Here is a 72,089-nt window from a genome sequence, read left to right as displayed (position 1 = left end):
ATGTGTGACCGAGCAGTTACACATTAGATAAAATAATAATAATAATAATAATAATATTTATTCACTTATATAGCGCCATTCCACAGCACTTTACACACATTGGCAACACTGTCCCCATTGGGGCTCACAATCTAAGGTCCCTATCCGTATGTGTTTGGAGTGCAGGTAAAGTATTTAGTGTTGTTCCCAGGGCGCCTTTTGGGGAAATATCACATTAATACTACTTAGAATATTGTTCTGAAGATGCTGCCGATAAGTCACATGTAACCCTCAGTCTTGCACAGGCTGAAATCCATAATTAACTCACGTTATCATTGCTCATCTTCAGTATATCTAACCCCCAGCATTAATTAATTTACGATACAGATATTGTTTGCTGCATGAACATAAGATTTCTGGGCATGTGTTCACACCAGACATATTTAATGAAATTTGCAGTTTCTTCACTTTCTTTTGCAAGAGTGCGCAACATGTGTAGCAATATATTATATGTTGGATGGACTCTAGGGGTATCACTACTTGTATGTGTACACCACAAACAAGTGGGAAGTCGCTGGTACTGCAGACAGAGTGCAGGCAGCAGAGAGAGATGTAATAGCTGACAACACCACCTAAGGCCCCCTTCACACGTCCGTGTCGCCGGTACGTGTTTGGCCCATTTCCTCACGTGCCGGAGACACGGGCACACGTAGATCCATTAAAATTAATGGGTCTGCGATCATGTTCGTGTTTTGCCATGAACCGTGTGGTGCATACATGTGTCTGTGTGGAGCATACTTGGGCCGTGTGCTCCACACGTAGACATGTCAGTTTTTCTCCGGCATCATGGGTGTCACATGGATCACACACGGACCTCACAGATGTGATCCGTGTAACACACACCGGAATAAAACATATGTGCCTGTGAAATAAAAAGCATTTCTATACCCACGTTCTCCAGCACAGCTGTCTCTGCCACTGCTGGCACTTGCTTCCGACCCCCGCTCATTATGCTGATGAATATTCTCTCCACTGCGGGCCAGAAGCAGCAGCAGCGGGGAGTCGGCAGGGCGGGAGACCGCAGATCAGCACCACGGGCAGCAACGCCAGGGACAGGTAAGCAGAAAGTTCCCATTCTCCGTGTGTTATCACGGATAGCACACGGAGAACACACGTGTCCCATAAACACGACACATGGAGGGCAATACGCACCTTTGACACGTCCGTGAAAAACATCCGTGATTTTCACAGACGTGTGAAGGAGGCCTAATCAAGAGCATGAAGATCTGCACTGAGTGTGAATCATGAGAGACACCGCAAACAAAACACGTCACTGACTGCTCTACAGCCTCTTAGTTTTCCTGCAAATTATTCCCAAGTAATGTCCAAATAGTTTAGTGACCAGTTATAAGTTCTTGTGTGTCCGGAGCTGTCAGCGGCGCTGGAGATGTTACCAAGGGGCACGTGGCTAGTACAGAGACCTGGGCCCGGAGAGCCTCCATCTTGTCAGTCTCTGCATTCCTTAGAGAATGTCTGTGATCCCCTAACAAGCATTGGTGTACTCCGTCTGTAATGCTCCAAATATTGTTAAAGACCAAAACTTGATTTTCTTTTTCAGTGTCCACAAACTTTTAATCAAACAAATAAAAAAAATTACTAAATACATTAAATACCTCAGTATTTGTAGCCAAAACCAGGACAGGGGGGGGTAAATCCAGAAGTGGTGCCCGTGTTTCTATTATACTTTTCCTCTGGTTGTTCCACTCTTTGTTTTGGCTTAGAAATACTGAGGTAAAAAAACTCACCAAATACTCAATATGTGCAGGTGGCCCTAGACAGCGACCCTCACCTCAAACATTTCCTATGTACAGTCATTCTAACTGGTGCCCTACTCATCTCTCCTCCTCTGGCAGATCGGTAACTAGTACTCCCCAAAATGGCTGCAGCAGAGGCGTTGGTAGGGATGTGCAAAGATAAACCCTAACTTGCCTATGTCACTTGTTGGAGCCAGCACCATCGTCCTTGGCGTGGACGCATGCTAAAAAATTGGTAGGTCAAGGGGGACGAGGCTTGGGTGAGACTTTCAATAGAAAATATTCAACATATCAATTAGATATGAGCTAAACTCCAAAATCATTATAGCAAACAAGAAACAAAGTTTTAGAATTGAGTATAAAAGCTCCAATTTTATTACATAATAAATATTAGATTACAACAGCAATCATAAAATTATTATATCAACAGCAAGGTTGCCAATCCATCAAGTCCAAAGCAAACTATACCAGCACTTAGAATATATGTAAGAAATCCCAGAAATTAAAATAGTAGTGTGTTAAAACCTATAATGTTCAATAAATCAAACTATAGCACCACCTAGTGATAGAATTAAATATTACCTCTCTAATAAAATACAATACAATAAATTAGTAGTATTAGCCACACCTGTTTCTAGAAGCTTCTGGGAGTCCTTGTGGAACTATATAAACCATCCAGAACAAGTGAGGTTCTGAGCAAAGTGCAGGGATTGCAGATAAGTGCGGCATAGTTTAACACAAGAACAGTTTGAATTTATCCTTATACGTTCCCCATTGTTTTTTTTTTTATTTTGTTTTCCTACTTTACTGTTTATCCCCATTTAATAGGTGTTCCATGGACAATGCTACCAGGTGTGTATCTTGCCAGATGTATGCATGCCTTGAGCAGCCGTTCGAGGGTGAATATGTCTGCACTCGATGCAAGCATGTTGCGTATTTGGAAGCCCAGGTAACTGATCTAAATAAGTAGCTTGCAACACTCAGGGGCATTGCAAACCTGGAGAGGAGTTTAGAGCTCACTGAGCTTTCTCTGGCTGGGGCCAGTGATATGGAGGATGGTGGAGGTGGGGAAGATCAGGACCCAGAGGTAGGTAGCTGGGTAACAGAAGAAGAGGTAGGGGAAAAGTGTCAGGGAGCCTAGTCCTGACCTGGTACAACCTAGTAAATATGCCTGTTTGGCTATTAGGAATGAAGGGCCAGGACTAGGGTCACTATAGCAGGACGTTGCTCCTAGCAACCAGGAAAACGACTGCTGTAGGAAGGAGGGAAATAGGAGTGCAGCAAAGCCCAGACAGATTTTGGTGGTAGGGGACTCTATAATTAGGCAGACAGACAGGGTCATATGTCGCCGAGACCGTGAATGCAGAAAAGTGTGTTGTCTGCCGGGTGCTCGGGTTCGGCATATTGCGGATCAGATAGACAGATTGCTGGGTGGGGCTGGGGAAAACCCAGCGGTCATGGTGCACATTGGTACTAATGACAAAGTTAGAGGCAGGTGGAAGGTCCTTAAAAATGATTACAGGGAACTAGGAGAGAAGCTGAAGTCCAGGACCTCAAAGGTGGCGTTTTCAGAAATACTACCGGTGCCACGAGCATCACTAGAAAGACAGCGGGAGTTTAGGGAGATATGTTGCGGGCAGAGGAGGGGACGCTGCGCTCACCCACTGCTCGGGTCCGGCTGCTGCTCGGTGGTGGCTCAAGTGGTGGGCCGGATCCCGGGGACTCGAGCGGCGTTCCTCGCCTGTGAGTGAAAGGGGGTGGTTTTGGTTTAGGGATATTGTCCGTGACGCCACCCACGGTTGTGGTGAGGTTGTGACACCACCGCTGCTCTGGACGAGGATCCCGGTAGCGATGACAGGGAGCAGCTTGGATGTTGTTTCTCCCCTCTGTGGGTAGGGGGGTTGGTTGTCCCGGGGCCCGGTGAGGGAGGGATGGCAGGCGGGCTACGGGGCCTGATGAGGTGCAAAGTCGTGGGGGCAGCGCGGTGCCGTACGGCACGGTGGTACTCACTCAGCCAATGACGAATGCAAAGTCTCCGGTAAAACAAACGGCTGGATGGACGGGTCCCACAGACGGCTGCGGTGTTTCTCCTCCCGGCAGGTTGATGGTGACTGCCTTTCCCTTCACCTGTGTTGTGTTACGGTTCCAATGGATTCCCACCGGTAACCCGCTCCCCAGCTTGGATGGAGGCTGAGGGAGCCCCTTTTGCCCGCAGGCTCTGGCCCTGGGAACTGTAGCCTTGGTGGTGACTGTGTTTCCCTCTACGGTTTGAGCGGTTGCCTTTAATCGGGTCTTGACTGCTGGGAAACCCCAGAGGTTCCCTTCGCTAACGGATTTGACAAATTTGACGGCGACTACTAGCCTTGTCGGGGTCCGTAAGCCCTGCCGGATGGTGCTGGCTTCTCTTTGCTCGCCGATCCGGTACCACCGGGCCACCGCCCGTCCACGGTCCTTACGGTTCGCTCCAATTAGCCTCTCCTGCAGACGGTCACCACCGCCTGCCAACCTTGCTGTTCCGTCTGGGCCACACACCCGGACCGCCTTCAGACTGCTCCACTACCACTTTACTTCCTCTCACTTCCACTTCCTCTCACTTCCACTTCAAACTCTAATCTCCTCTGCTCCTTTTCCCGCCTCCAGGACTGTGAACTCTTCAGTGGGCGGGACCAACCGCCTGGCCCACCCCCTGGTGTGGACATCAGCACCTGGAGGAAGGCAACAAAGATTTTGTGTTTGGCTTTGGTGTGCCTAACCGGGGTGTGGGGTGTGTTGGTGTAGTTCTGTGACGACCTGGCTTGTCCAGGGCGCCACAAATACGTGGCTAGAAATTGGTGCAGGAAGGAAGGGTTCGGGTTCATGGAGAACTGGGCTGACTTCTCAGTCGGCTACAGGCTATACAGTAGGGACGGGCTGCACCTCAATGGGGAAGGTGCAGATGTGCTGGGGGAGAAAATGGTCAGACGGATGGAGGAGCTTTTAAACTAGGATCTGGGGGGAGGGAGGGTAGTGGAGCAAATAAGGGGATAGATAGAGCAGATAGAGACAGTGAGACGGTAGGGGTCAATGAAGGATTGGGGGGGGGGGGACATGCAAGGAACGTAGGGAGGCTAGGAGTAATAAAGGTGTTAATGGTATTAAATGTTTACTGGCAAATGGAAGAAGTCTTGCAAACAAAATGAATGAATTGGAGACTCTTATGTCAACCATGGATTATGATGTGGTGGGCATTACGGAAACCTGGCTGGATGAAAGCCATGACTGGGTGACAAACATACAGGGTTATAGTACATTTAGGAAGGACTGGAAAGACAAAAAGGTGGTGGGGTGTGTATATTTATCAAATTTAACCTAAAACCTGTGTTGAATGATGACATTGGGGGGAACTGCAACAATGCAGAGTCAGTATGGGTAAATGTACATGGGGAGGGGAATAATGGAAAAATGCTACTTGGAGTTTGCTATAAGCCTCCTAACATATCTGAACAAAGAGGGTGAAATGCTGGAACAAATTGAAAAGGCAGCTAATATTATTATTATTATTATTAATAATAATAATAATAATAGGGTTCTTATTATTGGGGATTTCAACTATCCAGACATACAGTGGGACATAGAATCTTCTGTTTGCTCTAAAAGCTGTAAGTTCTTATCTACAATTCAAGACAATTTCCTCTCTCAGATGGTAGATGAAGCGACAAGGGGAGAAAATTTGCTAGATCTGGTTCTGTCAAATAGACCGGATACAATTTCAGATCTACAGGTCCGGGAGCACTTGGGCACCAGTGATAATATGGTAAGCTTCAACGTAATATTCAATAGAACATTTCAAAGGGGAAATGCAAAAACCTGGAATTTTAGGAAAGCTGATTTCAACAAATTAAGGGAAGGGCTTAAATGTGTAGATTGGGACAAAGTCATGGTAACTGGGGATACTGAACATAAATGGGGTAAGTTTAAGGATATACTGCTAGAGTCCTGTAAAAAACTTATACCCTCTGGTAATAAAATGTCCAGGAATAAAAAAAAAACCCGCTATGGATAAATAAGACTGTACAAAGTATAATAAAACAAAAACAAAGGGCGTTTAAAATTTTAAAGGCTGAGAATACAGAAATAGCATTTCAGAAGTATAAAGATATCAATAGGCAATGTAAAAAAGAAATCAAACAAGCAAAACTAGCTACTGAAACAAATCGCCAATGACATTAATATAAATCCCAGAATCTTATGATTACATTAATGCCAAAAGGAAAACAACGGATAGTATTGGCCCCTTAAAATATAACAACATGTTAGTTATAGAGGACAAACAAAAGACTGAGATATTAAAAAGAGATTAGATCCCGTAATCCCAACGTATTATTACCCCTCTATAAATCACTTGTAAGGCCACATCTGGAATACAGGATCCAGTTTTGGGCTCCAAATTTTAAAAAGGACATTCAGAAGTTAGAGTCAGTTCAAAGGTGGGTAACTAGACTACTACAAGGAATGGAAGGCCTCCCATATGATGACAGGTTGAAAAACTTAGATATGTTTAGCTTAGAAAAAAAAAAGACGTCTCAGATCTCATTTATATGTGTAAATACATGTGTGGTCAATATAAAAGGACTGGCACATGACTTATGTCTTCCAAAGACAATATTAAGGACTAGGGGGCATACACTGCGAGTGGAAGAAAAGCGATTCCGGCAGCTAAATAGGAAAGGGTTCTTTACAGTTAGAGCAGTCAGACTGTGGAATGCCGACCACAAGGGGTAGTAATGGCAGATACTATAACAGCTTTTAAAAAAAGGGCTGGATGATTTCCTCAGTACACAACATTGTTGGTTATAAATGACTTCGTGACCAAATGTAGAATTGGTGGAAGAAGGTTGAACTAGATGGACCTAGGTCTTCTTTCAACCTAAGTAACTATGTAACTATGTAACTAATAATTTAGATAAAGAGGGAGCTTTGCCAATGTGGTCCAACTAATACCTTAGCACTAGGTAAGTTTTCTGATTCCCTCTTTAGCTAAATTATTATTTAATTTATTGTATTGTATTTTATTAGAGAGGTAATATTTAATTCTATCACTAGGTGGTGCTATAGTTTGATTTATTGAACATTATAGGTTTTAGCACACTACTATTGTAATTTTTGGGATTTCTTACATATATTCTAAGTGCTGGTATATTTTTTTTTTACTTGATGGATTGGCAACCTTGCTGTTGATATAATAATCTTATGATTGATATTGTAATCTAATATTTATTATTTAAAAAATTGGAGCTTTTATACTCAATTCTAAAACTGTGTTTCTTGTTTGCTATTGGGTCAGACGTTGCAGTGCTTGCGATGCCTCTGGGGTGGGCATTTTGGTGAAGACTCGTATGGGCTGCAGCAGACTGAAGACCAGTTATGGTGTCTATACATGGGAAATGTAGGGTCTCATTTAGGTTTGGTTGGTAAGGCTTGTTCTAGGGCATATTCAACGTTTTGGTTTTTTTTTGTTTTATTTTTTCCCCCAAACAGCTACTTAAGAACATGAGGTTTTCATGCAGTTTTTAGTGCAGATTTTGAAGATTTTTTTTTCCCCAGCCTGTTTTTTTTCCATGTGTTTTTAATTACAATATTGGGTGTAGTATTAGGGTGTGGGCTCTTCTGGGGCTCATTTCTGCCTCAAAAACCTTGCGAAAAGCTGTTTGTTTTACCGAAACATGCAAAGAAACTGACATGACACTATATTTTTCTGTCTTGCATAAGAAAGTGATATGCGCACTCACTCAAATGAATTGGTGGAATATTGCGGGCAGCAAACAAGGTGTTTTTTTTCCATGTGGACACTGGTGTGTAATCCATATAAAAAAAAACAAAAAAAAAAACTGTGACAATACCCTCAGGTTAGCTATATTACTGAAGACAGAAGTCAGTTGATTGAATGATCGTTCGTGATGCGGAGAATGATTTTTGCTCACATTGGCTGTTGAAGGTTGTTCACACTGGCCAGACATGTTCAATGGCACCAGGTGAAGAACTAAAGATCATTCTAGGAATTTTTAGGAAATAAAACAATTGTTCATTCGTTCATTGGGGAAATTCACACATGACCAGCCATACCATATCAACCATACCACTGTAGGCCAAAATGTGGGAAATTTATTTGGAGTGTCAATACCATTGGAGGTCTTGGTAAAGTTTTCAATCTACTTCAAGAATGAACTACTTGTTGTCAAATATTTCCCACCTGCATGATTTCACGGAAGAATCAATGCCATATGTAGGAGGCTGTGTGGGGGCCTCTTGCCGTGAGTAGGAGGCTGTGTGGGGGGCTCCTGCTATGTGTGGAGGGTTGTGTGGGGGCCTCCTGCCAGTATTTGCATATAGTTGTAGTGTTGCCCCTAGAGTTAACGCCTCCTGTGGACCCCAGACACTGCAGTCCAACCCTCTATCTATGTGTGTGTCATGTATATGGTGTAATTTATGCAGGGGCACAACAACTGGGCCTGTGAGTGATGGTGGCCATTGCAATTTCCTCAGATGCATGGTTGAACACCATTGAGGAATGGATGGCCACTGTCTCCCTGTTCCGCAATTGCCCTGCAGCTGTGGGCCCCTGATAGGCATAATTACATCAAGGGGGACCTGTGACGTGATGCCAGTGTGCCCTGCAGATGCAGCCAGAGTGGGTGCAGAGCATGTGTAGGGTGTTTTTATATTTATATAGCTCAAGTGTGTATGATGAAGTTCTGCTGCAGCTGTGGCGTGTATGAGAAGGTGCTGCAGACTATCATATGATCTTGGATTTGTCTTACAAATTTTCCAACAAATTTATTTGCAACATTGCCAAATGGTGTGAGCCCAGACTGGTTAATAAAGGTTATGCTATATATGCCGTGGTTCTTCCATACACCGCACCCCATCTGTCCTCATGGTGTTTATGTGGTTCTGCACCTCAGTGTGTTCATGTCATTGGAGTTCAGAGGCAGCAACACACACTGCGCCCCATCCTCATGGTGTGTATGTGGCCCTGCACCTCAGTCTGCTCACATCAGTGGAGCCGAGAGGCAGTGACACATATACAGGACTCCCTGTCCTCATGTTGTGTATGTGGTACTTTACATCAGTGTGTTCAGGACAGTGGAGCTGAGAAGCAGTGACACATTTAGTGTCCCCCCTCTCATGTTGTGTATGTGGTACTGAACTTCAGTCTGCTCAGGTCAGTGGAGCTCAGAGGCAGTGACATACACAGCACCCCCCCATCCTTATGGTGTGTATGTGGAACTGCGCCTCAATATGTTTATGCCAGTGGAGCTCAGAGGCAATGACACATATATAAAATGAGGATGGGGTGCTGTGTATGTGGTACTGCACCTCAGTCTGCTCACGTCAGTGGAGTTGAGAGGCACCAAATATAACTCCAGGACACATTATTATGGAGAAAGCAGAGATATTTTCTAATATTGTACAATCCCCTGTAACATCTGTATTTGGTCTTTTTCGGTCCTGAGTATATGCACTACAGGCCACTGGCTCCACTTTGCAATATTTTGTATTCTTATCCTGTACATTTATATCATATCCACAGGATTTGTATAGTAGATGCTGATCCTACCAATGTGGCCACGACGTGCACTGCGCTCAGTCAAGAGATGACAGAACTCCCATCCAAGTGTACAGGAATTTATACCATCTCTTCACAAAAAAACATCAGCGCCTCATTATCCAGATACGTGTGCCCCATTGGTGATATCTGCATGTACTATCTCTGGCGCCCCTGAGGCTTCAGGCACCACAGGGTACTGCACCTCCATTAAGGTGTAGTACTCATCCCGGGTCTATGGAAGGTCGGGACCGGTTCCACCAACATACACATAGAAGGGGATCGGGCCAGGGTCGGGTCACGGAAGAGTGTCACCACAAGCGGTTGGGTCTACAGGATGCCACAGCACTTAAGGGCTCCCGATCCACTGAAACCGGGACCCAGGGTCAGGGAGAAGCAGCCACCAGGAGTAGAAGGAGTACACAGTTTGGAAATAGGGTTGACCTAGTGAGAGTAGTGAACCAGCCGGTGGCAGCGGCTGGGGACAACAGCTTCCATCACAGTTCAACACAGCAACAGGAGAACAGCTACAGACACAGAGCAGAGCGGACGTGTCACGCGACAGCTCTGTGAGCCAAAGCATTTTCACCACGGTCGCTGGGGTGGAACGGGAATCCACTCTCACAGTACCGGGTTGAAGGAAAAAAAAAAAAAAAAAAATCAGTAAGGTGGGGGCATTAAAGGGCAGTTTTGCACAGGACACCGTTCCGGCTAAGGCCAGCCGTGCCCGTATGCTTTAACCTTCTGCACATATTTTGTTCTCTCTATCATATATTTCTCGATTTGAACTGTGTTTTCAGTCTGATCATCTCACCCGCCAGAATATTTTAGTCACTCGTAATGCTAATTTACATGATCCTAGCAGTTCTGGGTGGATATTGCGAATCCCTGCCTTACTGTCCCTGTATCTAATAGCATGGATAAAGAGATCTTTAGAAAAATAATTTTTAAAGATCTAATATCATATGCTAATGAGCAAGGGCACTAGTCCCCTTGGCGTTTGTTCCCTTACTAGTCGGCCTCTTTTGCATTTTAGTACGTCCCTGTGGGCGTGCTAACATGCTAATGAATGTACAGCGTCATCAGGATGATCTCTCACTTCGCCGCCAACATCGCGTCCGACGCTGAATTTTGGCTCAGTGCGCATGACCCCAGAGTTTGGGTCATGCGCACTATGAAGCCGGGTGTACGTGTCCTGGCTTCAAACTGAAGTAGTGCGCATGACCGAATCTCCATGGTCATGCGCACTGAGCCGAAATCCCCCGTCGGACGCGATGGCAGCGGAGAGGTGAGCGAGATCATTCTCTGACGCTGCACATTCATTAGCATGATAGCACACCCACAGGGGCATACTAAAATGCTAATGAGGGGCGACTAGCAAGGGAAGCAACACCCTTGGGGCAAGTCCCCCTGCTCATTAGCATACGATATAAGTTCTTTAGAAATACTTTTCCTAAAGATCTCTTTATCTATGCTACTAGATACAGGGATGGTTAAGAAGGGATTAGCAATATGCACCCAGAACTGCTCGTGGATCTGGGTGCACATTGCACCTATAACTGCACGTGGATCTGGGTGTACATTGTACCTATAACTGCTCGTGGATATGGGTGCATATTGCACCTATAACTGCTCGTGGATATGGGTGCACATTGCACCTATAACTGCTCGTGGATCTGGGTGCACATTGCACCTGACAGGTTACCTTTAATTCCCTTGTGGTTATGTTCAATCCAAAAGTCGTTGCCCTTTAAACTTCCATTTAAAAACAAACATGCCATAAACTGTAATAAAAAGAAATAAACATTGTCAAAAAACTAGAGCGTGCACCAAAAAAACGGATTTCAGATTCGGAATCAGTGATGCAGCAATGTATAGAAAAAGTTCTAAAACCTCATGCAACAGGAAATTAAAAAAAAAATTGTTGCCCATATCAAAAGGGAAAATCATTGTGGCTGAGTAGGTACTCGACTGAGATTACAAGAAATTCTTTTAATTCTGGGGTATAATTGCTGTAAGAATGTAAGAATTCCGATAAACAATGTATAGCTATGGGATGTGGGATGGATGGATATAATGCTACCACATCATATGCAAGCCAAATGTAGTTGTTGTGCCATTCAAAGTTTTCAAACATGGCAACCACTAATTTTGTGTCCCTAATGAAACTAGGGATAGTATTCACTAGAGGTTGTAAGTAATGATCCACTCACTCCAAGTTTTTCACCAACTGCACCTATCCCAGACACAATGGGTCTGAGTGGTGGTGGAAAAGTATTTTTATATATCTTGGGGAGTGAGTGGAAAATAGGGATTACTGTTTTTTTTATATGGTGCCCTTGAGTCATCAGGTGCCACAGGGTATTGCACCCAATTTTAGGTGCATTACTTTCAGTCTAGTTCCCTCGAGGACACGGACGGACACACACACACACACACACACACACACACACACACACACACACACACACACACACACACGGTATAGACTAAGGCGGGCTTTGCACGCTGCGACATCGGTAACAATGTGTTACCGATGCTGCAGCGATAGTCCCGCCCCCGTCACACGTGCAATATCTAGTGAAAGCTGCCGTAGCGATTATTATCGCTACAGCAGTTTCACACGCACTTACCTGTCCTGCGACGTCGCTCTGGCCGGCGACTCGCCTCCTTCCTAAGGGGGCTGGTCGTGCGGCGTCACAGCGAAGTCACACGGCAGGCGGCCAACTGAAGTGGAGGGGCGGAGATGAGCAGGATGTAAACATCCCGCCCACCTCCTTCCTTCTCATTGCAGCCGGGAGGCAGGTAAGGTGATGTTCCTCACTCCTGCGGCTTTACACACAGCGATGTGTGCTGCCGCAGGAGCGAGGAACAACATCGTCCCTGTCGCACCATCGGCATTATGGAAATGTCGGAGGCTGCAGCGATGATACGATAACGACGCTTTTGCGCTCGTTCATCGTATCAAAAAGGTTTTACACGTTGCGATATCGACTGCGACGCCGGATGTGCGTCACTTTCGATTTGACCCCATCGACATCGCACGTGCAATGTCGCAACGTGCAAAGCCGCCCTTAGAGGTGGATCTAAAGGGTGGCCATCTACTGTTGGGGCACATCCAGTCCGCAAGTCTGGAACCCAGGAGGTGGAGCAGCCAGTTAATGAGTAGTTGGGAGTCGAGGAGAGAGGTCAAGATCAAGACCTAGGTAACGACGGGAGTATGGTTGCCCAGTGGAGTAAAGAAGAGGTACTCCCGGGACCGAGCACAGGCAGGGTGCAGAGCCCTAGTACAGGAAGACGCTCCAGGCTCACCCATTAAGTTTGCCGGTGAGGGAATCATCCAGGTTCCTTACCCACTTGAGAGTCCAACAGGCAAAGCAGTGACGAGGGAACCCGGGAACAGGGGCAGTGTCCATCCCAAGAGAGGTTCAAGCTGCCGGTTATACAAGCCAAGACAGTGAAACCAGGAGGGGACCCCAAGACGCTTCAGGCCACAGTGACCCACCAAACTACCAGAAGTAAAGCTCACCAGGTCACATAACCGGCACTGGGACAAAAGGGGTACCAGAGGACCTGAACTCAACTTGGCGGAGACCAGCACCAGTCAGGTGGCGGCACTTGGAAGTGTGAGTAGAAAGCACCAGTAAAACTCAGCTTTGCAGTGCAAAACCCAAATGGGAAAAACAATTGACATGTTGCTTCTTTGAAAAGCTGAGTTTTTGACCAAAGTTCTGCCTCAAAAAGGCAGCATTTTGAACAACATAGTGTGAACAAGAAACCCAAATTCCCATAGACTTTGCTTGAATAGAAGAACACATCCATTTTGGCATTAAACAGCGCAGAAGAAAAAGCAGCAAAAAAGCAGGTAAAAAGCAACGTGCGCACATACCCTAAAGATGGCTGCTGTGTTAATGTGAGGGCAAGCAACGTCAGATGTGATCATTGGCTGGCAAAAGGCGCTAGGAAGTGAGAAATGAAAATGGAAGTATCGGAGCGGATGTCAAATTAGCCGTTGGCTATCGGATGTCTGATACCCTATTAGCCATCGGATAGTGTCTGATACATCCGCTCATCCCTAATCATCACCAATCAGCGCCCCGCAATCACATCAAGGGGACGTCAATGGGAGCGCAGAATAACGCACTGTCAGAGATTGATAGTGAGATTTAACAAGTTATTAGCAGCAGGTGAGCTCTAATCTGCCCACCACTGATCACATCAGCCAACATGTGCAGGGAAAGAGGTGGGCTTGGTGTAAAAGTCAAGATCAAAGGGAAGTACATCCTTTTCCAAATGCAAGCCCCCGCTCAAAATGCAACATCACCCCTTCCCTGTGCAAGCCTTCCCAATATGCAGCACCATACTCGTACATGCATAACCCTCCCCAATATGCAGCACCATACATGCATAACCCTCTCCCCTGTGCAAGCCTCCCCGACATGAAGCCCGATGACATGAAGCCCCATGAACTAACAGTATCAACTGTTTTGTGCCCGTAAAATAGTTTTAAACCACTCCAAGTTCTATGAACAAAAAAACAAAACAAAACAAAAAAAAACAACTAAAAAAAGATGCTAGTGTCATCTGCACAGAGCTCCACAGTGCAGTCTCTCCACGGCACAGCGCCTTCATGTGGTCAGTCCCTTGGCACATTCTCTCCACTGTGCAGCCCCCCTCCCCATATGTAATCTCTCCACTGTGCAGCCCCCCTCCCCATATGTAATCTCTCCACTGTGCAGCCCCCCTCCCCATATGTAATCTCTCCACTGTGCAGCCCCCCTCCCCATATGTAATCTCTCCACTGTGCAGCCCCCCTCCCCATATGTAATCTCTCCACTGTGCAGCCCCCCTCCCCATATGTAATCTCTCCACTGTGCAGCCCCCCTCCCCATATGTAATCTCTCCACTGTGCAGCCCCCCTCCCCATATGTAATCTCTCCACTGTGCAGCCCCCCTCCCCATATGTAATCTCTCCACTGTGCAGCCCCCCTCCCCATATGTAATCTCTCCACTGTGCAGCCCCCCTCCCCATATGTAATCTCTCCACTGTGCAGCCCCCCTCCCCATATGTAATCTCTCCACTGTGCAGCCCCCCTCCCCATATGTAATCTCTCCACTGTGCAGCCCCCCTCCCCATATGTAATCTCTCCACTGTGCAGCCCCCCTCCCCATATGTAATCTCTCCACTGTGCAGCCCCCCTCCCCATATGTAATCTCTCCACTGTGCAGCCCCCCTCCCCATATGTAATCTCTCCACTGTGCAGCCCCCCTCCCCATATGTAATCTCTCCACTGTGCAGCCCCCCTCCCCATATGTAATCTCTCCACTGTGCAGCCCCCCTCCCCATATGTAATCTCTCCACTGTGCAGCCCCCCTCCCCATATGTAATCTCTCCACTGTGCAGCCCCCCTCCCCATATGTAATCTCTCCACTGTGCAGCCCCCCTCCCCATATGTAATCTCTCCACTGTGCAGCCCCCCTCCCCATATGTAATCTCTCCACTGTGCAGCCCCCCTCCCCATATGTAATCTCTCCACTGTGCAGCCCCCCTCCCCATATGTAATCTCTCCACTGTGCAGCCCCCCTCCCCATATGTAATCTCTCCACTGTGCAGCCCCCCTCCCCATATGTAATCTCTCCACTGTGCAGCCCCCCTCCCCATATGTAATCTCTCCACTGTGCAGCCCCCCTCCCCATATGTAATCTCTCCACTGTGCAGCCCCCCTCCCCATATGTAATCTCTCCACTGTGCAGCCCCCCTCCCCATATGTAATCTCTCCACTGTGCAGCCCCCCTCCCCATATGTAATCTCTCCACTGTGCAGCCCCCCTCCCCATATGTAATCTCTCCACTGTGCAGCCCCCCTCCCCATATGTAATCTCTCCACTGTGCAGCCCCCCTCCCCATATGTAATCTCTCCACTGTGCAGCCCCCCTCCCCATATGTAATCTCTCCACTGTGCAGCCCCCCTCCCCATATGTAATCTCTCCACTGTGCAGCCCCCCTCCCCATATGTAATCTCTCCACTGTGCAGCCCCCCTCCCCATATGTAATCTCTCCACTGTGCAGCCCCCCTCCCCATATGTAATCTCTCCACTGTGCAGCCCCCCTCCCCATATGTAATCTCTCCACTGTGCAGCCCCCCTCCCCATATGTAATCTCTCCACTGTGCAGCCCCCCTCCCCATATGTAATCTCTCCACTGTGCAGCCCCCCTCCCCATATGTAATCTCTCCACTGTGCAGCCCCCCCCCATATGTAATCTCTCCACTGTGCAGCCCCCCCCATATGTAATCTCTCCACTGTGCAGCCCCCCCCATTTAATCTCTCCACTGTGCAGCCCCCCCCCCATTTAATCTCTCCACTGTGCAGCCCCCCCCCCATTTAATCTCTCCACTGTGCAGCCCCCCCCCATTTAATCTCTCCACTGTGCAGCCCCCCCCATTTAATCTCTCCACTGTGCAGCCCCCCCCCATTTAATCTCTCCACTGTGCAGCCCCCCCCCCATTTAATCTCTCCACTGTGCAGCCCCCCCCCCATTTAATCTCTCCACTGTGCAGCCCCCCCCCCATTTAATCTCTCCACTGTGCAGCCCCCCCCCCATTTAATCTCTCCACTGTGCAGCCCCCCCCATTTAATCTCTCCACTGTGCAGCCCCCCCATTTAATCTCTCCACTGTGCAGCCCCCCCCATTTAATCTCTCCACTGTGCAGCCCCCCCCATTTAATCTCTCCACTGTGCAGCCCCCCATTTAATCTCTCCACTGTGCAGCCCCCCCCATTTAATCTCTCCACTGTGCAGCCCCCCCCATTTAATCTCTCCACTGTGCAGCCCCCCCCATTTAATCTCTCCACTGTGCAGCCCCCCCCATTTAATCTCTCCACTGTGCAGCCCCCCCCATTTAATCTCTCCACTGTGCAGCCCCCCCATTTAATCTCTCCACTGTGCAGCCCCCCTCCACACATGTAATCTCTCCACTGTGCAGCGCGCCCCCCCACATTTAATCTCTCCACTGTGCAGCCCCCCCCATTTAATCTCTCCACTGTGCAGCCCCCCCCATTTAATCTCTCCACTGTGCAGCCCCCCCCATTTAATCTCTCCACTGTGCAGCCCCCCCATTTAATCTCTCCACTGTGCAGCCCCCCTCCACACATGTAATCTCTCCACTGTGCAGCGCGCCCCCCCACATTTAATCTCTCCACTATTAAGCCCCCCCCATGTAATCTCTCCACTGTAATCTCTCCACTGTGCAGTCGCCCCATGTAATCTCTCCACTTGGCAGTCGCCCCATGTACTCTCCCCACTGTGCAGCCCTTAAGCCCTCCACAGCTTCTTCCCCAGCACAGTCCATGGTGCGCGCTGCCTCAGCTTTTCCGGTGACGTCACGCTTCTCAGGCGCGGCTCGTGCTAGACGCCTCCCTTCACTTCCCGGTCTCCTTGTGACAGACGCGGCTGTTGGTTTCGGTCTCCGTTCCGCCCGGCGCCGTCATGTGAGTGTGTGAGGGGCTGAGTGATGGCGGGGAGGGCGGATTTATTGGGGCGCAGAGGGCTACAGGTGGCCGCTCCTGTCTTAACGTGGCTCCACCCTTAACCCCATAGTGTCTGGTCCAGAGTTCTCCAACTTCCCTGATGTCGTCATTCTGCTTATTTCTTTGTAATTACTTGTATCCACGTGCATTGTCCCTATTGGGGTTTCTTTACCCCCCACCTTATTGTGTAGTCAGACCTGGGCTACTCGGTGACTACTGAGCTTTAGTCACCCGGGTTATAGTCTGCACCTCAGGGTGTCCTTCCTGGCTATGGGTCCTGACCCCAAGTACATGTTTCCATGGTAACAGGCTCGTCCCCAAATATCCAATAACCAGAGGCCGAGCAGAGCGAAACCTTACAAAGAGTCGGGGTTGCTGCAGGCGGTCCCATTTTTTAAATATCTGTTCTTCCTATAAACCAGGGGCGGGGAACCTTTTTTCTGTCCGGGTCCATCATTCGGGGGGTCGCACAATTTGAAAATGATATAATCCATAGGATGTAAGGCACTCACCGGTGTTGCCGTATCAAAAAGGCTTTATTCCTGAATCACGTTACATGTGAAGCTCATAGGACAACGGCCGTTTCGCACCTGCACACGGCGCTTCCACGGATGCATGGTGGACCCGTGGAAGCGCCGTGTGCAAGTACGAAACGGCCGTTGTCCAATGTGTTTTGTGTCTCCCCCTCTCCGCTTGCCTTCACATGTAACCTCATTCAGGAATAAAACCTTTTTGATACAGCAACACCGGTGAGTGCCTTACATCCTATGGATTATATATTTTGTGGCATGTGTTATCTTTGAAAAGCGCACCACGGAACTTTGTATTGACACTGCCAGTATGTTGGTCTGGTTTTATACAAACATTTATGTTTTGACTCTATTCTCAAGCAAAAAAGCATGAGATGTATGCACTTCATCAGTGTAATAGTGCCCAGCATTTCTTTCTATGAACTCTCTAAGGCTATGTGCGCACAGTGCGTTTTTCGATGCCTTTTTTGCGCGTTTTTCAGGTGCGTGTTTGTGCGTTTTGGGGCTCAAAACTGCATGACTTTGCTTCCCCAGCAAAGCCTATGAGTTTTCATTTTTGCTGTCCGCACACAACTTTTTTTGTTAGCTGCATTTTCGAGCTGAACAAAAAATGGTCATGTCAATTCTTTTCTGCGTTTTACTGCGTTTTCCACCCATGCAAAGCATTGGAAAAACGCAGCAAGACGCAGTGATCCAAAACGCAGCCAAAAACACACAAATGCATTTTTACCGATGCGTTTTTGCCACGGGTGTGTTTTTGTGCATTTTTAGCGGCTTCATCTTTGTAGTCACAAAAAATGGCAAGGTGCACACATAGCCTAATTTGAAAATTACCCTACTATATTTGTTCAAGCAATTAATTCACTGTGGCGGCTGGAGCTGCTTCTCTTTGGTGCGGCTGTGATATTAGGCCATATTGATCTTGTTGCTTCTCACAACTGTTTTACCAGGTTTGTGTCGCCTGGGACTGCTGAGGGCATATACACCACAGGAGACGCTGGGGGCATATACACCACAGGAGACGCTGGGGGCATATACACCACAGGAGACGCTGAGAGCATATACACCACAGGAGACGCTGGGGGCATATACACCACAGGAGACGCTGAGAGCATATACACCACAGGAGACGCTGGGGGCATATACACCACAGGAGACGCTGAGAGCATTTACATGAAAAACAAAAAACCTCAATTTCAATTAAAATTAAACTTTTATTGATATATTTTAAAATTTAGACACCCATTAATAGTGAACACACAAAGGGCATAGATGATGAAGGGGAGGAGCTAAATATATGGGGTCCCTATAGCACCCTATGGGACCTTGCTCCTACCTACCAACGGAGGGTATGACGCCGTAACTGTTTTGGGCGCCCCCGTTCCACGTCGGCTCACCCTCTAGTTGCCCTGGATAGTTAGTGAATTAAAATAATAATTACACTACGGATGGCCATACAATAGTACTAGAATGTATTAAGTACAAAGTGCTCATGTAATCACACTGTCTGATAGATAACAGCTTCCTATCAGGAAAACCAGGACAAAAAAAATCAAAAATTAGGCCCCAATATAGGTAGGCTTCTGCAGAAAAATTTGTCCATAGTACATGATCCAGTACAAATTAGTACATGGTACAACAAAGTGCTCATATAATCACACTGTCTGATAGATAACAGCTTCCTATCAGGAAAACCAGGACAAAAAAAATCAAATATTAAGCCCCAGTATAGGCAGGCTTCGGCAGAAAATTAGTCCATAGTACATGATCCAGTACAAATTAGTACATAGTACATAATACACAATCTACATTAACATAATGGAGGAGCACATTAACATAATGGAAAATTCAGTTCCATCTGTCAGTTTTTCCTCCCATGTCCCAGTGTGTTATAGTATGGTATGGCAATCACACATGGATAAACTTTTACACAATCATAATTGCACAGATTTGCACTGCATAAACCGATGCGAATACATGTAATGCAATGCCTGAGGGCAATCATGCAGATGATTCTAATAGAGCAGAAAAAAGGGGTATAGATAACCCCACAGGGAAGAAAAGAATGGTTACTTCCCTTTTAGCAGCATGCTCTGTATCGCCTCTACGCGTTTCCCCTTTCCATGATATAAGGATCTTCAGGAGGCTGGAGGATTGCAGTTATCAGATGTGAATGTAAGAGTAATCCATGGCTGTGAGAGCATTTACACCACAGGAGACGCTGGGGGCATATACACCACAGGAGACGCTGAGAGCATATACACCACAGGAGACGCTGGGGGCATATACACCACAGGAGACGCTGAGAGCATATACACCACAGGAGACGCTGAGAGCATATACACCACAGGAGACGCTGGGGGCATATACACCACAGGAGACGCTGGGGGCATATACACCACAGGAGACGCTGAGGGCATATACACCACAGGAGACGCTGGGGGCATATACACCACAGGAGACGCTGGGGGCATATACACCACAGGAGACGCTGGGGCCATATACACCACAGGAGACGCTGGGGGCATATACACCACAGGAGACGCTGAGGGCATATACACCACAGGAGACGCTGAGGGCATATACACCACAGGAGACGCTGGGGACATCTACACCACAGGAGACGCTGGGGGCATATACACCACAGGAGACGCTTGGGGCATATACATCACTTGGGGGTACAGACATCTCTGGGTGTATATACATCACTAGAGGGCACAAATATAGTTGGGGGCACACAAACATCGCTGGTGATATATACAGCACTGGGGGGCACACACAGCGCTGTGGAGGCTGGAGAGGCACGCACAGCCCTGCGGAGGCTGGAGGTGCATACACAGCCCTGTGGAGGCTGGAGGGGCACGCAGAGCCCTGTGGAGGCTGGAGGGGCACGCAGAGCCCTGTGGAGGCTGGAGGGGCACGCAGAGCCCTGTGGAGGCTGGAGGGGCACGCAGAGCCCTGTGGAGGCTGGAGGGGCACGCAGAGCCCTGTGGAGGCTGGATGGGCACGCACAGCCCTGGGGAGGCTGGAGGGGCACGCACAGCCCTGGGGAGGCTAGAGGGGCACGCACAGCCCTGGGGAGGCTGGAGGGGCACGCACAGCCCTGGGGAGGCTGGAGGGGCACGCACAGCCCTGGGTAGGCTGGAGGGGCACGCACAGCCCTGGGGAGGCTGGAGGGGCACGCACAGCCCTGGGGAGGCTGGAGGGGCACGCACAGCCCTGGGGAGGCTGGAGGGGCACGCACAGCCCTGGGGAGGCTGGAGGGGCACGCACAGCCCTGGGGAGACTGGAGGGGCACGCACAGCCCTGGGGAGGCTGGTGGGGTACAGCCCTAGGCACGGCTGTGGAGTCGGAGCTCATTTTGTTGGAGTCAAGGTCGGTATAAAATGCACCGACTCCGACTCCTAAAATATATAATAAATTGGGGACAGTAGTGCAATGCAGAATGTGCTGAATATTTTACTAAATAACATTTAGCATAATGCTTATATTTAAGTGAAAAATGTATTGTAGTACAATGTGAACATCAGACATTTAATCATTTTTATGATACAATAATCAATATATTTGGATAGATCATAAAATATACTTATTAGAATACAACTCTAGAACACAAAAAACTAATAAATTGTAAATATGTAATACAATATATATATATATATATATATATATATATATATATATATATATATATATTGTATCTATATATATATATATCTATATATACATACACATATACACACACAAGATAAATACACACACAAGATATATATGTAATCTACTGTATATTACATAGTGTATTACATATTTACAATTTATTACAGTTTTTTGTGTTCTAAAGTTGTATCCAATAAATATATTTTATGTTCTATCCAAATATATTGATTATTGTATCATAAAAATTATTAAATGTCTGATGTTCACATACACATGTTCATGTACTACAATAAATTTTTCACCTAACTATAAGCAATATATGTAGGAGTCGGAGTTGGAGTCGGAGTCGGTGCAAGAGAAATTGAGGAGTCGGAGTCGAAGGTTTGGCTTACCGACTCCACAGCCCTGGCCCTAGGGAGGCTGGAGGGGCATGGAGGCTGGAGGGGCATGCACGGAGGCCTTGGGAGGCTGCAGGGGTACACACAGAGGACGTAATCTTCCAGTGTATGCATGGTTGAGCCTAGAATGTATGGGCTCCTTCCAGGTTGGTGGGTGTGCATTGCGTAGAGGGTCTTAAAGGACCAGGGGCAAGCAAGATGCAGCTGCCGCCCAAGCACTGCTGTCCCTTGAAATCTGCTCGGGGGCCGCAGAAAAGGTCCCCACCCCTGCTATAACCCAATTGCAGGTATGAGTAAATAAAGTGTATCTCCTTCACAATACACCATATAGTTAAATCATACGATGGGGCCCTTACAGCTGTGGATTCACGCATTTTTCCCCTCAGATGACTGTTGATTATATCATGTGCCTCTAGCAGCAGCGGAAATCTCTGACAGCGACATTTAACACACCCTAATAGGAGGGGGCATCATCCCCTGCACCCATCAGCACGTCTGTGACATGAGTGCGGGGCACAGATGTGTTGCCATGACAGCGAGGGTTCTGCTGAAGACCCCCATGTCTGTCATTATGAACATCATGATTCCCTATGAACGTCAGCGTTTTGCTGCCGTTCAGTATACATAGCAGTGCTGATGCATTGCTGTGTATAGCACAAGAGATCAGATGATCACAGCTTTAAGTTCCTTAAACAGACCTATTACATGCAGAAAAAAGTGTTTTTAAAAATGGGGAAAAAAAGTTTAAATCACCCTCTAAAAACAAAAAAATAAATACATTTTTGGCATTTGTACGCTAGAGGGGAGGAGCTCCTTTCCCAGAAGAATAAAGGGTGCTTTACACGCTGCAACATCGCTAGTGACCGGTGCTATAAAAACGACCTATGTGCGATCTCAGCAGATCGCATCTGCAATCTGGCGTGTCACATCGCTAACGAGATCGCTAGCGATGTCGCAGCGTGTAAAGCACCCTTAAGAGTTACAGGCCTCAGAAAACAGCAAAAAAATCCAAATGTATGTGTGCGTGTGCGTGTGTGTGTGTGAGAAGGGGTGTCTGTTGTATTTTTATTTTTTTATACAAAGTTCAGATTTTGTTTTTGTTGGTATCACTGTTCTTGTTCTGAACTGAAGACATGCTGCCAGGTTATTTTTTTTTACTGCCTCAGGCTGGTTTCAGACGTCCGTGTTTTAGGTACGTGTGACATCCGTTTTTATCACGGATGCCACACGTACCCATGCTATTATTTGCTGTTACTCACACGTCCGTGTTTTCACACGGATCGTGTGACCGCTCATGACCCTGCACGCACACACGCAGACATGTTTGTTTTTTCTCCGGCAGCATGGGTGTCACATGGATCGCACACTGATGTGATCCGTGTGACATCAGTGTGACATGTAGCGGAGAAAACATGGGTCTTTTTAATAAAAAGATTTTCTATATTTACCTCTAGCGATGATGTCTCTGACTCTGTTGCTTCTCGCTCCTGACCGCCGCTCATTATACTCACTGAATATTCAGTGCCCCGTGGAGCTGGAAGCAGGAACAGCGCTGTCGACTTCAGTGCCGGGTATCGCATCGCTGGGTGAGTATACAGCAGTGTGTGTGTGTTCAGTGTATAATGCTTGTGCGCTATGTGTGTGTATATGCTCGGTGCATCCATGTGTGTCTGCTATGTGTGTATACATATGTGAGTATATGTGCTCAGTGTATACGTGTGTGTGTGTGTGTGTGTGTGTGTGTGTGTAGTGAGAATCTGGAAGCCGGATCATCGTGGGGACAGCATCGGGGACTCATCACAGTTCCCAATGAACTCTGATGAACCCATGAAGTTGTAGCGCGGTGGTCATCAGGAGGTCATCAGAGTTCATTGGGAACTCCGATGACCCCCTGGATGTCAGTGCTGAAGAATACTCACCTGCCCCGTGATGCTGTCAGCGGCGGTGCTGTCCACAGCGATGCTCCGGCTTCCAGGTCCTGAGTGCGGTGAATAATCGATGAATATAATGAGCGGCGGTCGTGAGCGGGAGGCAGCAGAGCCGGAGACAGCAAGTAAATATGGAAAATCTTTTTATTTCACAGACCCGTGTTTTCTCCGGTACCTGTCACACACATGCAAACACGGATGTCACACGTGTGACACACGCGTGACACATGTGTGACACAAGTATGAGCATAACGATGCGTGTGACTGGTACCTGATTAAACACGGACGTCTGAAACTGGCCTAAGGAATATTGTAAATATATATCCTCCCCCAAAAAATGGGAAAAATGTGGGTTTGTGTTTTTTGTTTTAAAGTTCTCAAAGTATTATATAATAAATGTCATTCCACACTAGTATGTCTCTATGGAAAGATACTGTATGTTCTCTTGGAAGTAGGAGGGAGGAAAAGGCAATTGTAAAAAATGAAAATTGGACCAATCGGAGGATGTTAAAGAGGGGTTCCACTATTATATTGATGATCCATCCTTTGGATACATCATCAATATATGATTGTGTAGGCCAGATATAAACAGTGTACGAATCAGAACAATGCGGCTCCATTGACTTATGGGTACTGCTACTCAGCTAATGGGAGAATCTGTACATCTGAGGATGGGGACATATTTCCGTGGAGGGTGGTTAGTGGTACGATTGGCCACCACGTCTTCCCTGGTCAGCAGGCAGCGCTTATTTTCTGAATAATGAATGGCGTGTTACATGCAGGCTTCCTACACCCTTCGTGTATGTGAACTGTACGATTGTCATTGTAGTGTCCCCCTGATCTGATGAATCACGCTTTGCTTCCTTTTAGTGTGATAAGATATTCACTTTTTTTCAACACACTAGTATAGTTGGTGGTGGATGGGGCCTTCTCTGCTTTGGTGGATGGGGCCTTCTCTGCTTTGGTGGATGGGGCCTTCTCTGCTTTGGTGGATGGGGCCTTCTCTGCTTTGGTGGATGGGGCCCTCTCTGCTTTGGTGGATGCGGCCTTCTCTGCTTTGGTGGATGGGGCCTTCTCTGCTTTGGTGGATGGGGCCCTCTCTGCTTTGGTGGATGGGGCCTTCTCTGCTTTGGTGGATGGGGCCCTCTCTGCTTTGGTGGATGGGGCCCTCTCTGCTTTGGTGGATGGGGCCTTCTCTGCTTTGGTGGATGGGGCCCTCTCTGCTTTGGTGGATGGGGCATTCTCTGCTTTGGTGGATGGGGCCTTCTCTGCTTTGGTGGATGGGGCCTTCTCTGCTTTGGTGGATGGGGCATTCTCTGCTTTGGTGGATGGGGCCTTCTCTGCTTTGGTGGATGGGGCCTTCTCTGCTTTGGTGGATGGGGCCTTCTCTGCTTTGGTGGATGGGGCCTTCTCTGCTTTGGTGGATGGGGCCTTCTCTGCTTTGGTGGATGGGGCCTTCTCTGGATTGGTGGATGGGGCCTTCTCTGCTTTGGTGGATGGGGCCCTCTCTGCTTTGGTGGATGGGGCCTTCTCTGCTTTGGTGGATGGGGCCTTCTCTGCTTTGGTGGATGGAGCCTTCTCTGCTTTGGTGGATGGGGCCTTCTCTGCTTTGGTGGATGGGGCCTTCTCTGCTTTGGTGGATGGGGCATTCTCTGCTTTGGTGGATGGGGCCTTCTCTGCTTTGGTGGATGGGGCCTTCTCTGCTTTGGTGGATGGGGCCTTCTCTGGATTGGTGGATGGGGCCTTCTCTGCTTTGGTGGATGGGGCCTTCTCTGCTTTGGTGGATGGGGCCCTCTCTGCTTTGGTGGATGGGGCCTTCTCTGCTTTGGTGGATGGGGCCTTCTCTGCTTTGGTGGATGGGGCCTTCTCTGCTTTGGTGGATGGGGCATTCTCTGCTTTGGTGGATGGGGCCTTCTCTGCTTTGGTGGATGGGGCCTTCTCTGCTTTGGTGGATGGGGCCTTCTCTGCTTTGGTGGATGGGGCCTTCTCTGCTTTGGTGGATGGGGCCTTCTCTGCTTTGGTGGATGAGGCCTTCTCTGCTTTGGTGGATGGGGCCTTCTCTGGATTGGTGGATGGGGCCTTCTCTGGATTGGTGGATGGGGCCTTCTCTGCTTTGGTGGATGGGGCCCTCTCTGCTTTGGTGGATGGGGCCTTCTCTGCTTTGGTGGATGGGGCCTTCTCTGCTTTGGTGGATGGAGCCTTCTCTGCTTTGGTGGATGGAGCCTTCTCTGCTTTGGTGGATGGGGCCTTCTCTACTTTGGTGGATGGGGCATTCTCTGCTTTGGTGGATGGGGCCTTCTCTGCTTTGGTGGATGGGGCCTTCTCTGCTTTGGTGGATGGGGCCTTCTCTGCTTTGGTGGATGGGGCCTTCTCTGCTTTGGTGGATGGGGCATTCTCTGCTTTGGTGGATGGGGCCTTCTCTGCTTTGGTGGATGGGGCCTTCTCTGCTTTGGTGGATGGGGCCTTCTCTGCTTTGGTGGATGGGGCCTTCTCTGCTTTGGTGGATGGGGCCTTCTCTGCTTTGGTGGATGGGGCCTTCTCTGGATTGGTGGATGGGGCCTTCTCTGCTTTGGTGGATGGGGCCCTCTCTGCTTTGGTGGATGGGGCCTTCTCTGCTTTGGTGGATGGGGCCTTTTCTGCTTTGGTGGATGGAGCCTTCTCTGCTTTGGTGGATGGGGCCTTCTCTGCTTTGGTGGATGGGGCCTTCTCTGCTTTGGTGGATGGGGCATTCTCTGCTTTGGTGGATGGGGCCTTCTCTGCTTTGGTGGATGGGGCCTTCTCTGCTTTGGTGGATGGGGCCTTCTCTGGATTGGTGGATGGGGCCTTCTCTGCTTTGGTGGATGGGGCCTTCTCTGCTTTGGTGGATGGGGCCCTCTCTGCTTTGGTGGATGGGGCCTTCTCTGCTTTGGTGGATGGGGCCTTCTCTGCTTTGGTGGATGGGGCCTTCTCTGCTTTGGTGGATGGGGCCTTCTCTGCTTTGGTGGATGGGGCATTCTCTGCTTTGGTGGATGGGGCCTTCTCTGCTTTGGTGGATGGGGCCTTCTCTGCTTTGGTGGATGGGGCCTTCTCTGCTTTGGTGGATGGGGCCTTCTCTGCTTTGGTGGATGGGGCCTTCTCTGCTTTGGTGGATGGGGCCTTCTCTGCTTTGGTGGATGGGGCCTTCTCTGGATTGGTGGATGGGGCCTTCTCTGGATTGGTGGATGGGGCCTTCTCTGCTTTGGTGGATGGGGCCCTCTCTGCTTTGGTGGATGGGGCCTTCTCTGCTTTGGTGGATGGGGCCTTCTCTGCTTTGGTGGATGGAGCCTTCTCTGCTTTGGTGGATGGAGCCTTCTCTGCTTTGGTGGATGGGGCCTTCTCTACTTTGGTGGATGGGGCATTCTCTGCTTTGGTGGATGGGGCCTTCTCTGCTTTGGTGGATGGGGCCTTCTCTGCTTTGGTGGATGGGGCCTTCTCTGCTTTGGTGGATGGGGCCTTCTCTGCTTTGGTGGATGGGGCCTTCTCTACTTTGGTGGATGGGGCATTCTCTGCTTTGGTGGATGGGGCCTTCTCTACTTTGGTGGATGGGGCATTCTCTGCTTTGGTGGATGGGGCCTTCTCTGCTTTGGTGGATGGAGCCTTCTCTGCTTTGGTGGATGGAGCCTTCTCTGCTTTGGTGGATGGGGCCTTCTCTACTTTGGTGGATGGGGCCTTCTCTGCTTTGGTGGATGGGGCCTTCTCTGCTTTGGTGGATGGGGCCTTCTCTGCTTTGGTGGATGGGGCCTTCTCTGCTTTGGTGGATGGGGCCTTCTCTGCTTTGGTGGATGGGGCCTTCTCTGCTTTGGTGGATGGGGCCCTCTCTGCTTTGGTGGATGGGGCCTTCTCTGCTTTGGTAGACGGGCAGATCAGTCATTGTGGCCTCTGGTTGCTGATATCAGGAGGCTGTAGATATCGGTCAGCTGCCTCCCTCACACGTGCCTGTGACCATAGAGGGGGGCGGTCAGAATGTAGTGTGTGCTTGTTATCAGGCGTCATGTGAAGAGCTCCAGTATAACCCCCACCATTACTGTTTATAACTTGCCTGTGTGTAAACCCTTAGGCTATGTGCGCACATAGTATTTGCAGATTTTTCTATTGCAAAAAAATAGTGCATTGGCCAGAAAAATGCTACTTTCAGTGCATACCTTTGTTTGCATTTTTACTTGCTGCTTTTCTTTTTGGAATGGGTGAGATACACACAAAAATGCTTAAAGAGAACCTAGAAAATTGTTTAAAAGAACTGACAATCCTCAGTGTTTGATAGCTTTTAATGGCTGACTGAATAGATGGTAATATATAGCAATCTTTCGAGACTACTCAGGTCTCTTCATCCGGCTAAGCCGCACTACAATAATCTGCCCTGCTCAGGGCACATCAAAGTGCGCCTGCGCAGGACCTCAATGCTGGCTAGTGTGGATGATGTAGAACGCTTCATGCACCTAGGCTTCAGAAGAAGGAGGACAAAGATGGACGAAAGAGGAGGCGCTGGAACCGGAGCGGCCTGGGCTGTTATATACAGCATGTTAGAATGCCGTATATAACAGACCACTGGTGGTGGCCGCAGCTTATAGGCCCCAAATCTGGTGACCGGTTCCATTTAGGGAAGGAACTTGTTGCAGATTTGAAAAATAATTCTTAAGGTTCAAATCTAAAGAAAAAAAGCAGTGTGAGCATGAGATTTCAGAAACCATTCACTTTGCTGATATTGTAAAACGCTATATGTTTCCCACAGCAAAAAAACGCAATGTGTGAATGAGCCCTTCCACATTAGATATATACAGTTACTTGCATAACAGTGATATAAGCGTCATATACTACTGAGATCAGCAGCCATCATAGATCGAGTCTGCTGGGAAGCTGCTGCAGCGGCTCTTGGCACAGGAAAAGAACTGCTTATGATCAGTAATGTGTAATTGCAAGGAAGATGTATACACAGGACATTGACTATAGGGGCCATTCATGGAGAACATTGTGATTGACATTATCTTCCTCTTCAAAAAGAGGTTCTGCAGCAACTAGAGTGGAATATACCCCATTTCTGTAGCCTAGTACTTGTGTATTATCACAGAACCCGATGGTGATGTCTTGTGTATCCTTGTTCCTCCTTCCCCCAGTAATTCAGGTAACCTGACACTTATTTGTTACAGCAGAGAGATGACATCCAGTGATTTATTCTGACACAGCAGAGAAATACAGGGTGTGCTCCGTACTTCATAATACAGCGCTTCCCTATGAACTATGTGAACAGTTTCCAGGGAAATTTCTACCAGGAAGTTGTACAAGGGGTTTTGGCTGGGATTCATAAAGCAGATGTGCTGCAGGCTGACATCTAGTGGTGACTTGTTGAATTGCAGGTAAAATATTTAGGATTGTTTGCAAGGGGCCTTGAGGAAATATCAACAATTAAGGCTATGTTCACACACACTGCATCTTTTTTCCGAGTGCATCTTTTCCTTATGGTCTCATAAAATGCAGCTTGTGGCCCAAAAAGCGCATGACGTTTTTTCCACGTTTTACCATATTTCTGTTGCGTTTTTGTTAATGCGTTTTTTTAAAGAAGAAACAATGTTAGAATAGGATAATTGATATCTAGAATAGATGGAGAATTGATAGCTAATAGTTAGATAGATAAATAGAACATATAGAATAGATAAGAAAGGATAGATAGAAATAAATAATAGAATAGCTTGATAGAGGGATAGCTAGCTCGGCCAGCTGGTTTTTTTTTTTTTTTATTTTTTGTTAAAAAAAATGACGTGGAGTACCCCACATTTTTCATATCCAGCACAGGAACAGCAGCAACTGCAGGCTGCAACCCTCAGCTGTCTGCTGTACTTTAGCTGTTTATGAAAAATAGAGTGGATCCCACACTTTTTTTTAAATTATTATATATTTTTTTTTTTTAAATAAAAAACATTGGGTTCCCCCCCCCCCATTTTTCTAAAACTAGCCAAAGTACAGCAGACAACTGGGGGCTGATATTATTAGGGTGGGAAGGGCCATTGTTATTTGCCACTTTCTAGGCTAACGATAGCAACTCACAGGCGCTCCATAAGATGTGCCAATTCTGGCGCTGGGCCCGGCTCTTCCCATTGCCCTGGTGCGGTGGCAATCGGAGTAATAAGGGGTTAATAACAGCACACAGCTGCTACTAAGCCTTAATTTAGTGATGGCAGGCGTCTGAGCCCCCCCATCACTAATCTGTAAATGAAAGTAAATAATCACAAACACACAAAAAATCCTTTATTTGAAAAAAAAAAAGACAAAAAAGCACCCTCTTTCACCACTTTATTAACCCCCTCAAATAACCCCTCCAGGTCTGCCGTAATCCACAGAAATCCCACAACGCTTGTAGCACTGCTACATATCTGAAGCTCACAGCAAGCGCCATAAAACAAGACTGCCCGCTATAAGCTCCACCTAGCAACTGAAATGAGTCGCGCTATCAGCGGTGGTGTCACTCAGGTTACCAGCGGCCACACCTGGGTCCTCCACTTGTGACTGCAAATCAGTATGTTACTGAAGAGCGCCGTGCGATCAGCGGGACGTCACTTAGGTGATTTGGTGTCACAGGTGGAGCCTGTGGCCTCGGCTAACATGAGTGATGTCACTGCTGAGCGCATGGCTCACTTCAGTTGTGGCCTGAACTTCACAGTGGGCAGTTCTGTTCTATGGCACGCGCTGTGAGCCTCAGATATGTAGCAGTGCTGGAAGCGTCGTGGCACCTTGTGTGGATTACGTCGGACCTGGAGGGTTGTGTTGGGGTTAATACATTGGTGAAAGAGGGTGCTTTTTTGTCTTTTATTCTAAATAAAGCATCATTTCGGTGTTTGTGTTTATTTAATTTCACTTACAGATTAGTGATGGGGGGTCTCGGGTAGATGCCTGCCATTACTAATCTAGGACTTAGTGGCAGCTGTGGGCTGTTTTTAACTCCTTATTGTCCCGATTGTCATTGCACCAGGGCAATGCGGGAAGAGCCGGGTAAAGTGCCGGGACTGTTGCATCTAATTGATGCGGCAATTCCGAGCAGCTGCTGGCAGATATATTTTTAGGCTAGGGGGTGCCCAATAACTATGGGTATCCCCAGCTTGAGAATACCAGCCCCCAGCTGTTGGGCTTTATCTGTGCTGGTATCAAAATATGTGGGGATCCATCCTATGCCAATTTTATTTTATTTATTTATGTATTTATTTATTTAACTGTATGGTATAGACCCGCCCACTGCTGTCAGTGATTGGTTGTAGTCAGACAGGTTGCTGTCACTCAGGGTGGGGGCTTGTCTGACTGCAACTAATCACAGCCACTGGTGGGAGGGGGAAGCAGTGCATATTCAATGAAGATAATGAGTGGCTCGGGGAGTGAATGACTGGCTGTGGGAGCAGTGTGACAGATGCGCCGGTGATTAGTTTCAGAGCAACCTCCATCAGGATCATCACATTTTCAATGTGATGATCCTGATGAAGGCGGTTGCTCTGAAACGCGTTGAATAAAGTCATATACCGTATATACTGGCGTATAAGACGACTTTTTACCCCCTTAAAATAATGGCTACAGTGGGGGGTCGTCTTATACGCCGGATATACGGGGGGGGGGGGGTGTATGTACACTGCAGCGTCCAGGGGAGGTGGGGGCAGCAGCTCTGGAGCACAGGGGAACGCTGCGGCCTGCATCCTTTGATCTCCTGCACCCGCTCATATAATATGCACAGCCGCTGTCCATCTCCAATGGTGCTGAAATCGCACGCAGTGATGGGCTGGGGAGCGGTGCATATTATATGAGCCTACGTCCCAGTGTGGTCGCACATGCCCACCCCTGTGTTAGATTTGGCCCCCAGGCTGCTGCTCATTCTAAAATAAAAAAGCTTTACTTACCCCTGCAGCGTTTCTCCCCGTGTCCCTGCTTCCACTGTGATCAGGCAGGCAGAGATCTCAGGCTGCTGTGCCGATCACATGACCGCACTGAGAACCAGGAAGTGGAAGAACAGAAGCACGGAGCCAGACAGGAGGGAGCTCAGCGCTGGAGGAGGTAAGGAAAGAGGGTTTTATTTTACTTTGGGCAGCAGCCTAGGGGCCATATCTGACACAGGGGGACTTGTGCGATCTATAGGGGCCATGGGCAGCACTATGGGGGCAATATCTGACACAGGGGGACTTGTGCGATCTATATAGGGGCCATGGGCAGCACTATGGGGGCGATATCTGACACAGGGGGACTTGTGCGATCTATATAGGGGCCATGGGCAGCACTATGGGGGAGATATCTAACACAGGGGGACTTGTGCCCATTATGGGCCCCGGTGAGCTGCTTCTAACCCCCCAGATGTATGCCCTGCCAATCCCCCCCCCGCCGATGCCGCGGGTGCTGTACCCGCCGAGCCGCGGGTGCAGGCCCCACAGAGCAGCAGAGTTGTGTGTATTTGTCTGTATGTAGCAGAGTTGTATGTGTTTGTCTGTATGTAGCAGAGTTGTATGTGTTTGTCTGTATGTAGCAGAGTTGTACGTGTTTGTCTGTATGTAGCAGAGTTGTATGTGTTTGTCTGTATGTAGCAGAGTTGTATGTGTTTGTCTGTATGTAGCAGAGTTGTGTGTGTTTGTCTGCATGTAGCAGAGTTGTGTGTGTTTGTCTGTTTGTAGCAGAGTTGTGTGTGTTTGTCTGTTTGTAGCAGAGTTGTGTGTGTTTGTCTGTTTGTAGCAGAGTTGTGTGTGTTTGTCTGTTTGTAGCAGAGTTGTGTGTGTCTGTTTCTAGCAGAGTGTAGTACCATTGTTTCAGTCCAGTTGTGGCTTTATACAGCAGGGAGGAGCATTCCTTGCTGTACTAAGTGAACATTGGAGCGATTGATCTGTCAATGGCCCTTTAAAAACATATTGTACGGCTCTCGCGGAATTAAAATTAACATGTTGCAATCAAAGCAGACTTTTTTTCATTTGGGAGCGGGGTAGTCTTATACAGTGAGTATATCCCAAATTCTATATTTTTAGGGCAGAAGTTAGGGGTCGTCTTATACGCCCAGTCGTCTTATACGCCGGCATATACGGTATCAAAGATCCAGCATTCAACTTTATTGCACAGCAGCGCGGCAATTTAACCCTTTCCATCCCTATTTGCAATCTCTCATTATTCTGACAGTTGGCAAATATAAATACTTTTGGTTCCTAATTGACCTAAAACGGAAAAGGTTTATTCTGATTTCATGTCAGATAGTGAGAAAAACCTGCAGATGTGTCTTTATAGAGAGCGGATGGAGGCCTCTGGTTTCAACTGTACATGACTCACGTTTGTGATAAATTCACTGTAGTAAAATGGTAACATCACTACTTATATCCTGTAGGTGAAGTGCAGTACAGATTCATCTCAATTAAAAGCCTAGAGCCTTTCATCAGGAATAGAACAGACATTTATAGGACATTTCATAACTTTCCCAAATTCTTAAAAAATATTCATCACATACTGCACTGAACCACTTTACCCAATTTATGATATATCTTAGGAGTCTGAGTCACTCCATTTTATACCGACTCCACCAAAATGGACACCGACTCCACAGCCCTGTAAGCAGGACACACTGAATCTCTAACAAAAATTAAGTAGGTCACAATCTAATGTGAGAGGCAGCAGACAGAGGTCCGCCATCTGAATATCCCATATATCAATGTTAGTGTAAAGACAACGTGAGAAGTTATGAAGTATTAAAATGGAAACAATCTCACCGAGGTGCCAGGAAGAACGATCCTCAGACATCCAGCTTTACTGAGAGTCATCCATCCTTGACAGAGGGGGACCTGTTCACCACAAAGCTTCCGCCCTGACAAGGGCAGCCCACACCTATATAGGATTTATACTGTACAATTGCCCTGCGTGTCCCCTGAAGAGTTTCTCTTTTTCAGAGTCATCGGGGGATTGTAATGTAACGTAATGTAAAAAAAAGGGGGAAATTGTTTAGGAATAGGCTAATGTCAGCAACCCAGTGGTGGATCTGATCTAAGAGCTGCACAACCAAACTCTAGCAGTTTATATAATCATGAGAGTGAGGTGGCCCCGAAATAAATCATGTGCAACCCCACCCTCCCACACAATCACAATAATGCCTAAGCCACACGGTGTGAAAATCGGAGCGAGTGGGATGTGATAAAACATCACACATTCCACTCTGACCAATATTAGCCTATGTGCCAGCACCCATGAACGATTATTTTCTTAGCCCTAATCGGACCGAGAAAACAATCGCAGCATGCTGCGGGTGCAATGCGATCCAGGTTTCTCTCGCACCCATTCAAGTCTATGGGGCAAGAGAATAATCGCACTGCACTCGTATTACACCAGTGTACCGTGAGTGCAGGCGAGAATAGTGATAGCCGGCAACAGAGGAGAAAGGGAGATAAATTCCCGCCCCTCCTCAGCGCCGGCCCGCCCCACGCAGCTGAGGGCCGTTCGCATGATCGGACCTCAGTTGAAGGGACACTCGCATTACACTCGGCTCCTGCTGTGCTGCCAGCGTGAGCCAAGTGTCATGCGAGGATCGCATTAGTCCCCTGTGTGGCCCTGGCCTAATCCCATTAATAAAACTGAAAACCTGCAGTTAAGGCCTCTTTCACACGTCCGTCTGTACGGTACATGTGATGTCCGCTTTCACACATACCGGAGACACTGACACACGTAGACCCATTAAAATCAATGGGTTTGCGCACATGTGCATGTTTTTACATGGACTGTTTGTCAGTGTGCTCCACACGCAGACATGTGTGCTTTTCTGCAGTAGCAGGGATGTCACACGGCCCGCACACTAATGTGCTCCATGTGACATCCGTGTGACACGTATTGGAGAAAACACATGTATGTGAAATAAAATGCTTTTCTCTACTCTCCTATCTCCATTGCTGATGTTTCCAGCCATGCTGTCACTTGCTTCTGACCCCCGCTCATTGCATATTCACTGCACCTCGGACCCGGTTAGCAGCAGCATCGGACATAGCAGCACCATGGACAGATAAGTATAGAAGTTCATGCTGTTAGTGTGCTATGCAGATGTCACACGGATAGCGCACTGACAGCACACTCTGAACACACACACATATGCACCTACACCACAGACCGTGTAAAACGTGTGTGTGTTTTGCACGGACGTGTGAAAGAGGCCTATAGGGAATCTGTCACCAGGTTTTTACAATATAATCTGAGAGCAGCATCATGAAGGAGCAAGGGGCAGAGACCCTGATTCCAACGATGTGTCACTTACTGAGCCGTTTGCTGTTATTTTGATAAAATCAATGTTTTCTCTGCTTCAGATCTAGCAGTTATACAGATCTCATGAATACGCTGGGCTACCTGGCAACATGCCAAGTAGTCCTGTACTGATAATCTACTGCTAATTAAACAGTCATTTTATCAAAACGACACTAAGCAGCCCAGTAAGTGACACATCGCTGAAATCAGGATCTCTGCCCCTACATTATGCTGCTCTCAGATTAGGCGGCAAAAACCTGGTGACAGATTCCCTTTAATGCTGGACTCACACGAACGTATGGAAAAACGGTCCCATTCTTTCTCATCCAGGAGAGTAGGACAATTTTTTTCTCACTTGTCATCCATGTGCTGTCTGTGTGCTGTCAGTGTGCGATCCGTTTTTTTCTCAGCAGCTTTTAGTCATTTACAGTCATTTATAGGACCATTTACAGTGTTCTCTGCTACATGATAGTAATGTATCCATAAAAACGGACGTCACTAGGCTGGTCCGTGTGGCGTCCGTTTTTTTCTCGCACCCATTGACTTGTATCGGTGAGTCTCGGACAATTTCGTTAGCAAAGCGCAGCATGTTGCGACTTTTCTCTCATAATTTTCTATTCAAAAATACCCCAAAATTATTAAAATAACTTTTTATTAAATTTTGCTAAAATTCACCCATAGACAAACAAACTAAATCAAGTGCGCATCATAATTAGGCATTGATATACATACCAACACTGATATAATAAATCAGACATATAGTTAAAGACTCAGATCCCCAGAAATTGATATCGCTGCTCCCACCAACCCCCAATCGCACCTAATTTTTCAAACAACTCAATCCCCTTTAAACCCCCATTGGCTACACAAAGTAGTGCAATAAGGAGATATAGATGGAAAAAAGAAGGGGAAGAGAAGGATGTAGATAAGAGACGATTAGGTTAGTAAGAACATCTGCTATAAATGACCTTATTGTACAAGTGTATGTTTTTTTAAACAATATTATATGGCAAAAGATTGTTCGCCTCTTAGAGCTGTCTCAATAGATATATTTATAATACTTTATAACCAAAACTACCATATACTGATAGGAGTAATTGTAGCACAAACCAAAAGAAAAAACTCCTAAAAACAATTATTTATTTAGATCAATGTTAAAAGATTATAGGTATAAGCCACTGCTCATCTAAAATAACTACAGTGATATATTACAGTGAGTGTAATAGGGTGATAGACTTAATTGGTGGGGACAGTGCAAATGATTTCCTGTTCCCAAGGTAGGGGCAACATTAGTAGTTGCACTAGTTTTTATTCAGATACAATAATACGTGGTTAAGGGGATGACCTATCTCTCCCTCCCTTAGGCTATGTGCGCACGTCGCGTAAAAACATGCAGTTACGCTGCGCTTTGTAGCGCAGCGTAACTGCATGCGTCCTGCGTCCCCTGCACAGTCTATGGAGACTGTGCAGGGGCCGTGCGCACGTGGCGTTTAAGAGCGCAGCGCTTCGGCTACTGCCGAAGCGCTGCGTAAAAAGAAGTGACATGTCACTTCTTTCCTGCGCTTTGCCGGCAGCTCCTGCTCTGTCTATGGCAGGAGCTGCAGGCAGAGCGCATGGAATCGGAGCTCACTACGGACATTTCTGCAGCGATCTAAAGCGCACATGTGCTCTTCAGATCGCTGCAGAAATTTCTGCAGGGCTTGTACGCAACGTGCGCACATAGCCTTACTCCTACCTACCAGCGGAGGTGTACCATAAATTATTGGGTACCCCCCGCTCCACGTCGTCTCTCCCTACTATCTCCCTTCAAGCCAGTCGCTAAGACCCGGGAGACCCACCACCAAAGAAATATGTGCAATTAGTCACAGTACTCAAGGATAAATAGTTATTAAAAACTTTTTTCTAGATATTAGATAAATCTCAGATCAAAAAGGAGATCTTATATATATACATGGATATGAAATCCCAGCAAGAATTAGCTTATCTGCCGAGATCATCCAATGTAAATCCCAAACTTAGTTTATCTGTACATATGGATATAAAGTCCCAGCAGGGAATGACTTATCTGCCGAGACCATCCAGTATTCTATCCCGACGCGTTTCCCCCCTATATTTTTTCTAGGGGTTCATCAGGGGACTGATCCGGATTAAATCTCTAGGAAAAACAACATATCCAAAACATAATATCATATTTTATTCCAATGGAACACACAACAAAAAAATATATCAGAAAAATGGAACTACCGATATCAGCAAGTGGAGGGAGCATACCTTATATCTTAATAACTGGTAGTCGCATCAACAGTGTGGCATCAATCATCATAGAGGTATTCACTCCGTCCTGGGACACTGCTCTCAGTAATCTGCAGGTCCCATAACGACAACTACCAAAAATGACACACAATGGTATACTTATTGCTCCCTTTCAAAAGGCCATGCAGACCTCACAGGGCTATGGAACTTATAACATTATCAAAGGAAAAGAGACATACCTTGTAACTAAAAGAATGTCAGTCACAAAAGCCACATGGCATCAATCGCCCATAATGGGGCACTCAGTCAATAGGGGAACGCCGCTTCTACTGTCCCGCAGGTCCCGTGGTATCAGCCAGCGTGTCATACACTTTCCCCCTCTCTTTCAGTGTCTTATACACTCTGGGAATTTGTAATTCCCGCCTCCCAGTGATGCGCGCCGGAAGTGCCGGGTCTCCCACCTCCACATCCGCTCCCTGGGACTGACATTCTTTTAGTTACAAGGTATGTATATTATGGGACCTGCAGATTACTGAGAGCAGTGTCCCAGGACGGAGTGAATACCTCTATGATGATTGATGCCACACTGTTGATGCGACTACCAGTTATTAAGATATAAGGTATGCTCCCTCCACTTGCTGATATCGGTAGTTCCATTTTTCTGATATATTTTTTTGTTGTGTGTTCCATTGGAATAAAATATGATATTATGTTTTGGATATGTTGTTTTTCCTAGAGATTTAATCCGGATCAGTCCCCTGATGAACCCCTAGAAAAAATATAGGGGGGAAACGCGTCGGGATAGAATACTGGATGGTCTCGGCAGATAAGTCATTCCCTGCTGGGACTTTATATCCATATGTACAGATAAACTAAGTTTGGGATTTACATTGGATGATCTCGGCAGATAAGCTAATTCTTGCTGGGATTTCATATCCATGTATATATATAAGATCTCCTTTTTGATCTGAGATTTATCTAATATCTAGAAAAAAGTTTTTAATAACTATTTATCCTTGAGTACTGTGACTAATTGCACATATTTCTTTGGTGGTGGGTCTCCCGGGTCTTAGCGACTGGCTTGAAGGGAGATAGTAGGGAGAGACGACGTGGAGCGGGGGGTACCCAATAATTTATGGTACACCTCCGCTGGTAGGTAGGAGTAAGGGAGGGAGAGATAGGTCATCCCCTTAACCACGTATTATTGTATCTGAATAAAAACTAGTGCAACTACTAATGTTGCCCCTACCTTGGGAACAGGAAATCATTTGCACTGTCCCCACCAATTAAGTCTATCACCCTATTACACTCACTGTAATATATCACTGTAGTTATTTTAGATGAGCAGTGGCTTATACCTATAATCTTTTAACATTGATCTAAATAAATAATTGTTTTTAGGAGTTTTTTCTTTTGGTTTGTGCTATATTTATAATACCCAATTAATGATACCTCAAATACAATAAAAAGATAAATGACTAGAGGGCCACCTTGCCCAAGCTCTATATATCAGAATCCATTAATTTATTAATAGCATTGGCATTATAGCGATTATTGCGATTAATAGATACTGGTAGTATTAATATAGCTTGGGCAAGGTGGCCCTCTAGTCATTTATCTTTTTATTGTATTTGAGGTATCATTAATTGGGTATTATAAATATATCTATTGAGACATCTCTAAGAGGCGAACAATCTATATAGCACAGTGCAGAGCCAGATAGCATTAGGCACTTTCATGTAGCATACAGCCCTATAGAGCACAGTGCAGAGCCAGATAGCATTAGGCACTTTCATGTAGTATACAGCCCTATATAGCACAGTGCAGACCCAGATAGCATTAGGCACTTTCATGTAGCATACAGCCCTATATAGCACAGTGCAGAGCCAGATAGCAATAGGCGCCTTCATGTAGCATACAGCCCTGTATAGCACAGTGCAGACCCAGATAGCATTAGGCACCTTCATGTAGCATACAGCCCTATATAGCACAGTGCAGACCCAGATAGCATTAGGCACCTTCATGTAGCATACAGCCCTATATAGCACAGTGCAGACCCAGATAGCATTAGGCACTTTCATGTAGTATACAGCCCTATATAGCACAGTGCAGAGCCAGATAGCATTAGGCACTTTCATGTAGCATACAGCCCTATATAGCACAGTGCAGACCCTGATAGCATTAGGCACTTTCATGTAGTATACAGCCCTATATAGCAAAGTGCAGAGCCAGATAGCATTAGGCACTTTCATGTAGCATACAGCCCTATATAGCACAGTGCAGACCCAGATAGCATTAGGCACCTTCATGTAGCATACAGCCCTATATAGCACAGTGCAGACCCAGATAGCATTAGGCACCTTCATGTAGTATACAGCCCCCATGGTCGTCTCGCCATAGTGATGAAATACATACTCACTTCTCCTCGTTCCCACGCTGCTCCGGTATCCTCGGCGCGTCCACTGCAGTTGCTCGCTCTGACCTCACTGCAGGTGCGCAGTGATGACGTCTCCGCGCTCCGCTGCAGTCCTGTCAGAGCGCCGACACTCCAGACACAGCGGGGAGAATAATGAAAGAGGGAGTGTGCTGCTCCCTCTCTCATCATTGCTTTTAAATGTATCTGCATCCTTGGCGGGGGTGGTTACAGTGCAGCCACCGGGCCCCCCTGAGTAGCGGTGCGCCACTCCTGCCACTGCGAGTGGGCCCCCCCCCCGGCAGCCCAGGGCCCCGAGATGTGACCGGGCCTGCCGGTTGCTGATGCCGGCCCTGGTCTGTGAGTTATACTCCTGGCTTTGACATACAAACATTGATGAAACACTGAAGCAACATGTGAATGAAGTCTTACTGTGGATTGTTCTTCTAGGATTAAATTTGCTTATGTCCAGGTACATGGGCTCAGAGCCTCAGCAACGGTCAGCTTACACTGCTGGGTCTCTGCAGCGTGGGGATAAGATCTCATACACAAGCTGTTTTTCTAAACCACAGTGGAATTGCCAGAAGTAAATCGTCTGTGTGCACCTTGTAGGAACGTGCACAGAGAATTTCTACTGCTCCAGGGTTCAGTATGATGTAAAGAGTAGTGATGGGCAAACCCGAACTGTAAAGTTCAGGGTTCATACTGAACACATGGTGTTCTTGCACACGATCCCGAACACGAGCTTTCAGGGAAGTTTTTGTTACAGTTCAAGTCCGGATTGATCCAGGGGGCTGTAAAAAAAAAAAAAGCGCATTTTTAAAAAACATTATGATTATACTTCCAGGTCCCGCGACACGCGACACGTCCTGCAGGCTCTGCCTCCCGGCCACTTCTGCTTCCTCGTCCGATCATTGCTGTGCCGCTAGTAACCACCACTGACTTACAGGACCTGCCATGACTTCATAGCCATGTGATTAGTCTACTGTGAATGTTGTACAGACTTTGGGTGAGACTGGTCCATGGCTATGATGTCATTGCAGGTCCTGTTAACTTCCGGGGGTATGCACTGCTCGTCACTCGGCAATCTTCGGTTGTTTTCGGCCATGTTCGCGGTGACTTCAAGGTTTACCCGAGTCCATGGCTCATGGACTCAATTGAACTTTGACTGTCACTATGCAAGTCTCGCATCATATCACCTGGTACGGCCGCACACTGTCCTGACAGAAACAGTCGGCTGCATATATTTTCATGCAGCTGAGGCGCTCGTGTCCGGAGAGTGTCAGTCCATGCCGGGTGATGCCGATGTGAGACTGCACAAGTCATACGGAAGTGAAACTCCGGCCTCAGTTTCAGCCTCTCTCTGCTTCTTACTATGTATAGACACTGTCTGGACAGTGTGATGAAGCAGAGCTGACAATGCTCTTCCTGTGGACTACATCAGAATTAGAATTTTTTTATAAGAAACATGGAGTCTCTAAATGTTTTTTTTTGTTTTATTTCTAATAAAAACAAATTTCTGTGTTGTATTTTTTTTTTTTTAGTATTTACTAGAAATTCATGCTGGCCATATCTAATTTGGCGTTACACCATGAATTTCAGGCTTAGTACCAGCTGAGACTACAAAGCTGGTATTATACCCAGCATGCCACTGTAGCACCCATGGGGCCAGGGTTTTACTCCGTCACCGGGTCGGTGATGGAAGGGGATGTCACGGGAACCCTGCCAGGCTTCATGGCCCCGAGGCGTACAATAAAAGGGAGGATGATGATGGAGAATGGGATGAAAGTTTTGTGGCGCCACCTACGGTGAGCAGCCAGGGAGTAGCCACCGCTGCGGTCGCAGTCCTCTGGGGCGGATGGTGTCGCAGTTAGAGTTCAGCTTCCCGCAGGTGAAGCTAGGCCCCAGGGAGGATTATGAGGGTTGTAGTGATGGAGGGCATCGAGGAGCGGGGCGGCGGCGCCTGCAATGAAGGACGGACATGGAAGTTGCGGTACCAGGTTTTTACTCACTGTCCTTTGGTTGCCCGGGAGCACCAGTCTCCACCATGATGGGCTCCAACCGATCCCGATAAGTTAGAGGTAGCCACTGATATTTGAAAGTGTCCGTTCCCAAGGGATGTCCCTCCAGAAGTGAGGAACCCGGGCTGAGTTTCCTGCTTCAAGCCATAGGCTCTGTAAAAAAGAAGAGTGGTGTCGTGCTGCCAGGACTGAAGTCCCGACTTGACTGACTATTGTGTGAAGGTTGCTCCTACTTCTACCCCAAGTGGCACCCTCCCCCTAGGAGGCTGTCCTAGTGTCTGGGAAAGTCCCATGCTTCTTGATGGCCACCCCCCAGCGTACCCTAGTCCAATCCCCAGTGAGAAGGTACCTAACTGCATGTGAGGTGAAATGTGGAAACACCGGTGATTGAACCCCTTCTTTCCCGAGATTAATACCGCACCTTAAATGAGGTGCAGTACCCTGTGGCGATTGAAGACTTCACGGCCTCTGGAGGAGCCAGGTAAAGCACCTGGAAATGGCGCTAAGAAGCAATTTCCAGGGGCTGCTGCGAGCTGAGGAGAATCACATCCCCCAGCTGCCTGGTTTTACCTGACTGGTGATCAAAATATGGCAAGAGCCCACGCATTTTTCTTTAATTATTTTTAAAAAAAAAAATACTGCAGAGCGCTACGTTATTTTTTTTAATTATTAATTTTTATACAACTATATATATTGTGTGTGTGTGTATGTATATATGATATATAAAATATACAGCTCTGGCTAAAATTAAGAGACCACTGCAAAATTTTCAGTTTTTCTGATTTTTCTCTTTATAGGTATAGTTGAGTAAAATGTAAATTGCTCTTTTATTCTATAAACTAGTATTTTCAGAAAATAAATACAAAATGTATTGCTTGGAAATTCGAAGACGTTGTCAGTAGTTTATAGAATAAAAGAACAATTTACATTTTACTCAAAAATATAAAGAGGAAAATACAGGCAAACTGAACATTTTGCAGTGGTGTCTTAATTTTTGCCAGAGCTGTATGTATGTATGTATATATATACGGTATATATATATATATATATATATATATATATATATATATATATTACAGTCATGTGTAAAAGTTTGGGCACCCCTATTAATGTTAACCTTTTTTCTTTACAACAATTAGGGTTTTTGCAGCGGCTATTTTAGTTTCATATATCTAATAACTGATGGACTGAGTAATATTTCTACATTGAATGAGGTTTATTGTACTAACAGAAAATGTGCAATCCGCATTTAAACAAAATTTGACCGGTGCAAAAGTATGGGCACCCTTATCAATTTCTTGATTTGAACACTCCTAACTACTTTTTACTGACTTACTAAAGCACTAAATTGGTTTTGTAACATCATTGAGCTTTGCACTTCATAGGTAGGTGTATCCAATCATGAGAAAAGGTATTTAAGGTGGCCACTTGCAAGTTGTTCTCCTATTTGAATCTCCTATGAAGAGTGGCATCATGGGCTCCTCAAAACAACTCTCAAATGATCTGAAAACAAAGATTATTCAACATAGTTGTTCAGGGGAAGGATACAAAAAGTTGTCTCAGAGATTTAAACTGTCAGTTTCCACTGTGAGGAACATAGTAAGGAAATGGAAGAACACAGGTACAGTTCTTGTTAAGCCCAGAAGTGGCAGGCCAAGAAAAATACCAGAAAGGCAGAGAAGAAGAATGGTGAGAACAGTCAAGGACAATCCACAGACCACCTCCAAAGACCTGCAGCTTCATCTTGCTGCAGATGGTGTCAATGTGCATCGGTCAACAATACAGCGAACTTTGCACAAGGAGAAGCTGTATGGGAGAGTGATGCGAAAGAAGCCATTTCTGCAAGCACGCCACAAACAGAGTCGCCTGAGGTATGCAAAAGCACATTTGGACAAGCCAGTTACATTTTGGAAGAAGGTCCTGTGGACTGATGAAACAAAGATTGAGTTGTTTGGTCATACAAAAAGGCGTTATGCATGGAGGCAAAAAAACGGCATTCCAAGAAAAGCACTTGCTACCCACAGTAAAATTTGGTGGAGGTTCCATCATGCTTTGGGGCTATGTGGCCAATGCCGGCACCGGGAATCTTGTTAAAGTTGAGGGTCGCATGGATTCAACTCAGTATCAGCAGATTCTTGACAATAATGTGCAAGAATCAGTGACGAAGTTGAAGTTACGCAGGGGATGGATATTTCAGCAAGACAATGATCCAAAACACCGCTCCAAATCTACTCAGGCATTCATGCAGAGGAACAAGTACAATGTTCTGGAATGGCCATCCCAGTCCCCAGACCTGAATATCATTGAAAATCTGTGGGATGATTTGAAGCGTGCTGTCCATGCTCCGCGACCATCAAACTTAACTGAACCGGAAGTGTTTTGTAAACAGGAATGGTCAAATATACCTTCATCCAGGATCCAGGAACTCATTAAAAGCTACAGGAAGCGACTAGAGGCTGTTATTTTTGCAAAAGGAGGATCTACAAAATATTAATGTCACTTTTATGTTGAGGTGCCCATACTTTTGCACCGGTGAAATTTTGTTTAAGTGTGGATTGCACGTTTTCTGTTAGTACAATAAACCCCATTTCAATCCAGAAATATTACTCAGTCCATCAGTTATTAGATATATGAAACTGAAATAGCTATTGCAAAAACCCAAATTGTTGTAAAGAAAAAAGGTTAACATTAATAGGGGTGCCCAGACTTTTTCATATGACTGTAGATATATATATATATATATATATATATATATGTATGTGTGTATATATATATATACATATATATATATATATATATATATATATATATATATATATATATATATATACACAAACACACAATAGATAGTTGTATAAAGATAAATAATTTTAAAAAATGACGTAGCCCTGCACGGTATTTTTTATTCTCAGCGCACATAAAGCAGATTGGATGACTACGGGCTGCCACCCACATCTGCCTAGCTTTACCTTAGGTGGAAATCAACATACAGGGAAGCCCATTATTTATTTATTTTTTTTCTTAGTTATTTAAAAAAATAATTACCGTAAACAAAAATGCTTGGGCTCCCACTGCATTTTCTATTGCTAGCTAAGGGTAATCCAAGCAGCTACTGGCTGCTAACCCATACTCCTTGGTGTTACATTCACTGGCAATGGAAAATCCAAGGAAGCCCTTTTTTTGCCAAAAATCTAAAAAAAAAAAAAAAAAAAAAGAGTATGCTAGCCAGGTACAGCAGGCAGGTACGGGCTGCCCCCAACCCAAAGCTGCCTATTTGTACCCGGCCAGTTAACAAAAATATATGGAAGCTGTTAATTATTTCATGAATTTAAAAAAAAAAAAATAACATGGGCTTCGCCCAATTTTTGTGTCCAGCCAGGTGCAGCTAGGCAGCTGGGGATTAGAATCCGCAGCGCAGGGTGGCCCAAGCTTTCTGGACCCCCCCCCACTGCGAATTGTAGTCCTCAGCCGCCCCAGAAAATTGCGCCTTCTTAGAATCGCCATCTTCTGGCTCTGTATCCAACTCTCTCAGCGGTCCTGGTTCCGGATGGCACGCTGGGTAATAAGGGGTTAATACCAGCTTTGTTTTACCAGCTAGTATTAAGCCCGAGATTCTTATTGTCAGGCCAAGTTTGACCCGGCCATTAAGAATCTCCAATAAAGGGTTAAAAAAAAAGACACCACGCAGAGAAAAAATACTTTATTAGAAATAAATACACAGACACACTTAGAGACTCCATGTTTATTACTCCCTCTCACCCTTCCACGATCCTGGTCTTCTGTCTTCTTCAACCAATTTAGTTCTGCTATATCAGAAAGCACAGGGGAGGAACAACGCTTCTGCTCCCCGTGCTGTCTAATCACTGAATGAGTGAACACAGACTGCGGGCTGGTAAGCGGTGATGTCACCGCTGCCACCGTTGCATAGTAACCTAAGGAGCGGGTTAGTATAGCAACGGTGATCTCTGATCACCTCATTCCCGGTGCTGCTATTCATCGGCTGTGGCATTACAGTATGTGGCAGCCAATCCCTGCATGTGGGCTGACTCAGTAAAGAGCGCCAACATGCAGGGAGGGGGAATCGATTATGTGCCTGGGCATCTCACCGGTACTCGGTGCTCGCCGAGTATAGCGAGTATTGAGATGCTCGGGCGAGCGCCGAGTACTGCCGAGCATGCTGACACTACAGGACCTTGCATGACGTCATAAATCATGTGACCAGTCTGTAGCCAGTGAGATAATTCAACATTCACATGTGACTGGTCACATGGCTATGACGTCATGGAAGGTCCTTTAGTCATTCTGGTTACTGGGAGGCCACAGCAATGATCGATTCGGAAGCAGAAGCAGCGGGAGACAGAATCTGCAGGAGGCGTCGCGGGACCTGTAAGTGTAATGACAATGTTTATTATTAACTGCATTCTTTATTTTACAGCCCTCTGCAGCCTCGTCACATAACTGTAAAGTCCAAAATCGGTGATCGGACGCAAGATCGTGTTATCTCGATCCCGATCTCTGCAAAACGATCGGGCAAGTCTCCCCGATCCCAACCATCGGGGGGATCGCCCATCACTACCAAGCGCACATGGCTAGTACTCAGAGACCTGGGCTCACAGCGCTCTCAACTTGTCAGTTTCTGCATTGCAGAGAGAAAATGTATCTATGATCCCCTGCCAAGCATTGATGTACTCCATGTGTAATGCCCCAAATATTGTTGAAGACAAATCCTCAGTGATTTTCAATCTTTTCCTTTAAAGATATAAAGCTTTTATCAAAGAAAGGAAAGACAGATTAAGAGATTAAAGAAAGAAAAATTACTAAATAGGTGAATTATAGTGGTTTTACAAATTATCTGTAATGTCCTTGATCGTTGATGCAACAACCCAATCTGTGCTCATTTACTTCCATTTTTTTCTACTTCCTTTCCCAATCTCAAACATACATTTCATATGTATAGTGGTCATAATTGGTGCCCTACTCATCTCTCCCCCTCTGGCAGATCGGTAACCTGTGTACTTCCCCAAAATGGCTGCAGCAGAGGCGTGGGTAGGGTTGTGCAAATCTAAACTATTGAATAAGGGCACTCTGGTATTGCATTACTGCTATAAAAATATTTGAAAAAAAGAGATACGGTACTTAGCTTATGTATTGGCCAATGTATGTGAGCCTTAAGCGGGCTTTACACGCTACGACATCGCTAATGCGGAGTCGTTGGGGTCACGGAACTCGTGACGCACATCCGGCCGCATTAGCGATGCCGTTGCGTGTGACACCGTTAAGCGATTTTGCATCGTTGCAAAAACGTGCAAAATCGCTAATCGGCGACACGGGGGTCCATTCTCAAATCTCGTTACTGCAGCAGTAACGAGGTTGTTCCTCGTTCCTGCGGCAGCACACATCGCTGCGTGTGACGCCGCAGGAACGAGGAGGCTCCCCTTACCTGCCTCCCGGCCGCTATGCGGAAGGAAGGAGGTGGGCGGGATGTTACGTCCCGCTCATCTCCGCCCCTCCGCTGCTATTGGGCGGCGGTTCAGTGACGTTTCAGTGACGTTTCAGTGACGTCGCTGTGACGCCGCACGGACCGCCCCCTTAGAAAGGAGGCGGTTCGCCGGTCACAGCGACGTCGCCGGACAGGTAAGTATGTGTGACGGCTGTGGGCGATGTTGTGCGGCACGGGCAGCGATATGCCCGTGTCGCGCAACAGATGGGGGCGGGTACCCACACTAGCGATATCGGGACCGATATCGCAGTGTGTAAAGTAGCCTTTAGGCTAAGACCGCACTTTGTGTTCATCTACTTGCAGTTCTAAACGCACATTTTGGGCTTAATTGATTTAGCCAAAGTTGCCTTTTTCAGAACTTTAGCGCTGAAAACGCTTGCTTATTTACCGCATTTAAGATGCGTTTTCAGCGCTTTTTACATGCTTTTTCACCTGCGTTTGACAGATGCGTTTTGAACATCAAGACACTGCTAAATAAAGATTAAATAGTCAAACATCATGAAAAAAGAGAAAAAAAAAAACATATAATATTTGAATTAATACAGAAAATATTTATATTTCATGAAATTATAGCGGTTTTATAATATTTAATGTTAAAATAGCAATAAAATCAAAATTTTCTTTAATTTTATTGTCGGACTATGTGTGTGTGTGTGTGTAAAGGGACCTATTATTCTATTATTTTGATGTCAGAAAAGCATGCGTTTTTAAAATCAAAAACGCATGTTTTCAGCACCTAAAAAGCAGGTAAAACGCAGGAAATTTAAAGTTTCTTGGTTTTTGCCATTTCTCATTGACTTCAGTGTTAGCAAAACGCACCCAAAATGGCAAAAACAATTGACATGCTGCTTCTTTGAACGCATGTTTTTTGCCACAAAATATGTAAATTAAACGCAGCCTTTTGAAACGCAAAGTGCGGTCTAGAAATCCCCATTTTCCATTGACTTTGCTGGAAAAACAAAACGCATGCCTTTTGGCATGAAAAAGGTGCTTCTCAAAACGGACCTAAAAAGCACTTGAAACGCAGGTGGAAACGCAAAGTGCGGTCTTAGCCTTATAACCAACGACACGGTAATCTCTTATTTAATTTGTAGTTATAATGTGTTTTCAGCTAGCACCTGTTCACACCTATTGGATGTGTGGGTCAGTCTTTTTGATATATTTGTAGTGCATATCTATACCATGTCTACCCTAACTTTCCTCTGCCACTTGTTGGAGCCAGTACCGTCATTGGCGTTGGTCCATGCTAAGAAATTGGAAGGGACAGGTAGGTTTGGGTTAGACTTTCCACAGTACTCGCAATGCTTCCGAGATCAACATTTTGGTGAAGACTCGTATGGGCTGCAGCAGACTGAACAAAAATACATACCTTGACATATAATGACAAAAAAAAACATTTGCACTCTGAAATGCTAAAGCATGCAAACCATGGTGATTTTATTCTCTATTAGCAAGTTCATGTCCGCCCATACACATGGAAGCTTTTAAACCCAGAGACAGGCTTTATCTTAGTGTAGGAACCCAGTAATGACATATGCCTTGACGTGGCTACTGGGCAGATATAGAAATGGCCATTTTTGTATGCTAAATATCTCATTTTTTTCTTATATTTCCTTAAGCAGTAATGCATGTCTATATTTTTACATTCATGGTTTGTATGCTTTAGCATTTCAGAGTGCAGCTATGTTTTTTTTGTCACTGCAGCAAACTGAAGGCGCCAGTTATGGTGACTATACATGGGAAATGTAGGTAAAGGTTGCTTTAGACCATGTTCAGTTTTTGATTTTTTTGTTTTCTTCCAAGCCGCAACGTAATGATGTGTCTTTTTGGTGCACTTTTGTAAAAACACGAAGTTTTTAGTATAGTTTTTAAAGATTTTTTTTATTTATTTTAATTTCATGTGTAGCAATAGTGTAGAGTGTTCTGGGCACATTTTTAGGGTTCGCTCACACTACCATATAGCATTCAATGATTCTCTCATAATCAGATGCTATATGCCAATGATACTTGGCTCATTTTCTGCTGTGAGCGTGAGTCGAGCGTCATTCACTGTGATCTGATTCTCTTGCATGCGATAATCTAGTTTGGAGATGATGGAGAGATTTAATTTTTCCATGTTCTCTATTGTCTTGTCATTGTTATGTTGGTGTTTATCAGACTGATATACTTCAAGTTCAGCCCAATGTATCTCATGCACCCATAGACTTGGATGGGTGTGCGCCGTCCGATATGAGCTGGCAATTGATGATTTTGTTTCTTCTCATGCCTTATCAACATGAGATAAGGAACACTGGTTGGCACTGCCCCATAAAACAACACTGGAGCCAGGGCTCTCTGATAAAACATCAAACCGTACTTGTTTAAAGCCCGCTTTACACACTACAATATATCTTACAATGTGTCGGCGGGGTCACGTCGTAAGTGACGCACATCCGGCATCGTAAGGTACATTGTAGCGTGTGACAGCTACGTGCGATTGCGATTGAACGGTAAAACGTTGATCGCATACACGTCGTTCAATTGCTAAAAATTGAACGTGAGGTTGTTCAATGTTCCCGAGGTAGCACACATCGCAGTGTGTGACACCCCGGGAACGATAAACAGATCTTACCTGCGTCCCGCCGGCTATGCGGAAGGAAAGAGGTGGGCGGGATGCTTACGTCCCGCTCATCTCCGCCCCTCCGCTTCTATTGGCCGGCTGCCGCGTGACGTCGCTGTGATGCCGAACGTCCCTCCCACTCCAGGAAGTGGACGTTCGCCACCCACATCGAGGTCGTATGGACGGGTAAGTACGTGTGACGGGGGTTAATCGTTTGTGCAACACGTTCAACAAATTGAACGTGCCGCACGCACATACAATGGGGCGTTTACGATCGTAACGTGTAAAGCAGGCTTAAGTTATAAGCTAGCTGTATGCCAGTGAGAGCATGCTCTTACTGCAAAAACCTCACAAAAAGCAGTGTCTTCCTGCAATTTACAAATTTACATGCGAAGAAATTAGAAATTAACATGACACTTTTTTTTCTATCTTGCTGTAACAACTGGAGAAAAAAATCTGAGCAGTACAAGCATTTTTTTCTCATTCAGATGAATGGGAATCTTGTTGCCAGCAAACTTAGAGAGTTTTTTTTATCTGGACATTGGCTTGTAATCACTGGAAAAAAGAATACCCTCGGGGTGGCCATACTCATTAGATAGAAGTCTGTTGGTAGCTGAACAATCGTGACTAAAGCTGGTCAAACTCGAAGAAAACCGGGACCGGCGGGTCTCTGCTGAATTCTTAAAAATACACGGATCCGGTCTGGATATAAGTCTATGAGAACCAGAATCCGGAGATTAAAAATATTGGTAGCAGGAGATAGGGGGTAGGAGTGCACGCGGTGTACTCACTGAACCTCCGTCATGGCGGCAGGCTACTTCTAGGTCATGCTTTCCCTTCTGGAGCCAACCATTAACCCTCATTGAATATTCACTGCTTTCCCCGCCCACCGGCGCATGTAATTGGTTGCAGTTAGACACGCCCCCAGCCTGAGTGGCAGAGTATCAGCTGATCACAATCACAAGTGCCAGGACGGCTGGTGGGCGAAGAAAGCAGTGCAGCTGTCTGCGGCTGAATATCGTGTTATAAAAATAAATTAATAAATAAAACAATCGGTGCAGGGTCCCCGTATTCTGATACCAGCACAGATAAAGCCCACGGCTGCAGTCCCCAGCTGTCGGGCTTTATCATGGCTGTGTATCAAAATAAGGCTTGAGTCACACACTTGCACGAGTTTTGCATCGCATTACCCAGCAGCCGCACACTCTCATGACAGGAGCGTGCATCTGCATGTATTTCTATGCAGCTGCTTGCTTGTGTCCGGAGAGTGTGCGGCTGTCAGGTGATGCGATGTGAGAGTCATGCGAGCGCATCATAAGGCCGGAGTCACACACATGCGCGAGTCTCACATCGCATCACCTGGCAGCCGAACACTCTACTCACAGGAGCGTGCATCTGCATGTATTTCTACGCATTGCACTCTCATGTCCAGAGAGTGTGCTGCTGCCATGTGATGCCGTGCAAAACTCGTGCGAGTCATATGGTTCTTGTGAGCGCACCATAAGGCTGGAGTCACACTTGCGCGAATCTCGCATCGCATCACCCCAATGACCTGATGCTCTCCAGACACAAGCGTGCAGCTGCATAGAACTACATGCAGCCGACCCGCTCCTGTCAGGAGAGTGTATGGCCGTGCTGGGTGATGCCAAAGAAGACTCGTGCAAGTCCCTCGCAAGTGTGACTCCGGCCTAAGAGGAACTGGATGCGGCCTTTTTTTTTTATTTAAATAAATAAAATTTTTAAAAAATTGGTCCCCCCTATCTTCATACCCAGCCAAGATAAAGCAGACAGCTGGGGCTGTATTCTCAGGCTGGAGAGGTCATGACGTCCTCCTCATGAGTTTGGAGGATTACCTGGCAGTAGCTTTACTAGTTCTCTAGTGATAATATGTTGATAAAAGAGTGATTTCATCAAAACTACAGCAAGTAGCCAAGTGAGTGACACATCACTGGAATCAAGGTCTCTGCCTCCACATTATGCTGCTTTCCGATTAGGTGGTAAAAGCCTGGTTCTAGATTCCCATTAACTGTATGTAAATGTATCTAGGACTCAGTACACTTGCACACTCTGAATTGGACAACTAAAATTAGGAAAAGTTGCTGTCACTTCAAAAGTTGGAGTCAGTTATTGGAATGTTACATTTGGAAGATTAGATTGCATGCTCATAGGACAAGGTCTCTCACCTACAATCTAAAGCTTCTGCCCTACATGCAGCAGAGCGGTATAGGAGTGTGACAGCGTGTAACTGTACAGGAATATACAGATCACTGGGCCATCATTATGTAATGTGCAGTGGATTAAGCCTCTGACACACAGCCAAGTACAGTACAGCCTGTTCTACATAGGAATTGCTTCATCTTCCGGCCGATCCCTTCAGAATCCACGTGTTCATATCAGGAACAAACATTAAGCCACAGTGTGCAATGTGCTCCACTACAGACATTCCCAGGCTGGTGACTGATGGGCACAACCGAGGCTGAGAATTAGGATTTATTACCAAGGATACATACAAATATCTGGGGCACATTGTGAGAAGGAGGGAAGGGATGCCCGAAAGACTGATCTTTGCTCATTTAAAGGATTGCGAGCGCACCGGAGGCATCCACCAGTGGACGAGCATGTTGATGGCCATGGTAGCCATTCAGATGAATGTATGAACAGAGCAGATCATCAAACAATCTCTCTACAATTCTACCATTTGCTCTATGTTTCCATATGGAAATCATCCAGAACCAATTGTGCTGGGACGCCATTGACCTACATCCCCATCCTACCACATTTGCTGTATATTTCAATACATTTTTCCTGATGGAAAGCAAATCGGAGAAAAAAAGATATTAACAGGGAAAAAAAAATAATCTTGAAAAACAATTCTTCTTGTCAGTACAATTGCGGAGATAAGCTCAGTTTGGCTGGACAGCCAGGTCTAGGAAGACTTCTGATAGTCCCAAACTTCTTCCATTTAAGGATTATGGAGGCCACAGAGCTCTTAGGAACCTTGAGTACTGCAGAAATACTTTTGTAACCTTGGCCAGATCTGTGCCTTGGCACATTTCTGTCTCTGAGCTCCTTGGGCAGTTCCTTTGACCTCATGATTCTCATTTGGTGTGACATGCACTGTGAGCTGTGAGGTCTTATATATACAGGTGTGTGCCTTTCCAAATCAAGTCCTATCAGTTTAATTAAACAGAGCTGGACTCTAATGAAGGAGTAGAACATCTCAAGGAGGATCACAAGGAAATGGACAGCATGTGACTTAAATATGAGTGTCTGAGCAAAGGGTCTGAATACTTATGGCCATGTGATATTTCAGTTTTTCTTGTTTAATAAATTTGCAAAAATTTCCACATTTGTTTTTTTTTCTGTCAAGATGGGGTGCAGAGTGTACATTAATGAGAAAAATAAAATGAAAATTAACTTTTTTGAACTTACCAAATGGCTGCAATGAAACAAAGAGTGAAAAATTGAAAGGGGTCTGAATACTTTCTGTACCCACTGTAAGTGGCTTGGATGGAACCTGTCGGGCGAGAACTAACTACTCTGCTGTGAACACTGGTTTATAAATCCAGGTCCCCTCACTGTGCAGCTATTTGCCAGGCCGTGTAAAACTGACGCCTGACCTAGGGCCCTGTGCCCCGTCAGTGCAGTGGTACTCGGATGTACCTACCCTGGCGACCACTCTCCTGTGCCCCCGGGTCACCGTTACACGACCCAGCTCTAGACACCTCTCTCTACTCTACTGACTACTGTACCCTCCCACCAGGCTGTCTAGTCATCTGGACTGGCTCTGCCCTCTAGGTGGCCATCCCCTTGTATCTGACTAGCCAATTTCCCCTGGTGTGGAGTGGAAACTGGGATTTTGGTGTGTGTAGATGTCACTGACACTGGTGTTCCAGGTCCCTGGGGAGGATGCAGTACCTACCGTAGTAGTGCCCCGAGTGGTTCAGGGGCGCTACAATGGCACATCATAGCATCCAAAATAAGAAGTGATGCAACTTTGCAAACAAGATTAATAAAAAGTCTTGGTTTGTGTTTACAGCTCTAACGTTGCCCAACAATTTACAAACCTCGAAATCCTACACCCTTTTATTTGAAATCACTGAAAGAAGCAAGAAACAATTTGTAAACAGTGGCAGGTGATAGTAGAAAGGAGAACACTCACATGGCGGGGGGAGGCAGGTGACCCCCAACCACTGTATCCTGCAGCCCCGGCAGGATTATCGTCAACATATGTTGCTTACACTGCTGCCATCCCACTGAATTAAAGTCAAAATTCATTCTATATTTTTTATTGCATATGTTTTTATGCCTGTGTTCTCTTTTTCCGGCATCAATGAAGACAAGGGATGAAAGCTGCAGGCTGATTACCATTAATTGAAGGCTTGGTTGTGTGTGCGTGGTTTTCAGCCAGTCACACAGTGCAAGTTCCATAGTTCTTCTTCAACAGAAACGCTGTGGTTTTCAGATCCCTTTTTTTTTCTTCTTTAGACTTTAAAAGTCAGCAAAAAGTAGGGGATAAAAGGATGCAAGTATGTCTGTAGGATCATACTTTACAAGGTTTGCAAGCTGTTACCATGGCAACATAGGTCTGCTTACATGCTGCATTCAGAAAATTATTTTTTTTGTTAATGAAAAAGTATTTGCAGAGTTTATCATTACCAAGTAAGTAGATACAGGATATTCCTAGCAGCGGCTCACTTCTATATTCATAAAATATTTATTTTTAAAAAAAAAACAAAAAAAAAAACAAAGAAAGTTTGGGGTTTTTTGTCAGTGTGGAGTCCATCTGCTGGTACTCTGCGTGATCCAGACAACCCTGAATGGAGTGGAAGCGCACTCTGTTTTGGCTGGCAGACCCATAGACAATGAATGAATGAATGGAGTGAAGGCCAAGCATGTGCACATCCTCTATTCAAGATCAGGCTTCAGAGCACCGTTATTGGGAGAACCTTATTAATTTGTTTTTGTACAGAAGTAAAACCCATCCGATGTTTGCTCATTGCTGGAATATTATTGAATTTTTGAGTTCTAATCCTAAACAGTTCCCTTTCTAATCCTCTCTCTGGTTCTTTCAGGTCGTCCTCTGGAGCACCCAGCGATGCTGCGAGCAGTAACAGACGTCTCCAGCAGACGCAAGCGCAGGTCAATGAGGTGAGCAGCCCCTTTATTTGCTAATTAATACTTTACCCTCTCTCCTGCAATCCAGATCTGTCACATACTGTATGTACAAGCTGCAGGATATCAATCTTCTTTTTGTAGCCTGTTGATGTCCAATGTCGTCATCTCATCCAATTTACTATGGCAGCGAGGCTGGCACGCCGGGGTTAATTTCCCTGACGTCAGCTTTAGAACCGTGTTATTTCAATCGGTTGATTGCGGTATCAAGAGGGTAGTGGCTTCGTGACACCGTAAGTGTCTCCGCGGTAGTGTTCACAGACCTAGTTCTGAACAATCGCTTTATTCTACATCATTCAAAGCAAAGGCTCGTCAGGTAATTCATGCAGAGAACTGGTTTCCGGCGAACATCTATTTTTGGCCGTCTCTTTTGTATTGTTATTTTTTCACTATCAATGGCTTGCTATGCGTCCACTCGAGCCCCTTCTCTAGAAATAAACTTGCATCCTGCAGCTCCAAATTGCTCTTCTTCCTTCCTTGAAACCAATTACTCAACACTTCCTCAAGCCGAGCTTCAGCTGGGAAGTAGAACAGCGATGGGAAGGAAGAGGTGGACCCAAGTGTCCCGCAGGTGAGTATAATAAAAGATGTTTTTTACAGAGCGGTCTGGGCTCTTATATACAGCATTCTAGAATGCTGTATAAAAGAGGTCACTGGTAGTGGCCACAGCTTATAGGGGAAAAACCTGGTGACGGGTTCCCTTTTACAAAATTTTCTGTTTGTGTTTTTAATCTTATTGAGGGCTCATTCAGATGACCGTTCTGTTTGTCCTGGTCAGTTCCTTTCTTTTTAAGCGGACCTACTGACAAGACCATCTTTTTAATGTGTTTTCTATAGGATTGGATGGCACACGGAAGTGCTTCCGTGTGCCATCCGTGCCCATATGTCCATTCCGTTATTATAGAGAGTAGTAGAGAATGGGTTTCATAGCCGCGCCAAAAGACTACTGGATTCTTCTCAGATTAATGTTTCTTTTATTTCATAACAGGTCAAGTCTACGCGTTTCAGGAGAACACAGCTCCCTTCTTCAGGACAAACCAGCAAAGAATCATCAAATCATCAAATCAATTGAGATTTGATGATTCTTTGCTGGTTTGTCCTGAAGAAGGGAGCTGTGTTCTCCTGAAACGCGTAGACTTGACCTGTTATGAAATAAAAGAAACATTAATCTGAGAAGAATCCAGTAGTCTTTTGGCGCGGCTGTGAAACCCATTCTCTACTACTCTCTGTTATCTGCCTCATGGGGACCGCTGCCGGGACTTGGTGTTACATGCTGCTATAGGTGTTGTGACTGCCACAACCCGAATTGGTGAGTAGGATTATCCTTTGCTTTACCCTATATATATTGGGGTAAGACCCTATTGCGCTTTCTTTTTCCACAGTTTTCACTCATTCCGTTATTATGGAACATGTCCTATTATGTTCCGCAAAATGCGGACCGTGACACAATACAAGTCAGTGGGTCCGCAAAATCCCGATAAGCCACACAGAAGCACTTCCGTGTAGCTTCCGTCTATTAGTGCCATTGCAGTCTATGTCCCACTGCCCTGGCCAGCACAGCACAGTGCGAGCAGCTGCGGGGATGATGAGCACTGCCGTCAAGAGGTCAGCAAAGCTCATTACCTACTGTGATAAAGTGCGCTGAACTCTTGAAGTCAGCGCTTGTCACTGAGTTTCATGCCCGCTGTGATGTCACCTCAAGTCTCACGGGCGGCCTGAGACTGACTAGCGGTGACATCACGAGCTCCCGCGATACTTTGTGGGAGAACACGGCGGTCATGGAACTCAGTGACGAGCACTGACGTCACGAGTTCAGAGAACTTCATCACTGCAGGTAATGAACTGAGCTATCCTGATGACGTCAGCGCTCATCATGCCCTGCAGTGACCTGGCCTGACCTAATGATGTTAGCTCAGGTCACTGCACTGCTCTCCCAGCCAATGGGGAACATTCTATTCTTCATTGACTGGGACAGAGCGTATGGATCATCATAGGACCCCCTTAGTGGATTACTCTGCACCCGGATTTGTTTTTCCTTTTCAATAAATTGGTAAAAGAGGGAATGTGTTGGGGAGTGTTATTTCAAATAAAACATTTTTTGTTGTCTATTTTTTTTATTTATTTTATTACTGACTGTTAATGACAGGGCTGTGGAGTCGGAGTCGGTGTCCATTTTGGTGGAGTTGGTATAAAATGGACCAACTCAGGCTCCTAAAATATATAAAAAATTGGCTATAGCGGTTCAATGCAGTATGTGATTAATAATTTTTTCATAAGAATTTAGGAAAGTTATAAAATGTCCTGTAAATATCTGTTCTATTCCTGATCAAAGGCTCTAGGATTTTAGTTGAGATAGATCTGTGCTGCACTTCAACTACAGGATATAAGTAGTGATGTTACCATTTTACTACAGTGAATTTGTTACAAACATGAGTCCTATACAGTTGAAACCAGAAGTTTCCATACATTTATCTAAAAAGACATATTCATGTTTCTCACTATCTGACATGAAATAAAAATAAACCTTTCCCATTTTAGGTCAATTAGGAACCAAAATTATTTATATTTCCAAATGCCAGAATGAGAGAATGTTTCAAGGCATTTGTATTACTTTCTGCAACGTCATAACCTTACATACACTAAGTAGTATGCTTTTAAACAATATGGGACAGCCCATATGATGATGTCATGTCTTTTGAAGCTTTTGATAGGTTTATTGGCAACATCTGAGTTAGTTAGAGACACACCTGTGGATATATTTTAATGCACACCTGAAATACACTGCTTCTTTGCGTAGCATCATGAGAACGTCAAAAGAAATCAGCCAAGATCTCAGGGAGAGAACTGTGGACTTGCACAAGTTTGGTTCATCCTTGGGCGTAATTTCCAAATATCTGAAGATGCCTCGTTCATCTGTACAAACAATTATATGCAAGTACAAACAAGATGGGAATTTCCAGCCATCATACCGCTCAGGAAGGAGACGGGTTGTATGTACCAGAGATGAACGTGCTTTGGTCAGACATTTGCATATGAACCCAAGAACACAAGCAAAAGATCTTGTGAAGATGCTGGCGGAAGCTGGTAAGATTGTGTCATCCACAGTGAAACGAGTACTGTATCAACATGGGCTGAAAGGTCACTGCCAGGAAGAAGCAATTATTCCAAAAGAAACAAAAAAACAAACAAATTAATGTTTGCAAATGCACACAGGAACAAAGACCTTACTTTTTGAAGACATGTCCTATGGTCTGGTGAAACTAAAATTGAACTGTTTGGCTACAATGATGACCGTTATGTTTGGAGGTAAAAGGGAGGCGCTTTGACACCTAAGAGCACCATCCCAACTGTGAAACTCAGGGGTGTTAGCATCATAATGTGGGGTTGTTTTACTGCAGGAGGGTCTGTTGCACTTCACAAAATAGATGGCATCATGAGGAAAGACGATTATGTGGCAATACTGAAGCAACATCTCAAGACAGTAGCCAGGAACTTAAAGCTTTTGTGGAAATGGGTCTGCCAAATGGACAATGACCCAAAGCATACTGCCAAACTGGTTACATAGTGGCTTAAGCATAACACACGCAATGTTTTGGAGCTGATGTATGGAAAACGCTATAGAATTAATAGCGCTATATAAGTGAATAAAATATATTATCTCAATCCTATTGAAAATGTATGGTCAAAGCCGGTGTGAGCAAGGAGACCTACAAACATGGCTCAGTTACACCAGTTCTGTCAGGAGGAATCGGTATAAATTCTTACCTGCTGTCGTGAGAAGCTTGTGGAAGGAGATCCAAAACGTTTCACCCAAATCACAGTTTAAGGACAATGGTACCAAATACTAATGAAATGGAAACTTTTGAATTTGCAGAAAGTAATTAAAACGCCTTAAACATTCTCTCTTTCTTATTATTCTGGCAATTAGCAACTATACTGTAAATAATTTTGGTTCCTAATTGACCTAAACCAGGAAAAATGTATTCTCATTTCATGTCAGATAGTGAGAAAAACATGCAAATATGTCTTTATAGAGAGCAAATGGAAACTTCTGGATTCAATTGTATAAGGGAGTCGGAGTCGGAGTTGGAGTTTGAATCAGGGAAATTGAGGAGTCGGAGGTTTGGCTTACTCAACATCACTAACCAGGGCTGTAGAGTCAGTATCTGATAGACGCCGTGACATCATTAATGCCAGGGCTTGATGCCAGCAGATATTACACAGCTGGTATAAAACCCATACATTACCACGTTTGCCACTGCACCAGGGAAACGGGTTGAGCTGGGGCGAAGCGCCAGGACTGACGCATCTAATGGATACGCCACTTCTGGAGTGGCTGCGGCCTGCTATTTTTAGGCTGAGGAGGGTCCAATAACCATGGACCTCCCTAGTCTGAGAATACTATACCACAGCTGTCCGCTTTACCTTGGCTGGTAATCCAATTTGGGGGGACCCCACGTTTTGTTTTAAATTATTTAGTTTAAAATAACAGTGTAGGGTGCACTCTTTTTTTAGATTACCAGGTAAGATAGAGCTGCCAGCTATGGTCTGCAGGCTCCCGCTGTCTGCTTCACTTTAGCTGGCTACAAAAAAATAGGGGAGACCTCATGTCTGTTTTTTTGGGTAAATAATGAATTTGTAGCTAAAAACAAGTCTAAACACCCTTTAGAGCCACATGAAAGGCACTAAAGGGTGCAAGATTACAAAATGCACGGGAGTGGGACATTATATCTATATAGCTATTTATCCTCGCTATCTATCTCTCTAGTTTTTGACTGTATATAACCCTCCTTCCGTCTTTTTGCTGTCCGAAAAAAAACAACCCAGCAGGCACACGGATGTAAAACAGACCGTATACGGAACGGATGCGGTTGTCACACGGATGCATATGAGGAAAAACAGACCAATTTTTTTCCGGACCGCAAAAACAGAATGGTCGTATGAATGTACCCTTCGTCCGATGTTTCTATTGTTCCTGAAGTACAATTATAAACATTTCAGAAAGGTTTCAACTTTTATTGACAAATACATCAAATTTATGCAAAGACTCAATATTTGCAGCATTCTCCCTTATTTCTCAAGACTTGGCAGTTGGATATCCGCTTCGGTGGATCAATTTGCCTATCACAAAACACCAGTTAAATGGATGCACTAGGAGCTTGTACAATTGTACATCAGGTTCATAATGATAATGGATAGGGGTGAGGGTGAATACGCTTTCCTGCATTTATACTGTATATCTGGGTCAGTATTGGTTCAACTCTATGATTTTGATGTCATACATTACAAATTGTTCCCCCTCTTGATTTTCAATGGCTTTCTTTGTTGATTATTAATAATAGCGATTTTTTTTTTTTTACTCTGGTATGTGATCTTTATGTAACATTTCTTCTGGCCTCACAAAATTAATGACCTTCCCTTGGCATAGACCATCAATTTCAGATTTGGGGGGGATCCAAAAGTGCAAGTGTATGGGAAGATTTGGGAAAACAGTTGTTGGCCAAGTGTTCACCGACAGCTATCAAAGGTTTATGGCCAGCTATGGCTTGTTCTAGCTTTATTCTAAACACTCCCTTTTTCTTAAAAATATAATTCATTTTCTTTTTCTTTGAAACTTTAGGTGGTTGACATAATGAGAGTCAATGTGGACAAAGTCCTAGAGAGAGACCAGAAACTTTCCGACCTGGATGATCGTGCAGACGCTCTGCAGGCTGGAGCTTCACAGTTCGAGACCAGTGCAGGGAAGCTGAAGAGAAAGTACTGGTGGAAGAACTGCAAGGTGATACTGTCTTCTGTGCTTGTGTTAGTGGTATCCAGCTTCTAAAGTCATCAGTAGCTGTGTATTTTAGACCGTCCAAGAGTAGATGGGGATGTGACAAATTGTCTTCCACCAGTGGTAGGTGGAAAGCAGAACTCTGCACAGTAATATGTTGGATGGGATGGTGTTCCTATAGTCAGGCTGTTATGTCTCATGTTTATAAAGAAGCCGGTGACTGACCCGCCATAATTTATTCTCTCTACAGATGTGGGCAATATTAATTGCAGTAATTGTGATCATCATCATAATTATCATTGGTAAGTACTCAACTTGCAGTGTTGTCTTTGTTTTTAGATTAAAGATGATTTCATCTAATGGCTGCAGATTCCGGTTTGGAAATGCTCTGTGATCCGTGGTTATCACCAGGCATTTCACTACAGTGAAATCTACTTTTGTATGTCAACCCACTGCTCATACACACTAGGGTCCCCTCCTTTCTCATTCTCACACCTCTGGAAACACGTTCAAAGACCACCCGAATGTCACACTGTTCAGCTCTAAACTCACCGAGTGTTATGGCGACTTCTGGCCCTGTTCACACTGCGGAGTCTGGACACGTCACACTATGGTTTCCCTGGTGCTTTTGAGTCGCACAGTCAGACTCAAGCATCGACCAGTTGTGTGCTTATTAGTGATCAGTCTAGCAGGAGTTATTTGCTGCTAGGGTCACAGGTTACAGGAGGACTATCACAGCTACTCTCTGCCCTTTAAAAGATGGTGGAACCTGTTTCTCCACGCAGATTATAGCTTCATTTGTGATACCAGTCCTGGTGCTGTGGTGAGCTGGTTCTGGTGATTTCCTGTGCATTATTTGGTGTGTTCTGGAAATATTCTCGCTGTCCGTTTATTTTCTTCTTGATTCTTTATTTCCTCCTGAGCACGTCTTGTCTTATGTGTGTGTGCCCAGTGAGTTTGAGTTTTTCCCTGTCTATTTATGTGGGATAAACCACTCCTGTCCCGACCCTCCCCGGGCGTGAAGGAGAAGGGGGTATTGACCAAGGCTATTCAGAAGCTATGGTTAGGAAGATGGCCCAAACATCGTCACCATTAGGCATATCTTTGGGAACAGGGGCAAGATAGGACCACCCTAAGGGTTACCTTGTCACACCTCGTGACAACGAAAAAGCATTACAACTAAATGACAATTTCAGCTTTGCTACATCTGTATGTATGATGAATATTTTAATACATGTCATCAATTTCTTGCAGTGTGGAGCGTGTCCTGATCTCCTTACTGGCAGATGTCGGCTGAAGCTGGCTTACAAGACGCTGCAGTTCACCATATCCAATCTGCTGTAACCAAGAGTTTATATTCTGATCTCCAAGTCTTTTATTAGCTTAGTTTTATTTTTCTAACCTCCTTCTTGTTCAGAGTTAAGTGCCTTTACTGTGATATTGTACACTCCTTAATTTAGACACTATTGAGGATTTTCTACACATTTGCACGGTCTTAACACAACTTATTCAGGTCGATCACTTATCCCTTTGATTGTACATATTGATTCTCTATAATGCTATTAAGTCCATATGTTATCTTTTTTTCTTAGATTTTTCTTCAGTCAATAATCACCTGGGAGTCAAGTATTTTTCCCAGTAATAAGAAATCTGAAAAGTTTATTAAGGCTCAGAGCAAATACAGTTTTGTTAGATATTTTTGGGAACCAGGAAAAGACATGAAAGTAGGACTTGTTCTTCTTTCTGCTAGATCCAATTCTGCCTTTGTCTTCAAAAACTGCATGGGTGATTCCAGTCTAGAAAGGACTCTTTTGACAGGTCTGTTTTGATACATACTTATATTTCTCATGAAATAACTAGGGATGATCGAATACCTCAAATATTCCGCAACGCCCATATTCGCCGAATAGGTCTCCGCTATTCAACTATTTGCGAATATTCGATGCGCAATGTAAGTCTATGGGAAACCCGAATAGTTGCCGAATAGCAACTATTCGGGCTTCCCATAGACTTACATTGCGCATCGAATATTCACATAGCGGCGACCTATTCGTCGGTTATTTGCAAAGCCGAATATTGCCGAATATTTGTGATATTCGATCATCCCTAGAAATAACCAATCTTCGGTAACTTTTCTTGGAACAAAGCATTGTCGTTCTCTATATTTAATTTCATGAATTGACATCTGGTGTTACCTTTACTTTTGTCACAAGGGGGAGACCAAACAGTTCGATATTCTCAATATGGAGTGTGCCTGCAAAAAGGGAATGGTAATTACCAGTATTCATATATTTCCAGGGGGATTAACAGTGGAACGGAACAATGCATAGTCTAAGAGTATGTGCCCACGATCAGGACTCACTGCGTCCTGGACCAGCGGTGCCGCATGTCTCTTCCGCAGGAGACCGCAGCTGCTTGCACCCACGATCAGGGTTCGGTGCGCTGCGGTGAGCTCTCCTGCTTGTGTTCTCCCTACAGAGGACGCATGCGATTCCGCAGCAAACAATTGACATGCTGCGGTCTGGAAATCCGCACCGCAGGTCAGTGTTTGCTGCGGAAAACAGAAGCTTAGTGGGCACAGGATTTCTAGAAATCCATCCAATGTTCTTGTACTGTACACCGCAACGTTTTGGACGCAGCTGAAGCATGCTACATCCAAAATGCTGCAAACACTGATCGTGGGCACGGAACCTAAAGGCCCTGTCACACACAGAGATAAATCTTTGGCAGATCTGTGGTTGCAGTGAAATCATGGACATATTGTTCCACGTGTACACAACCACAGACCTGGTACTGATTGTCCACAATTTCACTGCAACCACAGATCTACCACAGATTTATCTCTGTGTGTGACAGGGCCTTAAGAAATATACTTCTGAATTGTCATTTTATGGGGAATTCATGTATGTAATAAAAGGGCCATGTCAGGAAAATGGACTGGTTATTTCTTTCAAAGCTCCCCAGACATCTGTGTTACTTGCCATCATTTTCAGTGTTGCTTTGAATTTATCTTGGTCTTTAATACAGGTCTGCAAATTGTAGATCTCCAACCTTTGTATAACAAGAGTTCCCAAAATGCTGTGGCCATAGATAACCTAAAGATACACCGGGTACAGTGTATCCTGCCTAATTCCATAGAGGTGCCTTTTCCTTAGCCTCTGGCACTCTTCTTGCTCTCAAGCTTTTGCAGACCTCACTACAATTGGACTAGTGGTTGGCAGGGCTATATTCCAAGGTTGCATGATTTTTAAAGTTGCTTATCCCAGGTATTTGCAGTGCAGTTGCTGATGACCTGTTGAATGATGTTGCTGTACCAGTAGCTGATAAAATATGGGTTGGGTAATACTATGCTCTCTTTGAGGAATTGCACATCCTCAAAGTCCACTTTTAGTGGTACCTGCTGAGTGAGTGTACACGCATTTTAGATTTCTGATCCTATACAAACTAAGCCAATGTAAATATGCCATCTTTTCTTAAACCATTTGAAACTTCAGGGAGAAATCCACTGTTCTTACAGCCACCCTGTGCCTTAGTGCTTTTATATACTCACTAGTGCCTTATTGCTATGTCAGAATTCAGCCATAATAGCAGGTTTGTCTCCTGATTTAATGATGAACAGTTTGACTTTTCCCAGTTTTTTTTAATTTTTGCAATTGCCTTTTACCTGTTTATCTAAAACTGGTAAAGTGGAGGGAAGGAGCAGAAGGTACAAAGGGTGATAAAATAACTATTAACAAATTTATTGGGGGTTACCAGTGTTGATTGAGTTACATGGTTGCACCTGTATGAGCAGGACAGGTTTTGAGCTTGTGCATGTAAATCATTAAGGGCAAGGAGAGCCTAAAAATTGCAAAATGCGGACTAGTGTCTTAAGGACATGGTGATTCACTCTTTAACTGGAATAATTGCTGTAACTTCTTGGTCGTCAGTACTGAAATTTGGACTGTGCATACTTTGGTTCATGAGAAGTGAGAGTCCCAAGAACCTCAGTGCTGGTGACGAGGAACATCCTCGTGCCAACTAGTCTCCCCAACTTGTCACCCCGCCAATCCTCTCCACTATGATAAACTTGTTGCACACCTTTTTGTGCCTCTGCAGTTTGTGTGGTGCTTGCATTTTACTCCTACAACCTACTCCTTCTGCATTTGTTAACAATGTACAGATACATTTTTGAGCAGTGTGTTTTCATTGTGAAATTTATTGGAAAACTGAGTCCTTAAAGAGGCGCCAAAGTGAGTTCCTAACAAAGTTTGGAGACCAAAATCTATTGTCCAAACCGTTTATTCTGTCATTGGTGAATAAGCTAGATCGTACGGGAACATTACTGGATAAGTATGAAGGAGGAGGAGGAAACAATTCACAACTTCTGGCAATCTTCATGTAATTCGCTACAGAGTCTTTCCTAAGAGACAGGCATGTCGTATTCCATATGTCACCGAGCGGCCAAGAAAGGTTGTGTTCATCCGTACAGAGTCACTATCGTTGAGGAATTGAAAGGGACCAATCAAGAGAAAATAATTTGGTATTGTCGGTGGTTCCAGACCTTCATTGCTGAAAAAGAAAACCTAAAGCCTGGTTTCACCTATGTGGCCATGCAAATTAAAAAAACACCCATATCTGCACATGCTTCCTATACGCCGCTTCATCCAGAAAAATTTGGTGTTTGGTGTGCCATTTCCAGGCGGCACATAATTAGCCCCATATTTTTTTTAAGCAACAGTGACAACAGTGGTGTACATGAACATCTTTCAAACCTTCGTCAATCAGCTGGACGATGATGAACATAAAATGAGCTACTTCCAATGGATGGAGCAACGTGCCACACGTCGGTTGTCAGCATGACAGAGGTTGAAGGCTTCTTTGGTGACAAAGTAAAGGCACTGTGGCCATCAAGATCACCTATTTTAACACCGCCAGATTTTTTTCCTTTAGGGCCATTTGAAAGGTCAGGTGTACAGTAACAAGCCACGAACATTACAGGCTCTCAGAGGGAACATTTTCAACACCTGCTCCAAAACTTCAGTTTCTCATGCACTAAAGTATGTACAGTCCAAATTTCAGTATGATATACCGTCTTTTAGAACTTACATCACTTTTTCCAGGTAATATAGTGAGTGAATCACCCTGTACATAGTGATCAAAGCTCCAGTTTTCTGACTATGGAGACCAAAGAAAGACCTGTACAAAGACTTTTCAGAAAATTGTGTATAAACTTTATTATTTACTGTACAAAAAATGTATAAAAGTGCATACAAAAAGATAAAATATAACTTATTGGTGAAGACCAGCAGGTGGCGATCTCACATCACATTTTGGTGTACAATAGAAAATAGCAGAAAGCTGGGAGAAATCCTGCGATGTGCTGCCCACAAATGCCACAAAATAGAAAACTGTCCAGTATCAGGTACTAATAGACCTGCAAAACCTGAACAGTTGTGAAAAGTTTTAAAGTGACAAGAGTGACACAGCAATTGCCGCCCAGACAAACCCAGTCAGAATCATAAAGTATAATGCCTAAATGTGAGTTGAGAGTCCAAAAAACCCCGACCTATAGGTTTCGGTTGTAAATCCTTCTTCCGGGGGTTTCTGACTATGCAAAGCACCTGCATAGACCTAGAGTTAAAGGGATGTCTCCTAAAGACAACTCCTGACAATGTAACACATGACATATGGACAACACAAGCAACTCCCATTCTGGCTGGTTAGGGCCATCCTTGTATTACGGGAACAACCATACCTCTACAGGAGAAATGTCTTGTTAAGGCTTCACCAGGTCATTAAGATATTAGGTAGCCAATATCTATCCTTTTTTATGATCGGTGGCAACTGGAAAACCACTTGGAGTAATGACTGCAGAAAGCTTTTAGTACCGCAGCACCCCCAACTTACTGTATTCTTAAATGTTATTTTTCATTGTTGTCTTCTGCCATGTGGAACCCATGATTTCAGTGAGAAGACCAACCTAGACCAGAGGTACAAGACATGTACATTACTGGTCTATATGAAATGTGTTTAGTGCCAACTACTGTATCCTTTCAAACTCTAGATTACTATTTCAGTAATAATTTTCTGTGTTTTTTTTTCCTCATCAAGTTTGAGAATGTGTAATTCTGCAGCACATATATAGGGTTCACAAATGGACAGTAAATGACCTCTTTGGTCATTTGTTGTAAGGGCTTTAGCCAAAAAAATACATATTTTGTTAATAGTGGACTGAACTGGTCACCCAATAAATCCTTATTGTTACTTGCACTGTTTTTCTGAATGTAGTTTTATGAAATTGTAAGCTCAATGCCAATGTGACATCTTTGAAGCCCTCAGGAAAGATATCATTTGTTATCGTGGACACTGATAAAGGGCTTCTGTGTCCTGTCTCCTTCAGTTTTGCAAAAGGATCTCAATTGTTTCCAAAGCTGCCTACAAATAATATTGACTGTTTACTGCTTATTACAGAATGTTACATTTTCTCTGATTTCTTAGGCTAGAGCTAGACACCTACAAGATGCGGTTACATCCATTGACTTCTGATGCAGCCATCTGTAACTGAACATCATGGGTGTATTGTGCCACCTTTTATCCAGCCATTTTGGGATGCAGAGATGGCCGGTGCCTCTTTCCAACTGTCTCTATCCCTAAAGCAGGTATATGAGATTAGAACAGTCCTTGGCCCTATTCGGGGATAAAGCAGTGCAGTCTCTTAGGGGAAGGGAAACCTGGCACCCTCTTTTTTTTCGTAATTTCATACTTTGTAGCAGAGCTTTGTAAAAATTACAATATATATTTAGATTTTTCCAAACTGTGCCAATAGTGCCTTTCTATCTTGAAGGATGCATTTACACATGTCACCAAATCCATATACTGTTATGTGCATCCGAGATTCATTTTTCAGCAATAAAAGTGGCTTTACCAGTGTGCCAGGACTTACATCCACTTCCAATGTGCCACCTGATATCTTGGCTTATTCAAAGTCTGCTAGTCCATCTTGTAAATCAGGTGCCTATCCTAGAAAATACATCACACAAAGGTGTTTTATGTAACCTTTTAATGATTAAAAAAAAATGCTTTGAATTTTTTTCTGTTTTATTCATGAATGGAGGTTAATTTTGATGACAAATTTTAAACCTGTAGTAGATGTACAATTGTCATGATTTAACACTACTGCATTGTAATAAAGTCACTTTCTGCAGTTTGTTGTCTATTTTTTTGTTTAGCACTAATAAATAGGAGCTGGAAAGAGAATTTGTGCAAAATAGGGTCTTATCCAATTAAAATCAAAGGCTCACCTTGTGCGGTTGTGCAAGTCACAACCACCATAAAATGCCTGAGGCCGCTGCAGAACCCACGTAGAGATGCAAACAATGTAAGGAAGAAAATGTTAATCTCCTGGGCCACCAAACCAAGGATGGTCAATGCGTTTCAAAGCCCTCAGAGGCTTCTTCATCAGGACAATCATATACAGGTAAAAGGCAAACATATACAGTACCTTGCGAAAGTATTCGGCCCCCTTGAATTTTTCAACCTTTTCCCACATTTCAGTGTCACACTGTACTCTAAGATGTACAATAGCAGTACAGCACAGTAATGTGGGACTGAGAGGATTCCTGAAACTATCTGAGAAGGTAGTTAGCTGGTAAACCACTAGGGGGCGTAAAAGTGGAGGAAACGTATGAGCAGGGAATTCCCTAGCAGAGGTAATACTAGTCAAGCCCACCAGATGGCAGTAGAATCGTCAGAAAGCCGTGTCACAACATGAGGTCTTGTAAGTACACAAGGGCAAAGCCTAAACGTAGTCAGAGGGAAGCAAATAGTCAGTAGCCGGGAAATCAGAGCCTAGCAGCGAGGGGGAATGTGAAGACAAGACAGAATTATGGTATACAGATAAGGAACGAACAGGGAGACAGCGGGAGAGACACTGATGGAAACAGACAACAGAGGAGGTTACCAGGTCAGGTGAACACGGAGGTCAGGAGGGGGTAGGGCAGACAACAGGTCACTCAAGAGCAGAACACAGCAGAGCCAGAAATATCACTGGCGAAGTCCAAGAGAAACAGTGCCCTAATAAAGCAGCCTGACCTCCAGAACGAGGCAGAAAGGATTAACCTCTAACGTGACCTGCATCAGAAGTGAAACTAAAAAAAAGGCTCAGCTCCAGCTGAGCCAGGAGTCAATCATGACATTCAGGCTTCAAACATAAAGATAAAAATGTTAATGTTATGGTGAAGAATCAACAACAAGTGGGTCACAATTGTGAAGTTGAATAAAATTTATTGCTTATTTTAAACTTTTATAACAAAAAAATAATAAACTGAAAATTGGGGCGTGCAATATTATTCATCCCATTTAGATTAATACTTTGTAGCGCCACCTTTTGCTGCGATTACAGCTGCAGTCGCTTGGGGTATGTGTCTATCAGTTTTGCACATCGAGAGACTGAAATTCTTGCCCGTTCTTCCTTTGTAAACAGCTGGAGCTGAGTGAGGTTGGATGGAGGCGTTTGTGAACAGCAGTTTTCAGCTCTTTCCACAGATTCTCGATTGGATTCAGGTCTGGACTTTGTCTTGGCCATTCTAACACCAGGATATGTTTATTTGTGAACCATTACATTGTAGATTTTGCTTTATGTTTTGGATCATTGTCTTGTTGAAAGATAAATCTCAGTCACAGTCTCAGATCTTTTGCAGACTCCAACAGGTTTTCTTCAAGAATGGTCCTGTATTTGGCTCCATCCATCTTCCCATCAATTTTAACCATCTTCACTGTCCCTGCTGAAGAAAAGCAGGCCCAAACCATGATGCTGCCACCACCATGTTTGATAATGGGGAACATATCGTTTGGCATTGTGCCCAAAAAGTTCGATTTTGGTTTCATCTGACCAGAGCATCTTCTTCCACATGTTTGGTGTGTCTCCCAGGTGGCTTGTGGCAAACTTTACACGACAATTTTTATGGATATCTTTGAGAAATTTCTTTCTCCTTGCCACTCTTCCATAAAGGCCAGATTTGTGAGGTGTACGACTGATTGTTGTCCTATGGACAGACTCTCTCACCTCAGCTATAGATCTCTGCAGTTCATCCACAGTGATCATGGGCCTCTTGGCTGCATCTCTGATCAGTCTTCTCCTTGTTTGAGATGAAAGTTTGGATGGACGGCCGGGTCTTGGTAGATTTGCAGTGGTATAATACTCCTTCCATTTCAATATGATCGCTTGCACAGTGCTTCTTGGAATGTTTCAAGCTGTGGAAATCTTTTTGTAACCAAATCCGGCTTTAAACTTCTCCACAACAGTATCACAGACCTGCCCATTGTGTTCCTTGGTCTTCATGATGCTCTGTGCTTTAAATGGAACACTGAGATTATCACAGAGCAGGTGCATTTATACAAAGACTTGATTACACACAGGTGGCTTATATTTATCATCATCATCAGTGATTTAGGACAATATTGGATCATTCAGAGATCCTCAATGAACTTCTGGAGTGAGTTTGCTGCACTGAAAGTAAAGGGGATGAATAATATTGCACGCCCCAATTTTCAGTTCATTAATTTCTACAAAAGTTGCTAATAATATATAATTTAAAGTATATAATATGTATTAGATATCTATGTATAATATATGTATAAAATATGTAGTTTTTTAAGGTATATATCTAGGTATGTATGAATATATATATCTATGTAGCGATATGTCTATCCATATGTATTAGAGCCAGAAAAGGACACATGGTGAACAGCCGTCTCGCCCATCTCTTCAGCTGTTCACAAAAAACTCAGCCCAGTGAAAAGACAAGTCTCTATAGATATATAATGTAAGGCTTTGCTCAGGTAGGCATAGGCAGGGTCACATGACGACACAGTATCTTCATAAAATTCCAGCCGTTTATCAAAAAACTTGTCATAAACGGCAAACATTAAACATAACAGGCCTCTCCTGGTTTAAGGCAAAACCATAGCACGACCACATACCGTGGGCTTCCAGTCCAATACAGTCTCTATGGGAGACACACACACACACTGTACACACTGGCTCCTACCAGCGAACACCTCTTGCTGTGGTTCCTTCCAAGAACCCAGAGATACTCTGCAGACTTCTGTCTGTCTCTCCTCCAGGAGAGGTTCGGTCCTGTAGCCACAGCACTAACCAGCCTGGCTTGCACACTACTTCCAGTCTAAACCCAGACTGAATTCCAGAGCCCTGTGTTCAGCCTCCACACAGGCTGATACATCCAGAGCTCCCTGCTCTGCTCTCACCCTCTGCAGAACACACACTGAGGCTGGACTCACACGAGCGTATGGCATCCGATGCGAGAGCATCGGATGCGATATGCTAATGCCCCCTGGCTCAGGCTCTGCTGCGAGCCTGAGCTGAGTGTCATGCGACTGTAACCCGATCTTGCGATCGGGTCACAGCTGTGAAGCTGTGTGCGGGCGCTGCGGAGGAAAAGGAGGGGTTAATCCCCCCATCTCCTCCACTGTCAGCCTGTGCGTATATCGCACTGCACTGGGATAACATCCGAGTGCAGTCCGATGTATCTCTCGCATCCATTCACTTGAATGGGTGCGAGAGATACGGCGGTAGCAGCAAAACGCAGCATGCTGCCGCTTTTCTCGCATCCAGAATCTGGATGCGAGAAAAGCTGACCAACAGCTCAACCTCATTGCCTAACATTGGTCAGAGTGCAATGCGAGAATTTCTCGCATTGCACTCGTCCGATTTTCACGCTCGTGTGAGCGTACCCTGACAGTCTAGATCCAGTCTCCTCTAGACTGCCCTAGACACTCTGCTCCAGGTTTAGAAACTCAGGATTGATTTAACCCTTGGAGCCACACCCACAGGTGGTAAGGAGTGTTTAATCAGCCTCACACACCCTTTCATGACTCTGAATGTAATGCAATCCTGTGGAACCACAGGTCCCAGCCAATATTCACATTGCAGAGCACCAACGCTTCTGCAAAACATACCGGCCATTTATAATGCAGCCGGTTGATGTCTCACAATATATATATATTAACAGGTGTCAGTAATAACCCAAATGTTAACTCTATACATTCCAGAACCAGCTCAAGAGAACAGACATAAATGTGAACAGAGCTTGTAATGAACAATGTTATCTGATTTTCAGGATGATAAAAACAGGTAAAAAAAAAAAACGTATATAAACAATGGTGATATATGACAGAAATTTTAAAAAATTACAAGGGATAAATGGAGGAATCAAGCAATGATGCGATAATAAAACAAGAAGCTAGAAACCAATATTATAATAGACAGCTGTAATGTCTCGCTAAATCCATTCTGTTATTGACCCCATATGGGAGCCTGGTGTTTAAGAGAAACATCCATTTGCTTTTTCTTGCCAGGATTTTTTTATGATAATCTCCCCCTCTCTCAGGTTTTTTAACCTGCTCTATACCTAAGAAAGAAAAACCTCTAACATCCCCTCCATGCACTTGTGAAAAATGTCGGGAAACTACGGATGCTCCCGCTATTGGTAAATTAGCAGTATTCGAAAGATGCTTTCTGATTCTTTTTTTAGGGTATTCATTGTACAACCTACGTACTGTTTGCTGCAAATTTCACAATTAATTAATTCACTTTTCTCTCTGGGACACCACATTTCATTACTAAACAATTCTTGATAGTTAAGTCACAGTAATAAACTTCGTTTCTTAGTGTTTTTGTATATGATGGCATATGCAA

At 45.1% G+C, this 72,089-nt stretch overlaps 1 protein-coding gene across 1 annotated transcript; it reads left to right on the top strand.

Moving 5' to 3' along the window:
• Positions 1 to 16,782: 16,782 nt before the first annotated feature.
• Positions 16,783 to 67,577, top strand: VAMP3 (vesicle associated membrane protein 3). Its single transcript, XM_075328463.1, has 5 exons — positions 16,783 to 16,867; positions 54,519 to 54,594; positions 60,239 to 60,397; positions 60,642 to 60,693; positions 61,646 to 67,577. Coding segments are annotated over exons 1-5 (306 nt in total). The 5' UTR covers positions 16,783 to 16,865; the 3' UTR covers positions 61,663 to 67,577.
• Positions 67,578 to 72,089: the final 4,512 nt, after the last annotated feature.

This window comes from Anomaloglossus baeobatrachus, chromosome 11 (assembly GCF_048569485.1).
Source record: "Anomaloglossus baeobatrachus isolate aAnoBae1 chromosome 11, aAnoBae1.hap1, whole genome shotgun sequence".
NCBI lineage: Eukaryota > Metazoa > Chordata > Amphibia > Anura > Aromobatidae > Anomaloglossus > Anomaloglossus baeobatrachus.
Note: the sequence above shows the minus strand (reverse complement) of the source record. Positions and strands in the feature narration are given on the sequence as shown.

Bases quoted from the DNA above. Each gene is read 5' to 3' on its own strand.
- VAMP3 (XM_075328463.1), top strand. The intron at 54,595-60,238 runs GTGAGCAGCCCC...TTGAAACTTTAG, and splicing joins CGCAAGCGCAGGTCAATGAG to GTGGTTGACATAATGAGAGT. The intron at 60,398-60,641 runs GTGATACTGTCT...TTCTCTCTACAG, and splicing joins ACTGGTGGAAGAACTGCAAG to ATGTGGGCAATATTAATTGC.